General features: G+C 35.7%; 1 protein-coding gene across 3 annotated transcripts; it reads right to left on the bottom strand.

Annotated features, from left to right (window-relative positions):
• Positions 1-8715: 8715 nt before the first annotated feature.
• On the bottom strand, positions 8716-47774 carry AMD1 (adenosylmethionine decarboxylase 1). 3 transcript variants are annotated; one of them, XR_007953608.1, is made up of 11 exons: positions 47273-47774; positions 33226-33312; positions 32105-32231; positions 30997-31099; positions 30097-30139; positions 29861-30005; positions 29668-29760; positions 29429-29584; positions 28068-28989; positions 16744-16792; positions 8716-9199 (listed from the first exon to the last, which is right to left on the bottom strand). XR_007953608.1 is itself a non-coding variant. In XM_051997543.1 (9 exons), the coding sequence occupies exons 1-9, from the start codon at positions 47380-47382 to the stop codon at positions 28849-28851; spliced, it is 1005 nt and encodes a 334-aa protein (XP_051853503.1). In that variant the 5' UTR covers positions 47383-47774; the 3' UTR covers positions 26742-28848. The 3 variants fall into 3 exon arrangements, 1 of the variants encoding a protein (XP_051853503.1); XR_007953607.1 differs by lacking the exon at positions 8716-9199 and having other exon boundaries at positions 14461-16792; XM_051997543.1 differs by lacking the exons at positions 8716-9199; positions 16744-16792 and having other exon boundaries at positions 26742-28989.
• Positions 47775-68059: the final 20285 nt, after the last annotated feature.

The raw sequence follows: 68059 nt of genomic DNA, 5'->3' as shown, positions 1-68059 counted from the left end.
ATGTATAATGTCTGCTCTTTGTGTAGGATTTATGGGAAGAAGTGGATAAGGGTTCTATTGAAGGAAAAGATGAGGATAGATTGCAATCTGTGCCTGGAAGAGAGTTATCTACATCAGTGAAAGATCATAGGTACCTTGATATAATTATGTGGGAGAAGATTAACTGCTAAATTTATGTAATTTAAATCTAATTCAAGACATAATTAGACCCCACTATAGTCTTCTAAAAAGAGATAAGAGGTGATCAAAATAATACTTAAGGATTAAGACTCTTGATGCCATATGTAATACATATAAAAGACAGGAATAAAAATAGGATTCCTAGAAAGCTAAAGCAGTAATCTATCTGAATGGATGAAAAAAGTATTTATTAGTTGTGTACAATGTGCATAGAACAGGAAGACAGTCTCTGTTCTCAAGAAACTCACATTCTAATGGGGGAGACAATACATATGGAAGATTTCAGTTGCAAGTCAGATGGAAAGGTCCCATAGTTCTTATGATTCAGAAGCAAATTATGATATTTAATGTCATTTTCATTAATAAAATTATATCATTTTCTGATATTGAGCTACTTGATAGTGCCAAGATTTTTTTTTCTGGGATCTTCAATAGATGTGACTGTAACATTTTCAGGAGAAAGTTACTATGTTGCCTCTCTGCAGGGATCCATGTGTTGGGATCCTGGGCTGTCTCCATCAGGGTCACAGAGGAAGTGGCGACTTGCTTGGGTCAAGAAGCCCTGATATAGATGTGGTTGTAGAAATAGAGAAAGGATACGTTGATACTTTGATGGATCTGTGATCTTATCATTATGGCTACTCTCTCCACGGATGCAGTTTAAATCCAAACCACTTTATCTAGGTATTTCTTGTCCTCTTATTTTCCCTCTTTATATTTACCCACAGAATAAGATTTCCTTAAAGTTTATTTTAGTATTCTATGTACAATATACCAATACCAACCCTGGTTTTGTTCTTGCTTCTCAATTGGTCGATATATTTTTTTAATCTTATCCCTGAATATTTCTCTCCTCTCTTCCCATTCCTTCTTCCTTCCTGTCCCCCTCAAGACTCAGACTCCCTATTTCAACCAAGTGTAGCAGCCACTTACAGGTCTTATTCCAATGTCGATTATTATAGAAGTTTTACTTGCTTTGTTTTTCTGGCTGGAACCAAGTACCCCCTCTTTATAGGGAACTTGGTGGTCCTTAGTTCCCAGACATTTGCCACATGTGTGCTGGACACAGCACAAAATCCAATTGACTTTAGCTCTATTTCAGTTCAGAATTCTGCAGCTGAATCTGTCAGCCTCAGTCTATCCTAATAATTGTAGGTATAGATCCTCATTCACCAGATCTGGATGGTATTTTGTTGTTGTTGTTGTTATTTTCCTGAGGCAATTGGAGTTAAGTGACTTCTCCAGGGTCACACAGCTAGGAAGTGTTGTGTCGGAGGCCTGATTTGAACTCAGGTCCTCCTAACTTCAGGGCTGGTCCTCTGTCCACTGTGCCAGTGAGCTTTCCCTGAATGGTATTTTTTACACTGTCTTACATGTGTAACAGCAGGGGTCACTGTATATAAAGTTTTAGGGTGAAAAGAAAAACTGAAAGTCAGAACCACTCCTTCCCAAAGTCAGGCATGAGTCAACAGTGAAAATGAGATTTTGCAGTGTTTGGGGAGATGAAAGGTCCTCTTTTATAAATTTTTTCTTTGGGGAGCTTATAAGATTATAACAAAATTACAATATTAATGTCTCCTGTTAGGAGAATAAAATATTCTCCTGTTAGAGGTCCCCTTAATGATGGGCCAGGGGTTGGGTCCTCAGGTCTAAATCTGGGGGAAAAATAATGTTCCTAATGTATGACTGGAATTATCAGAGCTTCCCCATTACACACTTAAGACAGAAAATAAAGAGCTTAAGGAAATATATATTTGGGGTGGGCAGCAAATATTTATGAGAAGTAAAACTAAATCAGTAAAGGAAAAAAAAAACTCATCATTTTATAGCAGAGTAATGAAACAAACTCAGACACAGTCAGCTGAGATAAGATAATGGGCAGGGATAAAGGAAGGTTTAATTTCTTCCTATTCATCACAGCTGCTTTTATCAGAACTTTAGTCACACCAGCAAGTCTCCAGTCAGCCCCATTGTTTTTTATTTCTTTGCTTTTGGCGTGGAAAAGGAAACTAACTGTCACTGTCCTTGACTCTGCTGCTGTTAAATTACTCCCAAGTCTTTTTTCATTCTCCTTCCCTGATGCCAGGGAAAAAGCAGAATGAGACACCTTTCTTTATACTCTTTTTCTTTCCAGACTCCTTTTGCACAATTCTCTTTAAGTCTTATCCCTTTCCCAAAACTGTGTGATTTTTTTTTGGCTGGGGAAATGAATGAAAACTCAAGATTTCAGAAGTCTGTGAGGGTTCAGGCCATTCCTCCCACCTGCAGGAGATCAGAATCTGATCCCCTCTTTCAAGGAGTCTGCTTTATGCGTCTTCACTATTGGTAATAATATTGCAATTTATTTAGACCCATGATAGCATGCAATTTATTTGTATTTTGGGTCATCCATGGTTTTGAGTCCTTGGAAATTATGGTGCCCCATCATTTACAATCATATAGTATCAACTAAAGAATAGTGGTGTTAATTTTGTTTCAGAGGAAAATGTTTCTAAGATAGAACACTCGGCAGAATGGTTTTGCAATTGAATCAATACATCTCCATAATATATTGGATTTAAGAATAAAGTTAATCAAAGAATCAAAGTAAGACTGGAGGACAGAGAAGATAATGTACATTCCTACTGCATGTTAAGATTCTCATAGCAATTTCCACAGAAGACCCTGTGAGTTACACTGTATATCTATATTATCCCCATTTTGTAGTTGAGAAAACTAAGGTTTGAAGCACTTAAATGGCTTGCCCAGTGTCATACAGCTAATTAAGGTTAGAACAGGAATTTTAAATCTAATTTTCAGCTTTAAAGGCATCATGGCATCAGTACATAACATGCTATGGAGTCAGGAACATGGGTTCAAATCTTTCATTTACTGGCAATATGATTACTTAATCTCTCTAAACTTCAAAATTCCTAAGATCAGGGAACTTAACCTTTTCTATGTGTCATGGACTTCCTGTATCAATGTACTCCTCCTAAGAATAGTATTTTTTTATTTATAAAATTAAATACATAAGATTACAATGGAAATCAATAATATAGAAATGTATTTTAAGAAAATTTAAACTAGGTTCATGGATAGGTTGCCAGCTCTGAATCTATTATCCTGGAATTCCAAGTCCACTATTTTTCCCCCCCAAATACTATCTGACTCTCTAAAATGTTACATAGCACAGTGTCTGGCATTTAGTAGGCACTTAATGTTTCATGACTTATTTTCTGTTTTTGATAAATGCACAAGCCTGGAAAAGTTAATTAGGTCAGTTTTTAACTGATTATGATACTTCGATATTAGTTTAGCTTGCAGGACCTTTGATCAGAATTAGCATGAAAAGAAAAAAATTAACATTGTTTCATGTGAAAATAGTGGAAATATTTTAGACATTTGTCAAATGTGAAAAAATTAGACAGGTCCTGAGCTTTCACAGAGAAGTTATCAGGAAGAGCCTAAAGCAGTTTCAGGTGTACAGCAGGATCTATGCTGAAACATGTTTTTTTGCTGGTGGCTCAGTTTCACTCATTAGCTATAGGAGCTTCATGATCTCTTGTGTAATTCAAGTTTAGTTCTGACCTGACAGCTTACTCTATTCTTTGAATCTCATTTCTTCTAATTTGGCTCCAATACTTGGATCACTTTGTAAAGATAGTCTCTTTAAAAGCAAGAAACCTCAGAGGTTATTTAGTCCATCTTTTTCATTTTGCACACAAGGAAACTGAAACCTGGAAGTTAAGGTCTTTTACTCTTAATCTAACACATTTTCCTATTCTGCTCCATGACTTTCTGGCACTAGGGTGATCTCAATTTGATAGAATTTAGCTCTCACTAACCAAAGTATCACTGCCAGAGATTCATGGACTTAAATGCTTAAGGGATAAACATTATGCTTTGACAAATATCATTCAATCAACAAGTATTTATTTAGCATTTGCAATGTGCCAGGAACTGTGCTAAACTAAGCCCTAGGGATATAAAGAAAAAACAAAAACAACTTCTGCCTTCAAAAAGCTTAAATTCAAATGAGAATATATATATGGACATACAAGATAAATAGGGAATAGATAAATTGTCTACTTATTCTTCCTCCTGGAAGATTACCATGACCCACAAGTGAACTGAATTTAAGTGAGGGAGGGTGCAAAATCAACAGCCTCACTTTCCCCTCCGGAGCCATCTGGGTCCAGTTATAGATCAAAACAACTTGAAATAGTTCTGGATGAAGTGGGAGATCTTGGCCTTTTTAAATTAAGGCCTTTATCAAGTCTCAGTTTGACTGAGGGAATATCCAATCAATGATTAAGGGAGGTTAGAAATGTGGCAGAAAATGGTCTCTTTTACCCAGTCAAAAAACCCTAACAAACACACACACACACACACACACACACACACACACACACACACATTGTGTATATGTATAAATCATATATTAACATATTATCATGTTAATTATATATAATGTTATGTCAACAATATATTAGTTATAATATATATGTGTAGGATAATTATATTTAGATGTTATATATGTATGTACATATATATTATATGTAAATATAAATAAGTAAATAACAACTGTTATTTACATTCACTCTCAAAGCCCAAACAATGACCAAGTGGATCAAGCTAATCTTAGAATAGAAAATACCAGTAGCTGGTGGGACTTGGGAAAATTATAGAGCTTGAATTAAGTCTTAAAAGACTTAGAGACTCCAAATAGAAGTGAAGAGGAAGAGTGTTCCTGGTGGGAGGGGGGTGGTGGGAGTAGTAGTGTAATCAATGAAAAGGAACGGACATAGAAGATAGAATTATTGTGAATCAGAAATAGCAAATAAACCATGAAGGGGAGTAAGGTATGAAAAGGTTGCAAAGAAAGAGAGGGAGCTAGGTTGTGAAGAACTTTAAATACCAAAGGAATTAATATTTTTTCTTCTAGATAAAAGGAAATCTGTGGAATTTGAATGGGTAAGGTCGGTAACATGGTGAGAACATTCTCTGAAAAATCACTTTTTGCATGTGGAAGGTGAATTGGAATGAGAAGAGATGAGGCAGGGACACCAAGAAGAAAGCTATTACATGATGATTATCTTGTAAAGACATAATTACTTTGATCAATGGAAATGACCAATCATGAATCTAGAGGGCTGCTGCTGAAACATTATCTCCCCACAGAAGAGTAATAGATGCAAGGTACAGAATGAGACAGATTCTTTGGATACAGTCAATTCATGAATATGTTTAGTTTAACTTCCCCCACCTCTCAGATGGGGGTCAGTAGGGAAATATAATTGTTAAGTGAAAAAAAATTTCAGAAAGTAGACTTATTAGTCCAAATGAGAGATGATGCTCAGGAGAGAAACAAATACATCTGGGAATCATTTGCATAGAAATGATTATTTTTAAAAAATCTTTCTTTTTTTTAATTAAAGCTTTTTATTTTCAAAACATATGCATGGATAATTTTTCAACATTAACCCTTGCAAAACCTTGTGTTCCAATTTTTTTTCTCCTTCTCCCAACCCTCCCCTAGATGTCAAGTCGTCTATGTTAAACATGGTAAAAATGTATTTTAAATCCAATATATTGCATAGAAATTATAATGGGAGTTGATAGGAAAGGGAGTTGACAAAATGCCCAGGGGAGAAAAAAAGGTGGTCAGGGAGCACCCACAATTAGTGGACATGACATGAATGAAGATCCAATCAAAGAGAATGAGGGGAGGTCAGTCAGGTAGAAGGAGAATTCAGAGAATTAGGCAAACTCTCCTTCCAGGGGTTTTCAAAATTTTCTAAAATGCACAGAGGTTTAAAAAAAAAAGTCGAGATTGAGAAAAAGTTATTAGATATGGTAAATAAAGGATCACTGGTAACTTTAGCAATAGAAATTTCAGTTGAATGATGAGGTCGGGAGTCAGATCAGAAGGTTTAGAAGAGAGTGAGAAAAGATTTATCCAAGACACCAAGTATAGACAGTTTGTTCGGGATCTCATTTCTCACTTGGGCAATTGCAGTACCTTACTAATTAGCAGAGAAGAGGAGGAGAGATATAGGACAATAGTTGGCAGGCATGGTAGGATCATAATCCTATTATAATAAAAATAATTACATAATATAACATGATAATTATGTATAAAATAAAACCATAATAACCTACATTTATATAGTACTTTAGGGCTTGTTTACAAATCACTGTGAAGTAAGTATGGTAAATATTATTAGCCTCAGTTTACAACAGGAAAGGGAATTTCAGAATTTAAATGATCTGCTCAAGATCTTACAACTAAGTTTTTAAAGTCGTGGTTCAAACTTCATTCTCCCAACTCAAAGTCTGTATTCTTTCTAAATTATGTAATGAAAAGAGCAGGGTTTCTTTCCCATTTCTTAATGCTCTGCCTCCCAAAACTCAGGGCCCATATGGTGTTCAGGAGTACCTCCACCTAAATATTCCCTTATGGAAGCAATACTTCTAAATTCCAAATTTTTTTTTAAATGATTTTTCCATCCAATGTTTCACTCCCCTAGGACCCTTTGCTAGGTGACAACTATTTAATCTCATTTTTAAAAATCATACTAACATTAATTGAAAGTAATGTTACCCTGCTAATGTTACTTTCAGATATATTATACTTTGATTCCTCTTGGGTACATAAAAGAGCACTTAGAATATAGAAGATACTGGATAAATAACTTGATTAATTTTAATAAGACTCGTCTGGTGACAACTCAAGAAAATTATTCTAATGGTGGAAATTTCAGAATGATAGTCTAGTGGGGAAGGCATTATTGGCCAAGATAAGGCATTGTGAATACTTCAGCTCACACCAAATGGAGAAGAAAAAAGCATTATTAAGTAGAATTCACATATTACCTTTTTTAGAATACTGTTAAACAGAGTGTTTATGTAAATTCGAACCCAAATGATTGCTAGACACAGCATCTTTCATATCTTACAATATTTAAAGCCATAAAGCTCTCTTTTGAGAGCTTAAAAAAAAAAAAGGCAAAAACAAAGAACAAAACTTTCTATTTCAAGTAACTTCATGATACTCCTGAGATAATGTAAGAAGACATCTTATAGGGAACAGGGCCAAGATGGTGGAGTAAAGGCAGGTACTCAATTGCAATTTCCCTTCCAAAGCATCCTGGAGTGGCAAGCCAGCAGCAGCTTTGGAGTTAGAAGCAGAATACATAGACAGAAGGCATGGATATAAGTAGACTATAATGGGATGATATCTAAAAAATTAAGAGGAAAGAGGGAGAAGAGGAAGGGAAGGATAAAATATGAGATACCATCATCTCACATAAAAGAGATGCAAAAGAGCTTTAACAGTGGAAAAGATGGAAGAGTAGCAGAGAAAACTTGAACCTCACTCTCATTGGAATAGTCTGAAAGAAGTAATAACATCCACACTTAGTTGGGTATTGAAAACCCTACAGAGAAGTAATAGGGTAAGGGGATTAGAGAAGGGGTAGGGTTGATAGGAATGAGGATAGGTTGGGGAAGATGGTTTGTCATAAACTTTTGAGAAGGGACAAAAAGGAAAATGATAAATGGGAAAAACAGATGGAGGGAAATACATAGCGATCATAATTATGAAAAAATTTTTAACCTTAAATCACTGATAAAAGGCCTCATTTCTCAAATATATAGAGAACTGAGTCAAATTTATAAGAATATAAGTCATTCCTCAATTGATAAATGATCAAAGGACATGAACAGGATGTTTTCAGATGAAGAAATCAAAGCCATATTTAGTCAGATGAAAAATGCTCAAAATTACTATCAGGCTGGCTAATATGATAGGAAAGAAAAATAATAACTGGAGAGGATGTGGGAAAATTGGAACAGTAATGTATTATTGATGATGTTGTGAACTGATCCAACCAATTTGGAGATAAATTTTGAATTATGACCAAAAGATTATCTGAGCACATGCTTTCATTTAGCAGTATCACTATTGGGTCTATACCACAAAGAGATCATAAAAAAGGGAAAAAGACCCACACATGCAAAAATGTTTGAAGTGGATCTCTTTGTGGTGATAAAAAAAAATGGAAATTGAGCAGATGCTTAATTGGGGAATGATTGGACAAGTTGAAGAGTATGTTATAGGATATTTTAGAAAAAACGATGAGCAGGATGCTTTCAGAAGAATCTGGACTTACATAAACGAATGCAAAGTTAATTGAGCAGAACCAAAAAAACATTGTACACACTAACAGCAATATTTATGTTGTTCAACTGTGAATAATTTAGCTATTCTCAGCAATACAATAATCCAAGACAATTCCAAAAGTCTTATGATGAAAAATGCTATCTACCTTCAGAGAAAGAACTAATGGAGGCTTTTTTACTTTATTTTTCTTGGATTTTGGTTTGGGCTTGTTTGTTTATTTTAGTCTGTGTTTTCTTTCACATGACTAAAATGGAAATAAGTGTTATATGATTACATATGTAAAATCTTTATCAAACATGACTTCTATGGAAATGTTTTGTGTATAACTTCATATATGCCTTTTTTTCCCTTTATACTAATTCACCCCCTTTTTTTTTTTTAAATAATTATAACTCTTTATTGACAGAGCCCATGCCTGGATAATTTTTTACAACATTATTCCTTGCACTCACTTCTGTTCCAACTATTTGCAAGCAGTCCTATACATGTTAAATATGTCACAGTATATCCTAGATACAATATATGTGTGCAGAATTGAACAGTTCTATTGTTGCACAGGAAGAATTGGATTCAGAAGGTAAAAATAATGCGGGAAGAAAAACCAAAATTCAAACAGTTTACATTCATTTCCCAGTGTTCTTTCTTTGGATGTAGCTGCTTCTGTCCATTCTTGATCAATTGAAACTGAGTTAGATCTTCTCTTTGTTGAAGAGATCCACTTCCATCAGAATACATCCTCATACAGTGTGGTTGTTGAAGTATATAATGATCTCCTGGTTCTGCTCATTTCACTTAGCATCAGTTCATGTAAGTCTCTCCAAGCCTCTCTGTATTCATCCTGCTGGTCATTCCCTACAGAACAATAATATTCCATAACGTTCATATATCACAATTTACCCAGCCATTCTCCAATTGATGGACATCCATTCATTTTCCAGTTTCTAGCCACTACAAAGAGAGTTGCCACAAACATTTTGGCACATACAGGTCCCTTTCCCTTCTTTAGTATCTCTTTGGGGTATAAGCCCAGTAGTAGCACTGCTAGATCAAAGGGCATGCACAGTTTGATAACTTTTTGTGCATAGTTCCAAATCACTCTCCAGAATGGTTGGATTCATTCACAACTCCACCAACAATGTATCAGTGTCCCTGTTTTCCCACATCCCCTCCAACATTCCACATTATCTTTCCCTGTCATTCTAGCCAATCTGACAGGTGTGTAGTGATATCTCAGAGTTGTCTTAATTTGCATTTCTCTGATTTTAATAATGACTTGGAGCATCTTTTCATATGGCTAGAAATTGTTTCAATTTCATCATCTGAAAATTGTCTATTCATATCCTTTGGCCATTTATTAATTGGAGAATGGTTTGATTTCTTATAGAGTCAATTCTCTATATACTTTAGAAATGAGGCCTTTATCAGAACCTTTAACTATGAAAATGTTTTCCCAGTTTGTTGTTTCCCTTCTAATCTTGTTTGCATTAGTTTTGTTTGTACAAAGGCTTTTTAATTTGATATAATCAAAATTTTTTGTGATCAATAATGATCTCTAGTTCGTTCATCTTTGGCCACAAATTTCTTCCTCCTCCACAAGTCTGAGAGATAAACTATCCTATATTCCTCTAATTTATTTATAATCTCGTTCTTTATGTCTAAATCATGGACCCATTTTGATCTTTTCTTTAAGTGTGGGTCCTTGCCTAATTTCTGCCATCCTAATTTCCAGTTATCCCAGCAGTTTTTTTCAAATAATGAATTATCCCAAAAGTTAGGATCTTTGGGTTTGTCAAACACTAGATTTGTTATAGTTTACTATTTTGTCTTGTGAATCTAACCTCTTCCACTGATCAACTAATCTATTTCTTAGCCAATACCAAATGGTTTTGGTGACTGCTGCTTTATAATATAGTTTTAGATCAGGTACAGCTAGGCCACCTTCATTTGTTTGTTTTTTTTTTTTTTTTTCATTAATTCCCTTGAGATTCTCAACCTTTTGTTCTTCCATATGAATTTTGTTGTTATTTTTTCTAGATCATTAAAATATTTTCTTGGGATTCTGATTGGTACATACATGCCTTCTTAATGAGGAAGGAGGAAGGGAGAAAATCTGGAACTGGAAGTTTTAAAAACAAATGTAAAAAATTGTTTTATATATAACTGGGGAAAATTAAGAAATAGTAAAGCAAAAAATATAAAGTAAAACCTGTATCATATTGTTTGCCTTTTTAAGGAGGGGGAAAGGAAGAAAGGGAGAAAGAAATTTTGGAAATCAACATTTTAAAAAAAGGAATGTTAAGAATTGTTTTTACATGTAATTGGAAAACTAAAATAGTAAAAGGGAAAAAAGAAGTCATCATACATTTATGACAAAGTAGCATCTTTGAAAGGCTAATATTCAGTGTTTAGTTTTAGCACTTTGACATGGGAACAGAAAAGTATCATAATTCAGTTTTCTTCAGGGAATGATATAATTTACTAAAAATGGATAGGACTCCTTGTCCCCTCAGTGATTGTTACCAATGAGGTCAGATAACAGAAGTTAATTGCTTCATTATATATTAAGATATCCTTGAGACCAAATAAATGATAAGGTACCTCCCCCCTTTTCTGGAAACTAGACAATTAACTTTTCTGGAATAGGAAGTGAGAACAGTTTGTTCTGAGAGTATATGATTTCATTCTTATAAAACTATATTTCCCAAACACATATTTATATAATTTTCATAAGTTTTTCTAAGTCATTAAGTGCTATATGGATTAGGAATAGTTGAGTATGGGCAAGATACTCTTACAGATTCTAGGATATTGCATCCCAAGAGCTGTCCTCCCTAAAAATCAAAAATATACCACTAGTCTAAAAACCAAAACTGTACTGAGTAGTAAGGGAATGCACAGAATAAGGTGAAAGAGGACCATATTGAAATCTGTAATGTTCAGGGAAAGAGTAAATAAAGAAAGGGCATGGATGAAACAATTTAGCTAGAAACTTGAAGTGATTGCAGAAATTGAGAACTCAACAGTTCAAATATCTTACTATGGATCTACAAATAACTACTGAAATGTCATATTATTAAAATATAAGTATTCCTAAAAATCACATAAATTGCACCACCTAAAACTGTTTCCTTTCTCTGCTCTTTGCTTTGCTTTTCCTAGAGATTAAGAGTGGGTTTTAACTTCCAGTCTACTTAGTTCTTATGTAAATTTTGATCACCAAAACCTAACCTAGCAAGATATCTTGGGGTTTTGGGGCTAGATTTTTTTTTTTTTTTTTGGACCATGTCTTTAACCCAAATCACTCTGGCTCCCATTTGGCTAGTAATAAATCCTAGCCAAGCCTCATTTAGTCACTGATTGGGTTCTGATAGTTCAAAATGGTGTAAATAGCAATTATTTTTGTTTTGGACAGAAACTTCTTATCCTCGATTTTTTTTTTTTTTTTTTGATTAGGTAAAAAGAGGTCACTCTTTGTTTCATTTTTTTACCTTAACTTTAATCACTGAACGGATGTTGCTTCAGTCAAACTGAATTTGGGGGAACATCTTAGCTAAAAAAGGCCAAGGTCTCTCACTGCATCCAGAGCCATCGCTAGTAATCCTGATCTATCTCTGGCCACTGGATCCAGATGGGCTCTACAGGAGAAGGTGAGGCAATAAGTAGACTTTGCACAACCCTCCCTCACTTAAATCCAATTCACTTGCCTGTCATGGCACACCCTACCTGCAGTCATGGTCCTCTTTCAGAACACAAGACAAACAGCAAAGTAGAATTCATATGCTAATTTTGACTTTTCTTTACCACTTTCGTTTTTTTTTTTTGTTAAATTTTTTATTTTGTAAAAAATTTCTTTACAACCTTATCCCTTGCACTCACTTCTGTTCTGACTTTATCCCTCCCTCCCTCCACCCCCTTCCCCAGATGGCAAGCAGTCCTATACATGTTGAATATGTCACAGTATATCCTAGATACAATATATGTGTGCAGAACCAAACAGTTCTCTTGTTGCATAGGAAGAATTGGATTCACCACTCTTACTTTCTATTACAAAAAAAAAATCTTTTCTCTTCTGGCTACCACTTGGTCCTAAAGTGTATCCAATTCGAACAACTTGTCAGTCAAATACTAATAACTGCATCCTTCTTTTATATAACCTATTGTGTACTTTATTACTGCACATTTATTACTGCAAATGGAATGACTTTCTCATTCAGTATACATTTGAAAACTGTTTTTTGAATTTTTTTTCACAGTAATTTTTACATTTACATTAGAAAATTTAATGATGCTTTGATTATTTTACCAATTATGTACAGATGAAACAGGGAGACTAATTTTCAAATTTTAAAGTTTCATTTTTATTGTTTTATTATTCATATTTATCACTTGCTTTTTTCCAATTCCCAAATGATTTTTCAATTTAGAATGAACTAGTTCATAGTAAGAAATCATTTTCTTATAAAAGAAACATTTTCTTTTTTGGGGGGGAAGGAGAAGGAAAGAGGTTAGGACCTGTGATTTAACAATTTGGGAAGCTCCACTCTACTGATACACAAATGCTCTGCAATATATCCCTAAAGAGTTGACAGAGGTCTTGACAGATGAAAGGATTTGTGCAGTCACATATTCTGAATGTGTCTGAGGGTGATCCCAGTTCCAACTCTCTCCAACATAAGCTTCCTCTTGAAATGAAATTTTCTACTCTTCAAACTGCATAGTTACATCAGTAATTTCAAAGGAATCTCATCAATGAACATAAATTTCTTGAATTATCTGAAATTTAATGTAATTATCATATCATGGAAGATTATAGTTAGAAAGGACTTTAAAGATTATTTAATTCAACCTTCACTATAGAAATGAGGAAACTTATGAGACATTGAGTGATTTGCTTATGGTCACACAAATGTCAGCATCTAGTGCTTCTTCCTCTCCACCATGATGGATATCCATTTTGAGGGCCAGCTATAGAATACTGATTTTTTTTTTTTTTAAATAAAAGGGAGTTTGAAGATATTGAATGGTCTGCAGTAACCTCAAATTTTCTGGTAAAGTATATCTTCTATTGCTTAATATTTATTGTTAATGAGGCAGCAGAACCCTTCTTGGAACAAGAGAATGTGTTTGTGGTCTTGCTTTAGCTTTAGTCCACTTTGTTTTTGATAAATGAAAACTGTACTTATCTAACGAGGCTATATTAATTATATTGCTATCATCTAATAGAATTGATTACTCACTTGTGATTCTTCCTGGCCTACCTTCTCTTCTATCCATTTTAAAAAAATGACTTTTCATTCATTCCTTTTCTTCTTCCTTCCTCCCCTATTTTGTTTTTTCCTTCCTTCTGCCCTTTTTTTCCTTCCTTTTTTCTTTCCTACTTCTTCCCTCCCTCCCTTCCTCTCTCCTTCTTTCCTTCCTTTTCAACTTATTCCCATCCCATTCTTCATCCTATCTCCTCCCTCATTACTGGGGGGCAGAGGGGGGGGGAATAGCCCTTGTTACAAAGCTACAGATGAAAAAAATTAATGTTCACATTTCTGTGAGTCTGAAAATGTTTAACTTGTTAGGCATCTTGTGTTCACTATCTCTTTTGTCAAGTGGTGAGCAGCATTATTTCATCACAAGTTTTTCAGAATAGAAATGGGTTATTGCATTGATCAGTGTTCTTGAGTCTTATGAAATTGTTTTACTATATAAACTTGTTCTAAGTTCATTTTTTATCAGTTCATGTAATATAAACTTGTTCTAAGTTCATTTTTTATCAGTTCATATAAATTCTCAAAATTTCTCAGGTCTCATTTCTTTGTGGTTTCAGTCATGTCCAATTCTTCATGATCCCATTTGGAGTTTTCTTGGCAGACTGGAGTAGTTTGCTATTTTTTTCTCCAGCTCATTTTACAAATAAGGAAACTGAGGCAAAAGGGGTTAAATGACTTGCCTAGGGTCACACAGCTAAGTATTTGAGGCTGGATTTAAACTCTAGAAGACTACAATTCCTGACTCTTAAGTCCCGCGCTGTATTCACTGTGTCACCTAGCTTTGTAGTAATATGCTGTTACATATACATATCTCAATTTGTTTACTCACTAAATTGATGGCTCCCTTTGTTAACAAGTTTCAAATGCTTAGTCACTTAAAAAACAAGCTACTACAAATATTTTTATTTATTATAGGTACTTTTCTTTGATTTTTTTTTCAGTATTGGATTAGTAGTAATATATCATTGGATAAAAAAGGCATGCACAATTTAGAAACATAGAAGGCAGAGTTCCAGATTGCTTTTGCAAAATTATCAAACTTATTAACAGATAGCTACACTGATACCCTTTCTTTTCCTACAAGCCCTCTAACTTTTGTCATTTTCTTTCTTCTTAAAAAATTTTCTTACTACTAATCTAATGGTATGAGGTCAAACGTCAAGGTACTGTATTTCTCTATTAATGATTTGGAGTATCCTTACATTAATTGTTCATAACCTCTACTTTTTCCTCTTGCTCTGGTTCTCCTACTTACATGGAGGAGGACTCATATATATTCTTATGTTTGCCTTGGTAATTATACTCCTAAACATTTTGCAAACTCTTAAATATTTGCATATTTTCTTTTCCTGCTAGGTTTTGCTGTTTAAGATACAGAAATGTGAATGATTTGTGAGTTAATTTTATATACCAAAACTTTGCTGAAGTTGTTTCAATTAATTTTAGATGAATCTTTAGGAAGTTTCTAAAAACTCTTTCTAAATACCTAATATTTATGGCACTATATTAAATAGTCATCATTAAAGCAGACATTATTTCATTTCCTTCTTATTGGAAAGGTCTCAAACTTTTCTCCATTATATGTATTTGCTTGATTTTGATACTACTCATCTTAGGGAAAATTTATTCCTATGCTTTCCATTTAAATCCATTGGATTTATTTATGTATCTATTAATGTAATCATATGGCTATTTTATTCTTAGTACACCATACTTTTTTCCCTCATATTGAACCAACTGTTTTCCTGGAATAAATCTAACCTGTACCTGTTCATACTGTATCTTTTTTTTTTTTTTTTTTAAATAGCTTTTTATTTACAAGTTATATGCACGGGTAATTTTACAGCTAAACCTTTTGTTCCAATTTTTCCCCTTCTTCCCCCCACCCGCTCCCCCAGATGGGAGGTTGACCAATACATGTTAAATATGTTAAAGTATAAATTAAATACAAAATAAGTATACATGTCCAGACAGTTATTTTGCTGTAAAAAGAATCGGACTTTGAAATAGTGTACAATTAGCCTGTGAAGGACGTCAAAAATGCAGGGGGACAAAAATAGAGGGATTGGGAATTCTATGTAATGGTCATCTCCCAGAGTTTTCACTGGGTGCAGCTTACTGTATCTTTGATGTTTTTGTAACCTTTAAACTTAAAGAGTTTGAATAATTTTGCACCAGTATTAAGAATTAACTTTTTTTTGCCTTGTCTTTCCCTGCTTTTTTTTTTTAAATTAAGATCATATTTATATTAGTTTGGAAAAGAGCTTAGTTTAACCAACATTTTATGTAGTATTACAATTAATTTTCCTTTGAATGACAGAATTCACTCACTTATAAATCCATCCAATCCTGTTTGGTTTCCTTTTGATCATTCAGGTAATCTGATGATTTTTAAAATCATCTCAAATTGTTTTCTAGATATATTTTTGATGGTACATATATTTTTCAGTATGGGGGGGGGGGGAGGGAAGGGAAGAGTTAAGTGACTTGCCCACATTTTACTCTAGGGTCAGTGTTTTATCTACTATACAAACTAGCCGCACTTTGCATCTGTTTGAACGTTTCTTCCTGCCTCACTGTTGTTTCTCTTTGATTGGCCTCTTCCAGTTTGGGGGAGGTGGAGGAGTTCCTCAGTAAGGTTTGCCTAATATTATTGTTCTAAGCCGCTAACTTTCCTTACTAATGCTTTCCTCTTAACTTCTATTTTATCATTACAATTTTACATTTTGTACTTTCTTTACTATTTGGATTTCTCTCAATCCATGGGAAATTTTTTTGTTGGATAGGTTTATTCCCATCTCCAGTCAGTTTCTGTATTGGGGGGGACAGGTGGTTGTTTGTATGTAGGGGTATACTCCCTCCCACACTCTAGCCTTTTGATTATTTGTGTGGTAATTAGAACTTGGGACACCCCCTCCTGCAGTAATCCTCAGGTTTTAGCTTCTGATATGGTTTAGGCCACAGCTGCCTAGGTTCTGGATCCAGGCAGTCTGCTTAGGTTGGGATCTGTCCCTTTTCCCAGAGGCTGCAGGTAAGATGAAGGAGGCCCTTTGCTGCACTCGGGTAGTTCGGTTCTGGGTGCTAGTCTGGTCCTTTCATCTGCTATGGACTTTGCTTCTTGTTTTACCTTCTACCTACCTCCTTATTCACTGCTTCCCCAGGATCTTGCAAGTCTTTTTGTGCAGTCCTGTATTGGATGGAAAAAATTATAGCAGATTTTCTCTTTTGCTTTGTCACTGTACCTTCTAGCACATTTGTACAACTTGACTGTGAGGGATAGTTCATTCAAATGATGGATTTTAAGACCAAGTACCACAGCTGGCTGAGGTAAAAGACTGAGACCTTCTTGACAGGGGAAAGGATACTGGTGATTGAAGTAAGAGTGCATGACAACTGACATATAAAACCATTAATGTAGACATAAGGTAAACAGTATTGCATATTTACTATGAATGGAATGAGCAATCTACAGGAAGTCTCATCTTTCAGGACCTTTGGGATACCATTGTCTGCTGACCACCCCTCTTTCATTCTGGATTTTCTTTCTTTCTTTGGCTCTCTTCCTGGTTCACTTCCTACATATCTGACTGTTCCTTCTTAATTGTTCTTTGCTAATATGCCATTTTCTCCCCAGCCTCAAACATGTCCTTCCCACCACCATCCAAAACGATGCTCTCAGTCCTTTTTTTTTGTAGTCTTTACAAAATTGCTTCCCTGGGAAATGTCACTTACTTTCACAGGTTCACTTATCTCCTCTATCCAAATAGCTTCTACTACATTTCATTATCTTGTGCCCCCCATGTCCTAGTTTTCCTATTTCCCCCAAAATCTATTTCTTCCTAACATCTCCCTTTGTTACCCAGACTAATTCCTTCCTCCAGTTCTACATTGATAGTATCTCTTATCTATTCCCTCTTTTCTGATACCAAATCTATGACACCCCTAACTCAACAATCTTGATTGCTTTCTCATAGCCTTTAGGACAAAATACCAACTCCTTAGCTATGGCAGTTAAGGCTCTTCACAATGTGGATCCAATCTATTATTCCAGACTTACTCCTCCTCTTCCACATACTCAAGGATTACCAGTGAAATTTCCTTTTTGGGGAGCAGGGGGTGGGGGAGAGATAGGGGGAAAAGGGTTTCACTTCACATTTTTTTGCCTGTCTCAACTGGAAAATGGGGATAACAAACCATGCCTTGTAAGATTTGATCAAATGAAATTTGTAATAAGCACTTATCAGTATGTCTCATAAAACATGCTATGTAAATGCTCAATTTCTTCCCCCCTTCCCTTTCCTTTTTTTTTTTGCCTTAGATTTCACTTAATTTTTCAGGAGTTTAAATAGTTAATCCAGAACTAACAAGAGAATTACACATGTGAGGGTCTATGATTGTGGATTCTGGAATATCACCATTTTTTTTTTTCATTTAAAAAAATTTTATTGATATTTACTTTACATTACATTTACAGAGGACTCCCATTTCATGAGATTGCTTTTTAACAAAGTAAAATAGTTAAGAAAAAACTAAATAATACAGTGACCTCATCTGAAAGTGCATGCAACATTTCTCATTTGTAGCACTCCTTTATTTTTTAAAAAAATTGAGAAATCTTTTTCCCCTCCCTCCCACCTACCACTGGAAAAGAAAAACAAATTTCTTGGGACAAATATGCATAGTCAAGCAAAAAAATTCCCTCAATTGCTGTATACAAAAATAGTTCACCTCATTCTGCACCCTCAAGCTATTATTTCTGTATAATAGATAGCATGTTTCAACACTGATCCTCTGGAATACTGAATGGTCATTGTACTGATCAGTTCTTATAGCTTTCAAAGTTGTTTTTGTGTAACTTGTTCTGATGCTAGTCACTTTTTTTTTATCAACTTATAAAAAAATTCTCAAAATTGTTCTTTTTTGTATTATTACATCATAATATAAATTATTCTTCTGGTTGTGCTTACTTCAATATACAAAGAAATAACAGCATCTTAGAAACATTACAAACAACTCAAAAGGGTCATAGAAAGATGGATGGCTGATAAAAAAATCTGCAGTAAATAATGATAAATTATGGAAGAGATGTGGTATTGATAGTATCAAGGACATAAAAGGACTAGAAAAGGAGATAGTGAATTAGGCCTTTCAGTAGAGATACCCAAAGAGAGGAGATTTGTTTCTTTTGTTTCAACTCCTTCATTTTGGTAGCAAATGCCTCTCCAAATAAAATCTTTTTAAAATGTTTTCACTGGGGGGAGGAGGAAACACACAATGCTCATGTATACAAAACTTTTATTTGTAGCCTGAAGCAGACTGAATCTAGATTTGGGTGATGGCTCCTCCATGAATTGTTGGGGTATATGGCAGCTCCAAAGACCGCTTCCAGCATTCCCACTTTGTTCCAGCTCTGACATGTTGCAGATGGGAAATTACTCATTAATGACCAATGGTGAGAAGTCTAGTTGGGCTGGATTTCAGCATGTAGGCGAATGATATATAAAGAGATTAGAAATGGATGGGCTGACTTTCAAAGAGCTTTATGGGATAATTTATACTTTATTTTAGAAACAAGAGGGAGCCACTGGAATTAAGAGGCCACCAAGAAAGATAAGGACTTAGGACAGAGCTACGGGGGCATGTTGTAGATGAAGCAAAGAGAACATTAAGCAGTAGTCAGCTAGGTAGGAGAGCCAAGAGAGAATATTCAAAGGAATGGGAATGGAGTATCAAATGCACTAAAAAGAGGAAGACAAATGAAAAATGCATCAGATTTAGGGATTAAAAAGAGAACTGCAAGGAGCCAGATTTGCAACAGCTGTACAAGAGGGAAACTTTTTTTTTATAAGTCTGGCTGAGAAAGGGAGAAATAAGGTGTTGTTAGCACCCTTGGGCGACAGATCTGCAGACAGAGCAAGTCTCAAAAGACTTAGCTACATAGATCTACTGTCCTTTCCTTATCTCAGAACAATATGCCCAGCCAACAAAGTGACAGGAACAGTTGTGCAGTGGATGTCACAGCAACCTGAGAAGTTTTGTTTTAATCTGCAAGATTTATGGACAGAGACCATAGTCACATCAGGCAGTTCAGTACTACTGGAAAAACAAAACCCAAAAAACACCTGATGCTAACAGTGACTAGAGCACCCTCTCCCCCATTCCCTTAATTCACTATTGTTTTTTACAGAATCTAGGCAGTGATTGAAATAACTTACCCAGAGGCATCGATGGTGAAATCTACTCTCTGCATCAACTTTATTGCTAATGCACAGGTTGCATTACTTACTATCAAGTGTATTTTTAACTTTAGCAAGTTTGGTCTGTACAGTTTGTTACCCTGCACTTTCTCCTAACCCTATCTACTCCCCATAAGTTTACAATGGAAGGACACATCCTGACCCAGTAGAAAGACTCATGTGTGGTCAGTCAGTTGTAAAGTGTTCCTCAACCTATTTATACCCGTATATTTATACACTACCTCTAGGTAGTGATAATCTGAGGATAGTGGTGGCTTTTTTAAGAATTGAAAAAACAAATATGTGAAAGCAGTAGTGGAGAAACCAGCAGGGGGATGAACATTTCAGAGAAAGCACAAATCAAGGGCAGTAAGTGCAAAATATGGTAAATGGGGGGGTGGGGGAGGGAAGGATTCTGAGAAGATGGTGTAGTAGGCCAATTTCAAGATCTCCAGATTCTCCCCACAAACAGAACAAATTTGTACCTCAAACTAATTAGTGAAAAGATTAAGAAGATTTGGGGCAGAACAGGGTCTCCTGATACTGCCCAAGAAGACTGGAGGACCCCAGATGGGGATTAGCCCATAGGAAGCATCTCCAGGCTAACTCTGGGGCTAGCTGGGTAAGGTTGGAGCCTCAGCAGGAACAGAAACTTGCACTCTGACAGCCTGGAGTCTGAGGTTAGGATGGCTGTGTTATCAGATAAAAGGAGAAAAAAAGAACAAAGTGAAAAATAGAGAACAAAAAAACCACCAGGATGAAAAGGCGCCCCCCCCCCCCCCGAATATAATTTGACTTATATATACTTTCCTGAACTGGAAAAATCAGTTATATTTTGAATCCGCTCTGACATTCTGCTGGGCATATGACGTTATGCTTTCTTTTGGTTATTCTTTTCTGTGTTATTTTGTGTTTTTGGTTTTCTTGGCAAAGATACTGGAGGGCTTTGCCCTTTCCTTCTCCAGGTCATTTTATAAATTGAAGCCAATAGGACTTATTTAACATGTGAATTCAGAAAGATATTTTTTCTGATCCTGGAGCCCCATGCTCTGCATTGTCACTACCCATGAGACCAATTCAAATTTGACCTCAGACATTTAACTAGCTGTGTGACTGACCAAGTTCCATCGTTTTCTTCAGCTACAAAATGGGGATAATAGCACCTATCTCACAGGGTTGCTGTGAGGATCAAGTAGTGTTTAAGTACAGTTCCTTACACATACATAGTATGTGCTTAATGCTTATTCAATCCCCATTTCCCTTACCCTAAATAGAAGTTGGTTTTGTCAAAGTAAAAGATACCTTATTTGCCCATGTCTAGGGATAAGAATAGGGGATATTAGGTGTTTGGAGATGAAAAAGAGGAGGCTCATAACCACTAGCCCAATTTTCTCAGTAAATTAAAGGTCTCAAGCTGAATTGGGTTGGGGAATGGGATTGAGATAAATGAAAATTTGTAAATTTTTAGTATGAAATTAAGAATTGCTTTTCTAACTAGATAAAGTTAGCTTAGTTGAGACTTTTCCCAGCTCTATTTAGGAGTTTAAGAAGAGAGGAACCAGATAATGGGGATTAAGTCAAGGTGGTTTAAGAAGAACTGGAAGATTAGGGAATTGGGGAAAGCATCAATATGGATGTGTCAATCTCTTCATAGGAAGAAAGGGGGAAAAAATTATAGCCCTTACTTATCTTGTGAAAGAATAATCTGTGGGTAGGTTCATAGTTGACACCATGATTTTAAAAAGATATAAAATTTTTATTACCCACAAAAAAGTTGGTGAATGATGGTATCAGCCAAGTGTGAAGGTACCGTATATACTCAAGTATAAGCCGAGGCTCCTAATTTTAACCCAAAAATCTGGGAAAATTTATTCTATCAGTAGGTTTAGGTAGTACACCAGTGCCCGCAGAGGAGCAGAGCAGTTGCCAGCATTAGTATACAGCCCGGTTACCGACTGTGATACTACAGGAACAGCTGCATCACCGTAGCAACGGCCAGCCCTGTAGTATCACAGTTGGCACTTGCGCTGTATACTACACAGCAGGGGGGCATTCAAAGGGATATTTACACGTTTTATCTAGTGATTCGAGTATAAGCCAAGGAGGGGATTTTCTGCCCAAAAATTGGGCAGAAAAACTCGGCTTATACTCAAGTATATATGGTATATTGTATATGTGTATCTTGTGTGTATGTGTAGATTTGGATTCAGATTCCTATATGAAGGAAGCATTGTCTTCTGAGGGTAGTTTAGTCTACATAATAAACAGCACAGAAAGGTAGGCAAGATTGGAATGAAATATAGGTAGATGGATAAAATAAACAGTGGAGGGAATTTGCTACATATAGCAGTAGCAGCAGCTACCAGCAGCAAAGTGGTACAACGGTATAGAGTACCAGCCCTGGAGTCAGGAGAACCTGAGTTTAAACCTAATCCCAAATAGCTGTGTGACACTGGCTTAAGTCACTTAGAATGAAAATGAAGTATGTTCAGTCTCAGTAGGTGATTGTTTTAGGGGTGAAGGGCAAGGTGAGGCTGGCATTAGTACCCACATTAATCTGTTGGTGGTGGATATAAAATGATTATGTTCATGCAACCTCTAAGTCGGCTAATTTACAAAGACAAAAACCCCCTTTTTTGGAGGGGTGTGTGCATATGAATCAACTGATGATATGCAAAGAATGACTGGGCCATATAAAACAGATGTTGCTGCCACTAAAAGTGACTGCTTTAATTTCCAGAAACTAGTAAGAGACTAGTACAAAAAGTATGCTCTCATGGTACATTTTGGATCACATTATAGACATTGTGCATATTTCTGAGGGCCTACAAGTATAACAAAATATTAGTTTTATTTGCCATTTATTCGACTATTCTCCATCTGATGGGCACTCATGGGCACTCCAAGTGCCACTGGAAATATTTTGGTATGTCTTTTTGTCTGACTTTCAGGGTAGATGAGATTTGTTGGGTCAATGGGTATCTCGAAAGTTCCAAGGAATTCCAGACTATTTCCATCTTTTTATCACCTTTAATTTGAGAGCTGAACATAACTGATTTTGAGGAACAGGTCACCAAACTCACTGGATATAAGCAGATTATGTCTGAGGAGGGGGACAAGCTTGATCTCCCCAAAATAGAAATGTTGACATTAATGATGAGGACTCATAATTTGGTCTTGGGGATAAAGGCTCCCTGAGTTTAGTTTGCAGAATACAACATATCAACAATAAAATATTGATTGAGCACCTAATATGTGTAAGGCACTGGAAATACAAAGATAAATTTAATACTGTTCCTGTCCTGCAAGAGGGGAGAGAACAAAAGCAGAAAGGTACTTTGCAATGTAAGATAACAAAAGGAACATCACCTCCAGCAGCACATTACTGCCAAGTGAATGGTAGTAGTTTAGCATGACTGAAGTGGGAAAGATAACTTCAAAATTAAGAGATCTCTCATTCCCTAGAGAAGTTCCCCTAGGGAAATTCTGTTGCCAAGACCATGAAAAATTAACTGTTTTTACCTCCAGCTCCACTCCTAGCACTGGGATAATCTTTTTATTCCTCACCTACTATTTTCCATTAATTCCATAATAATTCTATAAAGATCTCTGAAGCCAAACACTCAACTTTAGAATAAAGCAGCTAAGACAGGATGTTCTTTGGTATCAACAGGACTTTGCTTTGATCTCAGGCAATCTGACCTGAGGTCAAAACCAAATATTTGCAGAGAAGAAATAAACATTCTTCTTCCATGTGAAGCAGTTTTTGCAATGAACAAACAAATCAGGGCTTGCCCTTTGTGATCAACCATTCTGTGTAAGAAAAGACTGTTTGGACCAAACCTTTCCAGTCAAGAGATAAATAAATTCATCAAGGCTACTTTCATTTACCAAAACTATAGTTTTATTTTTAAATGTAGCTAGTACAAGAACTGAGTGACCTTGTTTGCCTTACAAATATTAAAGGACTGAACTCAATTGTAAGTTCTTTCAAGTCAGAGTATATCATTTGACCTAATTTAGTGGAAAGTATAAATTCCTGTTAATATTTCTGTTTCTTACTCAGAAGATAAAATTATTCCAGTAAAATTCCTCCCAATGCAGATTAAATTCCTCTTCTACATAAACATTCCCTGACTATCACCAATTCCCCCCCCCCTTCCTGAATTCCTAAAACAATTTTAGGTTTTATAGGGATTGCAAAGTTCTTTCTGAATCTTCCTAAAGTGAGAGATGGAATCTAGAAATAGTTTCCAAAGACAAATTTGTTTTAACACTTTTAAGATAGTATATTATACAAAAATCCATAACTATCATCCATCATGATTTGATACAGGAGTAACAAAAAATAAGTAACATCAAGACAAGCTTGGACCACACCCTGATGAAAAATGCTTGGACCATCAGAAAAAGAATACACAATGCATGGAAAGATCATTTAAAAACAAAGGCACACCTAGGTTATCAGTAAAAGCTGTTTCAGGAGATCAGATCCTTAAATGGAATGTTATTATTACCTAAGCTCAGCTTATGCCATTTCTTCTACAACCCATTAATAACCAAGTTTGCAAAAAGTACAAGGGAAAAAAAAGGAAAATGGAAGAATATTTTTACTTTACTTTACTTTATATATATATATACATATATATATATATATACACACACACACTTTACTTATATAATCCAAAACAGAGAGGTGGTTCCCTTAAGAAAAATGGGAAAAACACTTCAAGAGGGAAACTAGGTGAAAAAACAAAGGTATAGAGGGATACAAATACAAATTGGTTATAGTTGACATTTATATAGTGTCTTATAAAGGTCTTTTTATGATTTATAAATCATAATTATTTGAATTAATCTTTGCAAGTAATGTGCTTAACAGGAGGAAAGGAATGACAAGATTTATTTGAGCAACAGGGTAGTGTGACCAACAATAATTAATACTCTCCCACAAATAGGATTTGAAGGAGTTTTTTTTCCCCAGATAAGAGTTGGAAGTATGATATAGAAAAAAAAAAAAAACCCACAATCATTAAAAATACAAATAAATTCCCAGGAAGCTTTTATGGTCTAATGGTATTATATATAAAGGAAATTACTGATCTTGTATAATGACTTGAGTATAATAATAGAAAGATAAACCTTGTGACATCAAAATATATTAAACTACACTTGTAAAAAACTGAAGCCCAGAAGTGCCACAAGAAGCAGTCCAAATATTATCAAGTAGCAGATTGAGGATTTGAGCCAGGATTTTTTCCCCTAGAATAAAGCCAAATAAAGATGGGACAAAAAAGGCAGAATTGTCCAGAGAATTGTCTTTGTCATGTATCCATTGGGACTTGATGTTAACACCTTTGACAGGGAGTACTCAGGATGGATGGATGGATTTAATCGCATATTCTTACTTCTGCCTGTCTATGGTTTTCCACTCAGTTTCTTAGTATAAAGAATTATGAGAAACCTGAATCCAAAGCTTGTCTCCAATGAGTAAAACATTTCATAGAGAAGTGATAATTGCAATATTTCAGCCCTCTAGATGAAGAGGAATTAAAAAAAAAAATCTGGCAATTCTGATATATTTATGATAGCCTCTGTGCTAAAAGTAAAGCAGTTGATAAATTCTTCAAGTAGAAGGATCAAGAACTGTAGAAGTGATCATCTGAGTTTCTCATAGATTTGGAGTACAAGGTATCAGAATGTGTTTTAGAGTATTTTACCTTACCTAGGAAATGTGTTAAGTTTTAACTTTAGAGTCAAGATCCTTCTCCATTAATTTTCCATCCCCACTCACTATTGAATAGAGATAAGTAGGAAAAGAGGCTTATTTATAGCTGGCTTACAAGTAAACCTGATCTACTTCTAGGTTAACAGGGATATTTTCAACAGGGGAATATTATTTTGTAACTTTACAGGCTATGGCAGAAGTTCCTTAGGATAAGAGGAAAAAGCTCTAGTTCTGGAATTAATGGATCTAGGTTCAAATCCTAACTTTGAACCCTTATTATCTTTGTGATCTTGGGTAAATCAATTTAATTTCCCTGAGATTTAAGAACACAGAGTACAAGATCTTCTCCAAGATCTCTGATCTTAATTTAATGGAAGCTGGAAAGGCTCTATTTGTACAGGTTAGCCAACCAGGTAATGATTTTTTAAAAGCCAAACGCAAATTTAATACACCCAATCTAGTAAATATTTAGACTAAAGAAACCTTGCTTGTTCCATAATTATCTGAAAATGTACCCAAGAAGTTGATGAACAATGGCCATAGGTCAAACAAGATGTCTTAGAAGAACTGTTAGCAGACTAATATTTTAAACAAATGTTAAATACCTACAAAGACAAAGGTCCTTTGAGCTTAAACTGAAAACTGGACAGAGTTAGACTATATAGAAATAACTAGGGAATGTATGAAAGAAAACTATAAAGAAAATGTTCAAAGCAAGCTGGCCTTCTTCTTGAGGGGAAGGATTGCAAGAGTTAGAGATGAGGAGAGAGTTGGGATCAAAAAAAGAGAAATCCCTTTCAGGAAAAGAATAAAGGCACAGTACTGATATGCGAAGAGGTGGGAGAAGACCATGGCTGGATTCTGTCTGGATGAAAAAGAGTTATGTGAAGTGGTATATTAAGTGAAACAGGGAAGTTTGAATACTAGGACTGTATTTGTGGGGCAATGGGATCTAGGAGTAAATCTATCAGATTAAAGGTTGCAGAAAAGTTAAAGTAGTAGAATGAAAAGGAGAGAATAGATGTCCAAGACGTTTAAGGGGCAGAATAGCTCCATTTCTGTACCAACTCTGAAAATTAAGATGCCAAAGAATTTGGTGAACAGAACCCTGATTGTTTTGAGGTTTGACAGGATTTAACGTTTAAAAAAAATCTCTGAATGTCTCTAAACAATTAATTAAGCAAACTTTTATTGAAGCATTAAGTTTTGTGGTACAGATTTTAAAAATACATTTTAACTGATTAAAGTCCAACACCATGAAGAGAGAAATTATGACACCAAAACTTCCCCTCTTCTGATCATACTAGATTAATTTAGATTAATATCCATTCAACAGCTTTCACTTTTCTATCAGAGGCTTATGTTTTGATACTTATATAAATTTGTGCATTTTTCAACTAGTTAGAAAGGGATGTTCAGTATATTAAAAAAAAAAAAATCAGACCTCAAGCCAACAAATGTCATCATCAAATCTTTTGGGACACTGTTCAAGAACAAAATCCACTTGAATTATTGGTCCTCAAAAATATCAAGCACCAAAAAGTATCAGGTGCCACATTACAGATCACAGAATCAAATTGACCAAGTTGGTAGAATGCTTCTTCAATGAAGCCTTTAGTCAACAACATGCTTAAAATAAAAGTCAAAAACAATGTTCCAACCACTTGATTACTAACCAAGCAGATTTTTTAACATTTAGAAACACTAAAAAAAAGTGTTTCATTTATAAATACGGAAGGAACAAAACACCACTGCATCAATCCAGAAAGTCAAAACAAAATTAGAGGACAAGAGGAAAATTTAAAGTTAATTTTGTTGGTCTCACAACTGCTAAAATCCCACAGTTATTTGTTGAAAATGCCAACTCTTGAAAGCCTGCATCTACTAGTCATTCATTAAATGACCATTTTTGAACATGCCTTATTTTAAATCAATAGCATTTTACTTCACTGTCTGTCCAAATAACCTAGACAGTTCTCACTTTGTCCAGTCATTCACTTGATGCCATCAAATCATGGTTAAAGGAATCACCACATTAATTAAGAGGAACAGATGAAGTCACAACACTATCAAATACAGCATAATAGTCTCATGCACCACAATATCACAGGACTTTCAGTCACAAGATAAAAAGGCATATCAATTCTGCTTGGAACAACAAAATTAGGTTAACAGTATATTGTTTACTCACAATTAGGTTGAAATGGCTGCTAAGGAAAAAGTTATGGTGAATGATCCAAGCTGACCGGAATATCTAGTCTGGTGAATTCCATCTCTTTTACACTAATCTCCCTATTAAATTTGTTGATTTAAAAAAATTAAATATTTGAAGGTTTGTGGCTATACATTTGGTGCTCTATTAGCTGTGGAGTATGGAAATAGCATAGTTAGAGCCTTCATAACTCTGCCAATGCATTCTAATTATAACCCACAAGTCTTGGTGCCCCACTCCCCTCCCCCCCTGCCAATCATACATCAAAAGAGACCACCAAACCCACCTTGACATGAATTAAGATCTGGAGGAAGCTTCTTCCCCTAAAAGGTGAAAGGCTAATGTTAAACTCAGTGCAACAGTATATTGCTCATTTTATGAAGGGGGAGGGGGAAATCACTGAGCTTAAAGAACTAAAGATACAGGGAGCAAAAGTAATGTTCCAATACTCAAAATTTTTATATAATAAAATGATCAGTTCTAATAATCATTAATTTTCATTAAGAAGGTAAAGTTACTAATTTCTCAAGTGCAAAGAAACTTTTGTGTTTAAAATTAGTCATTAATTTCGTTAGAATTAATAGAGAAAAATGTGGTCTAGAAATTGGAAGAAACTGCCCACAAAAAATTTCTGGCAGTAATTTAACAGAACAGTCCCAGATGATTTAGGCTGAGGCCAACACCTAATGAGGACGAAAGCCTTGTCTGTGGGGGATTTTTGGTGATACCTGGAGAAAAATTACACCGTGCATAATCCTAATTGAATTGTTTTTACAAGTGTTGTAAAGTCTCATACAGTAAAAGTTTTTCTCTACATGCACTTCAAGTTCACAGCAAGAGTGGCATAGAATACCTAAACACAGAAGAGAGCAGTCATGCAAGATATCTAACTCCTTGATATAATAATGCATACAATTCAAAATGATTATACTATGATTACATCTAGGGCTTTCCGAAACTACAAGGTGGTGGGTATGGAAAGCATGGCCCCCTGTATCATTAACTAGAAAGCTGCCACCACCTTCTATTTGTGTTCTCTTTTTGCGTTTTTTCTTCATTTTTCTTAATCAACTCTGCTGTTGCTGACGATTCTTAGCAAAACTGGTAAAAACGAAATTGTAATCATTGAACTGAGCAATCTGGCGATCAAGACGTTTAAACCCTTCAATCTTTTGGGCCGAAGAAAACACTGTGCGACATTTAGAACTCTGGAGGGGGAAAAAATTAAGAAACTGTTTAGAACATACCAAAGTCAAAGTAGCTTTTTCAAGCAAAGTTATGAAATAAGACCAGTTTTTGGTGGGGGCCTTATGTTGTCATGTACTTAGGCTAACTTCTTAAAAGATACATTTTAAACATGCTCATGAAACACTCAGGAACCCCATCAGGCTCTAGTAGGATGGTGATAAGAGAGCATTATTAATACTTATTCACTCTTACAAAGACGTCATGATAAGTTTTAGCCCATTAAATACAGCACCATTTTATGTGGAAGAAAAGTCACAGTTGTTGCTTCTACTCCCTACCTATCTAAAATATTTGTTAATCCAAATATTTTTACTAGGAAACAGTAATTTCAGATAAATGTATTCTTGAAATAATTGCTCTATATTCCAGGTTATTGTTAGCAACAATAAAACAGGTTACCTGATTTACAAAGAGGGTGGTCACAAATTTTCCAGGCTTGAAAATTTCCACTACTTTCCTGATCAGGTCATCGTAAGAGGTCTGACCTATGTTAGTTTCAAAGCTAACATAAGAAAATTCTGGTTCTGGAGTGATGTGAATAGTCCAATAAGTTCCCTTAGAGGAAAAAAAAAAGTTTGCTTCAATTAAGAGAACAGTTTTTTAAAAATGCCAACCACTTTAGTCATAGAATTACTTACATCCGATTTCATTCCATTCATTGAATACCCACAAGGATTGAACATTGTAGCATCAATGACAGAACCTGGTATCAGGTCACGAATTCCACTCACCTGGAAATTTTAACACAGAAATTAAGAAAATGTTAGAATACTAGAAATAAGCCAGTACTTGGCTCAGCAACAAAAATTAAGACTTAAAACCAAAGCTTACACGAGTGACATCATTTGCAGTAACACCATCTTTCATGTAGAACTGGTCCATAACTGCTGGGTCAAGCTCACTCATCAGAATTTCCAGTGTCTGATCTGGCTGATTAATGACTCGACTCTCTGGAAAATCCAGAGTGTACAAGTACCTATAAAGATAAAAAATTTAACCTGCCAATGATGGAACTAACATAATTCTTATAAACAAGCAAAAATTATACAATTGTATTTTAGACATACCAGCAATCAGAATTCATACGCCCCATACAATATGCTGCTCCATCTGTTGAAAAGGGAACAAAGTTTTAATCCAATCTATAGTAATAAGTCTCATAACCATCTTACTATAATTAATCTTGAAACAATTAGGCTCATACCCTTATAATAACAGATTCATAATTATCAGACTTAAGCAGTCATGACAGAAATTAAGGGTACCTTCTGGTCTCTATCATATCTTTAATTTGATCTGTTAGAACTACAGAAAGATATGAACAAAATGAAGAATAGAATTAGGTTAGATATGGCTGAATTTATATTAGATCTGTTATAAAACAAATCTAATTCATCTATATGGCACTGGTGGTTTATGCAAAGGACTATCCCTTCTCATTCTTAACTTACACACAAAAAAATGCCCCAACTAAGTAAGTAAGCACGACTTAAGTGAAATGTAAGGCAAAGATTCACATGCTCTTTCACCCACAAAACAATTTCATCCTCAAAAGAACGTACATTCAAATGGAAAAGGAAAGTAAACAAAATATATAAGTATTAAACCCAACTTTAAACAAGTTGTGATTTGCCTACAGTCAAACAATTTTGAGCTTTGGCTTCCTCATCCATAAAATGTTAATTCAGTAATAATATTTATCTAACTCCATAAAAGACTCAAATATATGTAAAGTAATTCTCCAACAAAAGCAATTCACAAAAAAAAAATCTTGCTAATAGTAATAAAATAAGCCCAAAGGAGAAATTTGTGAAAGAAAAAATTAAATGTTATAGCTACTAAACATTTCAACCAGGATCCCTTTGTGTTTATGTACTGATCAATAAAAATTTTCTTTATTAAACTTTTCTATTATTCAATGCCTATTTACAAAATCTAATTAACACATCCATTTTAATTGAACTTACTTGGGAAAATTTCATTAAGGAATTCTACTTCTTCCTGGAAATTCCTGTGTGGGTACTCCTGGTGGGAAGGCTTCATGAAATTCTTACGAGAATAAAAGAAGCTCTGAAAAGCATTAAAAACACAATGTAATTAAAACCCCACATTAATTATCATGAAAATCTCAAATCATAATTATACTACTTCACCTGAAATGATATTGTACAGTTTTAAAAACAAAGGCTTGTAACTTTCATTTCTCTCCTCCCAATAAACTCTTATTTATCTTAAAACTCCTCAAGACCAGGGGAAGATTTATTCTGATTATGGCCTTCTGTGCTTGAAGAATGGAGATAATGGATATAATTATAGAAAATAGTTTGTGATCTTAAGTAAGCAACCTTTTCTTTTGGGATAGAAATTTAAACTGGGAAGGAGAATGAGGAGAAAGAAAATAAATTGAAATCAATTTTAATGCAAAAGGGTGGTCTGGGGTAGAGCATATTTCTTATTCCAAAGGGGATTGTTGAACCACACTTGACATAGAACCACCATGTCAGAAAAATACACAAATGTAAATAATAGAAATTCACACAGAGCAAATATTTGAGTTTTTTCAAAACCCAACTCCAATGCTAGTTCACATAATCTTAAAACTGTGTTCTTGATTTCCAAAATTAAATATGATCAAATGGCTTAGTCACCCTTTTAAGAAATCATAGCACCCCTTCTATAGAGAACATTGTATATGTATTAAAGAACTTAGGATAGCTATATCTAGATATCCAGATATAGATAAAACTATATCATAATGACACACACACAAATATAAAGAAGCCAAGAATTACCATAGAATCAATAACCTAATTTGGTGGAAATATAATCAGTGGAAAGAATTCCTTCTTTCACCAATGATATTCATAAAAACACAAGATCATTCAATCCCTTAACAAAATGTTAATTACATGGAAAAGCTATTCTTTCCTGCAACCTACTAAGAACTTATTTTAATATACATTATCTGTTATTTGTCTACACAGCACAATTATTGGCATTTAAAAATTTTAAAACTGGAATTTTATTTTGTTTTAGCATGTCATCAATACAAACAAGTGTTCTTTGTATACTTACTTGAATTGAGTCAAACCCACTGTACTCCCTAGCAAGCTCCAACAGGGGGACCAGTGCTTGCAGTAAGAGGGTGGTACCACATGTCTTCAAAATGAAACGTCTCTTGGAGACAAACATGCTACTCTCACTGCAGGTGTTAAGAAAGAAACCCAAGATAATCACTGTAATAGTTCATGACTATAAGTCATCATGTAGGAATATTTAAAGTACAAACTTCTAAGTCTGTTTCTACAAAGTGAAATTAGTATCATACAATTGCTTTTTAAAAAGATTTCTTAAAAATTTTCCACAGATTATCTACATGTAAGACCATCTTGATGTGATGTTTTCATTAAAGTCTACAAGTAATTCAGTATCTAACAAGACATCCAATCAGCATAATTTCTACAAAGAAAAAAAAAACAATCCTAAAACCAGCACATGATTATCAGTTTCTACTGCAGTTATCAGCTATAATTGGGTTTTGAAACAAGATTTATTTGATTCTGAGATCAGATCAACCCAATCAAAAAGCTTTTTTGCTTTTTTCCAGAGACTGAAAAATTAGCAATATAAACATCAGCAACCAAGGTTTTATAATGACATTTTGGTAATCAAATTATAAAATATTTATATAAAGATTCTTTCAAGTCTGCCAGTTCTTTCATTTAAGTTGAGATAAAGAAACTTGAGGTTCAAAAGGAAAATTAACTATTATGCATATCCTACTTTTACTTGGTTTAGAACCAGGACTAGAAAGGAATCTCTTCTTCCATGAGGATTTTCCCACTAAAGCTGCAGTTCCAAACGGCCATTATTTACACATAGGGTACTTAAATATAACATTATAGTCCTAACGTGTTATATATATATGTGTGTGTGTGTGTGTGTGTGTGTGTGTGTGTGTGTGTGTATATATATATGACTATTATATAATCCTATTATAATATAAAATATTATAATTAGGACTTTTGGGATATCCCGAATATATTTCTGTGTAGTTTAATAGTACTTTTAGCAGCTTGGTGGCCTTTAATATAGAAGGATCATGCTCTAGCAGCTCCTGTTTATATCAAACTTGTGCTTCAGAATTAAAACGAGAAAGGATAATTGTATTCTCTCAAAATAAAGTTTAATTTTACCTGAGTACATAAGCTTCCTGCTTGTCAGTTTTTGTCACACTTATGATTAAACAATGCACATTCTCCAAAAGTTTGTCCCACTCAAACCTATAAAGAAAAATTTACACAATTAATTTTTACAGCCTTTGGCCCCTTGACTTTCCCCAAGAAATTCAGGAGACTATACACCATAGATTTTTCCTTCTGGTATCCCCAAAATCTAAATCTGAGCTATTGCACGCTCAAAGTCATACCAAGTGATCACAACAAATAAATTTGTTGGACACTTATCTACTACTCACCAGTCAACTACTAGGCAAATAATCTTATGGAGAGATACAAAAATGCCCAAAGTTTCATAAAACAAAGAATTTTACGTAAACAACTAAATTTTAGTATGTGAATATGAAGAACTCAGAAAAAGCATGGGAAGAGATGCACTAGAGATTCAGTAATGCAAATGCAAAGGACTTCAGAGATCTAAGGCTAGGGGAGTTCTTAATTTAAAGTCTGAGCTTTGAAAAAAATATCAATAACTTTCCATTTTTTTCCTCTTTGCAGTCCTATAGTTTGGAGACCCCAGAGATGGGAGATCCATGGACAGCCAATTTCACTACCTCTATTATTAGGGAAAGCCAAAAATCTGTTTGTACAGTTTCCAACTTAATCTTCCTGGTTTTTTCCCCCGAGGATAACCTGAACAAGTTTATTCCCCAAGCACAATATTGCTAACTTTCTTTATTGCTCCCTAGCTTTAGAAGCCAAAAGATTATTATATTCCAACTTCTCTTTGTGTAAGCAGAAGGGAGAATAATAAACCTGCTTGACAGCTGCCAAGTCAGACACACCAGGCCTGTCTCTCCTTCCAATTATTAGTTTGTCTTTTCTTGTCTTCCCTTCCCTTTGGCAAACTACTACTTTTTTTTTCACACCTCAGCACTGCACACAGCCAGAATAGCAAACACCAACCAGTCTGGACTTCAACGCTGCTTTACCCATTTGTTCCACTCTCCAAGTCTTACACCAAACCAAAAAGTAAAAGGAGGAAAATAAAACATCCTATCCCTTCAATTAACCAGGGGTTAGGGGTTGGAGGGTAAGAACTCTAGATAAAGGAAAACAAGAATGATTTTAGGATACTATCCTCAGGAGGCATTTGCCATCATTCTACTATGCAGTGTGTATCTGCATCTGTCAGGATGACTTAAATGAAAACATTAGAGAAGACTTTCCAGGTATTTAAGTTGCATCATAGTCTTAATTTGGGATTTTCATATCAAAATTAACTAGAGTAATTTGAAACTTTCTTCTCTTTAAATTGTTCATATAATTTGACCATTTATCAATTGGAGAATGGCTTGATTTCTTATAAGTTAGAGTCAATTCTCTATATATTTTGAAAATGAGGCCTTTTCCAGAACTTCTAACTGTAAAAGTGTTTTCTCAGTTTATTGCTTCCCTTCTATCTTGTTTGCATTAGTCTTGTTCGTAGAAAAGCTTTTTAACTTGATATAATCAAAATGTTCTATTTTGTAATCAATGTAATTTGTAATCAATCTTTGGTTCATCTTTGGTCACAATTCCTTCCTCCTCCACAAGTCTGAGAGGTGAACTATCCTGTGTTTCTCTAATTTATTTATAATTTACTTATGCTTAAATCATGGATCCATTTTGATCTTATCTTGGTGTATGTATGGTGTTAAGTGTGGGTCCATGCCTAGTTTCTGCCATACCAATTTCCAGTTTTCCCAGCAGTTTTTGTCAAATACTGAATTCTTATCCCAAAAGTTGGGATCTTTGGGTTTGTCAAACACTAGATTGCTATAGTTATTGATTATTTTGTCATTTGAACCTAACCTATTTCACTGATCAAACTAGTCTTCTTAGCCAATACCAAATGTTTTGGAGATGGCTGCGTTATAGTAATTTTAAATCAGGTATAGCTAGGCCACAAATTAAGACACCACTACACATCTGTCAGATTGTCTAAGATGACAGGAAAAGATAATGATGAATGCTGGAGGAGATGCAGGAAAACTGGGACACTGATGCGTTGTTGGTAGAGTTTTGCCATTCTGGAGAGCAATTTGGAACTATGCTCAAAAAGTTATCAAACTGTGCATATTCTTACATCCAGCAATGTTACTACTGGGCTTATATTCCAGAGATCTTAAACGAGGGAAAGGAACCCACATGTGCAAAAATATTTGTGACAGCTCTTTTTGTAGTGGCTAGAAACTGAAAATGCCCATCAATTGGAGAACGGTTGGGTAAATTATGGTATATGAATGTTACAGAATATTTTTGTTCTATAAGAAATGACCAGCAGGATGATTACAGAGAGGCTTGGAGAGACATACATGAACTGATGCTAAGTGAAATGAGCAGAACCAGGAGATTATACACTTCACCAACAATACTGTATGAGGATGTATTCTTCTGACAAAGAGATGATCCAATTCAGTTCCAACTGATCAATGGACAGAATCAGCTACACCCAGAGAAGGAACACTGGGAAATGAATGGACTACTTGTATTTTTGTTTTGTTTTTCTTTCCAGGCTATTTTTATCTTTCTAAATCTTTGTCTTTTGCAACAAGATAGCAGTACAGATCTGCACATATATTGTATATCCAAGATATACTTTACCTATGCATATGGGTTTTGTCAATAAAAAGCTGTAATAAAATTAAAATGTATTTTTGTATAATTGTTATATATTTAAAATAAAACAATAAATTTAAATTACTTTTTAAAAATTAAAAAGATTTATTAGCAGCATTAGTATGTATAATTTATCATAAGTCAGCAATGAAATGATGTCCTGGAGTGTTTAGCAACTCAGATACTCAATGAGACTCAATTATTCCAGAGGAGGATTGGTAGGGATGAGGAGTAAGGGGCTAGAGAGAAAGTGACTAGAAGAAACAATTGTAGTGATATATGAAGTCTCTCTCTCTCTCTTTCTCTCTCGACACACACACACACACACAGCTGCAATACCATTTTACAGTATCAACATTCAGCTCCCATGGCTTATGACCTAAACATTCAAATTCTATTTTTAATGCTATTTAAACTTATTTTCTCCCAGAAACTTAGTGCTTCAAATCAAATTACAACTCTTGCACAGAGTTCAAAATAACTTTTCCCCATACTAGTACTATTTTACCCCATTATCTGATCTCCAGCTTACTGTTCAACCATCCAAAATAGACCCAATTATCCCCACTCCCACTGAAACTACTCCCCTAATTTGATAGGTCATCAACATTCTTATCTAATAAGTTATCTATAATACATAGAGATCTATGTTGTTTACTTTGTAAACCTAAGAACACTATATAAATGTAAGTTATGAATCAGTTATCTGCTATTTTAGTACCTCTGTACTAAATCAGTCCTTCATATAATATATAGAGATAACAAAAGACTTCATACGAAAGCAGCTATATCATATCAAAATGATAGAAGTTGTCTATTTCTCTGTGTAGAACCGTCTTGCATCAAAACTGGCATTAAATTTGATATGACTATACTTCAAATTACAAGAAATTGTGTAAAGGAGAATTATTTCTCATACCAGTTTTATGACTATAGACAAGTCCATTAACCTCTACCAGACTCAGCTTTCTTATCTGTAAAGGGTTGTTTGTAAACCTAATAAGTGGATATAAATATACAATATTCATAAATATAAAGGTTACACTTATAAATTATGTATAAATATATAAACTATGTAAATATAAGTTATAAAGCAACTTATCTGTTGTTGTAATACCTCTACATATCAATTATATAAAATAAATAGATTCAAACTTTTAATATCCTTCATATAGCATTAAGTAGAGATAACAAAACAGAACAAGTAGAATAAATGAGGCAATTCCAATATGATGAAGCAGTTTTCATTTTTCTTTGTCATGCTTCGCCTTTGCTTTTTTCTTTTTATACTATGACAAATATGGAAAAATATTTAAAAGAATTGTATATACCTAACCAACATCAAGTCTTACAAAAATGAAGGTGTAAAACTATCTTTACATGTATTTGGGAAAATAGTAACACCTTAAGTATAAAATATTAAACATAAATGAAGGGGGTTATAGATAAACTGATCTGTGGGCCCTTTCCAAAGTCATATCAAAATGCCATTTTAAAGGGCATGTGGCTTTTCAACTATGCTCTGATATTTCAAGATCAATTTTAATAACATGAAAATACTATGACAAACTGTTTGGAATACATATTAGTCAGTCAGAGGAATATGAAAGATGCTGGGCTTTTGAAGGAAAATATTTTCCTTTATAAACATTGGGTTGATCAATAGTCTCTTACTGGCTGGTCCCTTCTGGGTAATAGTTTAGAAAACAGAAAAACTGTTGTGGGGATTTTTTAAAAAAAAGTTCAGCTCTTTATAGGAAAAGCTTTTTTTATTTAAAAACATTTTTGCTAAAAGGTTTTTTGGCCTAGACTGTGGATTCCTTTAATGTAAATCATTGATGCTGTAAAGCTTGAGCAATGACGTAGTCAAGTATGGAATGAGTTCCGGGAAAAGTTAATGCTGAGGTTTCAATTACTATATTTGCAACTACTGGTCCTTAGCCTTTACTGCAAATTTCTTCTAATCATAAAAACCTTGGTTTTGTCTTAAGCGCAGCTTAAAAACTGCAGAATGACTGCCAGATACATTTAATTCCCAACTATTAAATTAACTTGTTAAATTAACTTCAGCAACAAATAAAATGCTACTATTAAGTGCCTAAATTTTCATGTTACTCTAGTTAAAAAAAACCAAAAACCAATTCATGTTCCTTACCTTGTATAACTCTGCTTTGATAAGAATTTGCTTAGTGCTTTAACATATGAAGAGATATTATTGATCTGTCTTCAGATCACTTTAACATATGTCACAAATAATTGAGTATTGGCACATAAATAGTATTTGGAAATCCTTGATTAACTGGCAGAGTACTGCCCAGTAAGAAGTGTTCTTAATCAGCAAACTACCAAGTAAATATTTCACTCTCATTTGACAAATGTGCAAACTGAAGCTCAGAGAACCTCTTTTTTAAAGGTTACAAAGACTAGATTGAGGTCTAAAGTCAGATTTCCTGAAATCCAGCCTTCAAATGAAGGTAGCAGTAGTCCTGAAACTTAAGCTTCTTAACTCTTAAACTCATATCCTTAAATAGAATAAAACTGAATAAAAAGAATAAAAACTCCTCCCATTTCCCCATTTTAACAGGTAAGAAATTGACCCTGGATTATTCTCTTGTATACAAAGTGATATATGAAATTGATTACCCCTTTTATGAGAATAGCAACAAGTTTCCTTTTTGTTCAAGCTTACACATAATCAAATTGAAAGAAATGTAAATTTAATAATACTATCTTACATTTTTTAAAGGTACACAAGTTTCACTAAAAGTTCACTTCAATATGTACAAATCCAGTTCAGGAATGAAAAGACCTCTGAATAATCTATTTCCTATAGTTTATTTTCAGTTACTTGCCATCCTGCTTCCCAAATTGAATTCATTCCCTTACTCAGAATATATTCAATGACTATGTAGAGAAAACAGTGCTATAGTCATTTGGGTTACAACGGTATACTCTAATATGTACAATGAAGTAGGGATGGAAGGGAAAGTGAGATAGTTCTGAGCATAACCCCAATAATATCAATAGGAAAAGTGAGGTTCATTCAGTCTTGGAAGTTTCAGATGAATAAGCACTTTAAAAAAAACAAATCAAGGAACAAAAAACTACCTACCCACCCACCCAAAAGCCACACAAGGGCAAGCTCACATGCATACCCTCCCCAATTAATTCATTAGCAAGTAAGCCTTAACTTTAAGCAAATAACACATTTTATATTTTCCTCTATTTCAATCACTTCAGTATAAATCTAGGCTACTTGTCCCATGTTAAATAGATCCCCTTTTCCTCCCCCAAAAGTGGGGTGGGCAAGGGAGTATCAGCAATTACTTTCAATTAAAGACCTGAAAATTCTGAAATATATTTCTATTATACTAGTCTTCCATAAGTTGCCCCATGTTTTTTCTGATCCAAAATCATCTGAGCAATAGAGTTAAAAAACAAACAAACCCAAACCCCAATTCAGCACGATTGTTCTGAAGTTGGAACTAATAATCTCAATAATAGAAAATATTTTAAAATTTTTTAATCATTTTGTTTTAATAGTATTCCCCCTCCCAAAGACATGCAAAAATAGTTCGCTTTTCACCCATTCACCTTTGCATAACTTTCTATTCCATGTTTTTCTCCTAATGCTTGAGAAGGCAAACAGATTTAACATGTGCAATTCTTCCATTTCCATATTTGCAATGGTGTGGGGGAAAAAACCCAGCATACAAACAACAATAACAAAGATGAAAATACCATGCATAATCCATTCTCTCTGGATGTGGATAGCATTGTTTATTATTAAATTATTGCCTATTAAAACTGCCTTAAGTCACCTCATTGCTGAAAAAAAGCCAAGTTATTATTGCCAATGTTTTTTTAAAGAAAAAAGCAGCCCCAATTGAAATTGGCTTACATGTTCAAATGACATAGTATTAAAAGAAAAAAATTGCTTTCTTCTCTTCTCAAAACTATCAGACTGGTTCTTAAATCTTTTCTCCAATTTACTTTAAATAGGTAGAGAAATTCCTTGGATATCTATTACATAGCTCTTTTTGCTGATACATGTCTAAATGTCTCTACTTAAAAAATGTTCGAAACATTTGATCTTTTATAACCCTCTCAAGAGCAATAACCCATTCTCAAAACATTATTTGTTGCTGCACTTTGTGTTAGTAAAGAATTGGAAACAAAGTAGATATCCATTGATTGAAGAAACATCCAAAATCTACAATAAAAATATAAACATGAGAGCTTCAAGCATACATAGCTTAAAAAGGGTATTTCCCCTCCTTTTTGCAAATGCTTAATTTTTCAATGTACTGATCCTGCACTGGTCTTTATTTTAGCAGAGTATTTTTTTTAATTAAAGCTTTTTATTTACAAAACATATGCACTCTTGACCCTTACAAAACCTTTTGTTCCAAATTTTCCCCTCCTTCCCTCCACCTCCCTCCCCTAGCTTATACAGTCCAATACATGTTAAATGTTAAAATGCATCTTTATCCAGTTCACCTTGCACAAGAAAAATCAGCTCAAGAAAAACCAAGAAAAAAACAAAATGCAAGCAAATCACAATAAAGAATGCTATGTTATGTTTCACACTCTATTCCCATGGTTCTCTTCATCACTGAACAAGTGCAACTGGTTTGAATCATCTCATTGTTGAAGAGAGCACCATCTGAATAATATTCCTTAACATTCATATATCACAATTTATTCAGCCATTCTTCTATTGAGGGGCATTCCATTCGGTTTTCAGTTTCTTATCCCTACACAAAAAGGGCTGCCACAAAACATTTTTCCCTCCTGTAAGATCTCTTTGGGATACAAAAGCCCAGTAGTGACACTGCTGGTCAAAGGGTATGCACAGTTTGACAACTTTGAGTGTAGTTCCAAACTGCTCTCCAGAATGACTGGGTCCGGTTCACAGGTCCACCAAAAAAGTATCAGTGTCCCAGTTTTCTCCCGTGCCCTCCAACAAGGGTCATTTTTTCCTTTCATTTTAGTCAATCTGACAAGTATATTGTGTTATCTCAGAGTTGTCTTAATTTGCATTTCTGGGCAAGGGAGCACCTTTACATGACTACAAGTAGTTTCAATTTCTTCATTTGAGATTTGTCTGCACATATCCTTTGACCCTTTATCAATTGGCCTGATTTCTTATAAATTAGAAGACAATTCTCTCTACCATTTTAGAAATGAGGCCTTTTATCAGATCCTTTGGATGTAAAAATGGTTTCCCAATTTCTTCCCATCTAATTCTCATTGCCTTAGTTTTGTACAAAGACTTTTTAAATCAATATAATCAAAATTATTATGTGATCAATAATGATCTCTAATTCTTTGGTCACAAATTTCTTCTTCCTCCACAGATCTGGGAGGTAAACTATCCTATGTTCTTCTAATTTATTTGTAACCTCATCCAAACATATATAAATCTTGTCTATTGCTATTTTCACAAAATAAGTCTTCTATTTTAAGTATGAAAATTCTTATTTTTTTTTTAAATTCAGAAAAATATTCAGTAGTGTCAGACGTCATTATCCCAATTTGGGGTTTCTTGTGCTGTTTCTAACTTTTTTCCCCAAGCACCTGACCTATAAATATAAGCTTACTTTTTACTGTATTCCTCACTTTCACAGGTTTGGAGTGCCACTGACTGCACTCTCTCTCTCACCTTTAAAATCATCATTTCTCAACCACTTTCATTTTCAACTAAATATTCACCAAGGTCAGCAAATATCTTTATTGCTAAATTTCAGAGGCCTTTTCTCAGTTCTCATCTTTCTTTATCTCTCTGCAATAGTAGATACTATTATATTCTCCCTTCTGAGTGTTTTCCTTCCTCTGGGACATAACTAGATTCTCCTTGTCATATCACTTTTGTTCATTCTTCCATTCCATTTTATTAGATCTGGTAGACTAAAAACTATTCTCTAAATCTTGTGACCTTCCCCCTTTCTACTTGGACATAATCCTTTGTAGGTTTTACAGGTTTCTCAAAACTCAGTTCAAAATTCATTATGTTCTCCCTTTTTCCTTCTAACTTCTTTCTATCAAGGACATCACCATTCTACCAGAACCTCTTTAAAGGCTCTTTACATTATCTAGACTAATTTTTTTTTTAAATAACTTTTTATTGATTTTAGCCAGGATAATTTTTTACAGCATTATCCATTGCATTCACTTCTGTTCCGATTTTTCCCCTCCCTCCACCCCCTCCCCCAGATGGCAAGCAGTCCTTTACATGTTGAATAGGTTACAGTATATCCTAGATACAATATATGTGTGCAGAACCGAACAGTTTTCTTGTTGCACAGGGGAATTGAATTCAGAAAGTATAAATAACCCAGGAAGAAAAACAAAAATGCAAGCAGTTTATATTCATTTCCCAGTGTTCTTTCTTTGGGTGTAGCTGCTTCTGTCCATCCTTGATCAATTGAAACTGAATTAGCTCTCTTTATCGAAGAGATCCACTTCCATCAGAATACATCCTCAAACAGCATCATTGTTGAGGTATATAATGATCTCCTGGTTCTGCTCATTTCTTTTTTTTTTTTTTTTTAATTTTTTATTTAATAATTACATTATATTGACACTCGTTTCTGTTCCGATTTTTTTTTTTCCCCTCCCTCCCTCCACCCCCTCCCCTAGATGGCAAGCAGTCCTTTATATGTTGGATATGTTGCAGTATATCCTAGATACAATAGAATACAAAATGTTCTGGTTTTGCAGAACCGAACAGTTCTCTTGTTGCGTAGGGAGAATTGGATTCAGAAGGTATAAATAATCCGGGAAGAAAAACAAAAATGCAGATAGTTTACATTCGTTTCCCAGTGTTCTTTCTTTGGGTGTAGCTGCTTTTGTCCGTCATTTATCAATTGAAACTCAGGTCTCTTTGTCAAAGAAATCCACTTCCATCAAATTATGTCCTCATACAATATCGTTGTCGAAGTGTATAATGATCTCCTGGTTCTGCTCATTTCACTTAGCATCAGTTCATGTAAGTCTCGCCAGTCCTCTCTGTATTCATCCTGCTGGTCATTTCTTACAGAACAATAATATTCCATAACATTCATATACCACAATTTACCCAGCCATTCTCCAATTGATGGGCATCCATTCATCTTCCAGCTTCTAGCCACTGCAAAACAGGGCTGCCACAAAGATTTTGGCACATACAGGTCCCTTTCCCTTCTTTAGTATCTCTTTGGGGTATAAGCCCAGTAGTAACACTGCTGGATCAAAGGGTATGCACAGTTTGAAACTTTTTGACCATAGTTCCAAATTGCTCTCCAGAATGGCTGGATGATCTACACTAATTTTTTAAAGACTCATTTACATACTACCCATGATATAGGATGTACTCCATTCCTTCCAGTGCGTAGGCAGTGCACAATAATGAAATGTTACCACTAGATGGCGGATAAGGCACACAAGAGTCAGGGAGACATCTTTCCTCGTTCAAATCTGGTCTCAGACATTAACTGTGTGACCCTAGGCAAGTCACTTAACCTTGTTTGTCTCAAAGCTATGTATTGAAGAAGGAAATTGTGAAGAAACAAACCAAAAGGGGTTATTTCCCCTCAATTCCCCCTATTTCTTTTGATGTCATTCTCTTCCTGTTAAAAAATTTATCTGGAAACTTGGATTGTAATATTTTGGATTTTAATTTGGAAGGGAATTTGGGAATTTTCTAGTCATCTAGTTTAATCCCTATATTTTTACAGCTATGAATTCAAATTAAAGCTTAATGATCAAAATGTCCTAATTTAATGATGAATTAAATAAAATACATATATTTCATTACAACATTAACCTACAAAGCATTTTGCAACTTTTTTAATGCACACTGCACTAGACAAGATATTCTAACTTTTGTTAAATTTACCACAAACTAATCGAGGTGGATGGTAAATATACCAATAAAATGACACTATTTTGTAATCATTTTTTTTTTTTAAACACCCTGGAAAATTTTACTAAGACAATTTACTGAAGTTCCTTAGCCTTTTTTTGGCTCATGGTCAGGGTCAGAATTTCATTATAGCATTTAGATACACATTCCACCCTATGCACTCCCAATAAATTGAGGAAGCCAAGGTTATAATAAGCTGAATATCAAGTTTAGTGCCTGAACCTGAGAAAGTTGAAACTAGGTTAATGGGCATATAAATTAACACAGACACACAAAACACTTAAATGCTTGTTTATCCATACTACTTGTTTTGGAAATTGATTGGGAATACCTCAAAATATTCCTTCTACAATTTCTAAGCACCATTATATAAAAGGATTCCACAATTGTCGGAACTTCACACGGAGTCATGTATTTTTCCCAAACTACTAATGTAACTTTAAGAGTGGAGCTACAGCTGAAATCTGGAGGCTTCTAGGAAGATTCAGGAGATTTGCCCACTGCCTATAACTAGTAAGTATAGAGAAACAGATTTGAATCCATTCTCGTGTACGTGCTCAGAGAAACCCAAGAGTCAACATAAGGCAATTGGGTATCACTGTGTTGACCGTAGGATTGAACAAAAATGTCTTAAATTTGGGTTATAAGGCAGCTCTTCCACTGTGACCTTAAGTATAAGTCACGTTTGTGGGTTGCTTAAATTAGATGATTTTTAAGGTCTCTTTTTTCATGTTCAAGTTCTGTAACTTGAATAGGTAGAGAACTAAGAGCTTCTGGTCTCAAGTCAGGGCACCTTTCTTAATTCCTTGAGTCCTAGGGGCAGGCTGATGAAATGATGAATCTCTTAATCATGATGTTTTTAAATGAATAAAACAAAACAGGAATATAAAAGAAAACCAGTAATTTTAAGATATCAATTTCCAAAAAGTTCAGAGGTATTTTAAGAATCTTTGTACTATAAATTAGTCTTTTCTCCATAGTTTCCCTCAAAACAAAAAAAATCCTACAAAATAATCAGGTGACCCTTTCATAGAGTAAAACCTACATTAATTTCACAAATTTCACTAAAAGATAATGTTATCCTATTCTTATCAACATTCTTCAAATTCTGTGGTTAGAAATCATCTTATGAAGGGGGGATTGAAAAATTTTTTATTTTCAAGTACTTCAATATTTGCTTTATAAGAGTGTGCTCCCCAATATTTCCCTTCCTCCTTTACTTCCTTAAAAATAAAAAAGGGTCGAGAGAATCATTTGAAAATCAAAAAGTGAAAATACTATCCCCACTCTGGATTCTGCATTCTCCATCCCAAATCTATTGGAATTAATTGCCTTGAATCGTGTTGTTGAGCCAACATAATGTTGTTGCTACTGTGTACAATGGTCGCTTAATTCTCTGCCGACTTCACTTTCCAGGCTTTTCTTAAAAGTATGCAATAGTCCATTATATTCATACGCTATAACTTATTCAGTCATTCCCTAAATGATAGGCAAGAACATTATCTTGCAGTTCTTTGACACTAATAAAAAGGGCTGCCACAAACATTTCTTTTCCCTCTTATAATCTCTTTGCGATATAGCTCCAAGGGACTATTTGAATCACGGGGAAAATCTGTTGACCAAGGCAATCTTTCTGTAATAATGTGGATACATACTAGGGACATTTTAGCATTTTTTAAAAAATGGAAATACAAAGAAAAGTAGCATCCCTGCAATTAGTCTTAAGTGCCACACAAAACTTAGTAAGAGCCAATGTACTTCGTAGTCAACATCATAAGAAATCCTTTCAGATTTTACAGCACAAAAAAGTGACTCTGTAGCACCTCCTAGTTTTTTCCCCCTTAACCCTGGTTCCTCTTTATCAGACAATTAGGACAGAGTGGCAGCCAACATTCTTCAAAATCCCATTGGTGGACAGCCTTAGGGCCTAAACATTCTGCCTATCCAGAAAGCTCTCATTGGTTCAACTTTTCAATGAAAAGGAGACAGGCTAGACCTTAAGGCAGAGCGAAGAACCTCACGTGTAATCGTAGTGGTGGCCACAGGGAAGGGGGAGGAGAAGATGAAAAGATAAGTGGGGGGCGGGGGTGCTGCAGAGAAATGCAGGAAGTTAAAAACGGTTTAAAAAAGCACATTGGACCTCCTGACACACTACAGGTCAATCTCTTTCAGCTATATTTTATTACTACCTTGCATAAAATACAGGCCAGGATTCCAAAAAATGTCATTTTTTTAAAGGGAAAAAAAGGACTAGTTTCGGAATTTGCCTCCAAAGGCGACCAGTGGCCATCTAGGAAATTAGTTTTTGAAAAAGCATCTGGCATTTGTTCTGTGCCCTCAAGTGCCGGGAGCACGGGCCTCAGATCTCCTTGACCAAGCTTAAGTCATTAAGTAGTATTAATACGTTACACGCAGAGCATTACGTCCCCAAACAGAATTGCAGGATGGGCTTCAATCCTATTAACGTTGCGGACCAATTCCCCAGGTCCCCGATCTCACCGGCTCAAGTAACAGGTTATACTGCACAAGGTCAGAAAAGCCTCCAACCAATACTTCCTCTCCTAGCCTACAGTCACGGGATTCGTCAAGCCCCTAAGGCAGCCGCAGACCAACCTCGAGGGCCAAGACGAATCTCAGGTAGCCCGAGGCCGCGCGGGCCACGCGTTAGGCCAGAGGTTTTGGTGCAAAGCCCATCCAGGCGACAGAGGCGCCCCCCAACCCCCATCCCAGGCCGCCCGGGGCACTGCGACACGGCCGCCTCCCGCTCACTCCCCACCACATGGAGGCAGCCTGCAGGGACTCGACTAATACACAAGGGGGAAGCCTCGGGAGGCGGGTTTTTATGGCGGCTCCGCAGGAGGCCTGCTTAAACGAGACTCTACTACTAAGAGGAACCGGGAGGAATCCCCTTCCTCCCGGCGGCGGCGGGAAGAGAGTAGTCTGCACTCTTCCTCAAATCCCATCAGAGGCTGGGGAAGTGGTGGTAGGAATAGCTGATTCGAAGTCACCTAATGGTGATGGAAGAACGTCCCGGGATAGAGCCCCAAGATAATTAGGTTGGAACCGGTAGCGCCCACCTCACCTGACAGGGAATGGAAGAGAGACAAGCCACTGACCAGTGATCCTCTTTTTCCCTCCCTTCCCAGCGGGGGCGGCGCCCAGTATCCCGGATGGCTGAACATTCCATTTCTCAATCACCTGAAGCCCGCGCTCCCAACCCCACCCCCGGCCCGAGAAAGGACGTTACCTGAGCACGGCCGGCACGAGGCAGAGGCCCCCACAGCAAACGGCGCTACAGTCCCCCCGCCCCATCATCACCACCACGACAAATTAGAGCGCCGACTACCGAACATAGGATTTTACCACCTGACGGTGGGTAGCATGCCCCTGGGCCTCTCGATACCTCCGCCGCACCCCTCCACCCCCCACCCTTTAGCTCGGCCCGATGACCGCTTATCCGTGCTTCCAACCCTTCGGTGCCCCACGCGCAGCCCCGACCTTGGGATGGTGCGGAGATCCCCAGATCCTTTGCCGTCGTCTGGCTGCTGCCGGTAGAACCAAACCTCCAGCAGCTTCTCGGTCCCTTCGAAGAAGTGTGCAGCTTCCATCACTGTGAGACAAGCGAACAACCAACAACCACAGAAAATCAACTAAATTAAATCTCTTCTCCCGCCGCCGCCGCCTCCGCCGCTGCGGGTTGTTCCTGCTGCTTCTTTAAAGTTCAGGAGGTTTTTTTGTTTTTTTGTTTTTTGTTATTTTTTGCGTGCGTGTGGTTCTTTTTTTGCTTGTTATAATTTTATATTAACTTTTTAAAAAAAATTAATAAAATTTTTCCCGGCTTTTTTTTTCTCTCGTGCGAAAGTTGAACGTGAGTCTGTGTTGGAAATAGAGGCAGATGCTGTTCAGTCTCTTTTACTCCGCTGGTTCCCGTTACAGAGAAGAGCATAGAGCGAGCGCTAGCTAATGTCGCCGGCCATACTGTGTAAGCGAGGACGCTGCGTGAGCAAGTCCCTTATATAGGCCCTCGATCCTCGGGGTCCGGAAGTGACGTATGCCACCCCGCCCATCCCGCTCATAGCCCCAGTTGGCTGTCAATCATTTTCCGTCTCAGTTTGGGGCGGGCCTCCAGCGAGCGCCGGGAAGCAGCTAGCCTGGTCAATCTTTTGCCATAGCTCCTTAGAGCGGGCGATACCAGAGAAGGAGACCGCGTTTGCACTTTACTTATGTGGGAGATCAAATCGGGATGAAGGAGTCTAAATAGAATTGGGAAAGAGAACTCGTCTCTGAGCGCTAATCTTTTTAAAAATTCAGCTAGCGTGGGCGGGTCCTTGTCCCCTAGCTGGGCTGGGCGGTGTGCAGGGCGGGGCGGGGCGGGGCTGGGCTGCGCTGCGCTGCGGGGGCGCGGCTCTTTCCCTTTTCGGTGGGGTGGGTTTGGTCGCTTCTGCTTCAGATAGACCTTGCTATGCTCCGCACACTTATTTCCCCGAGGCCAAAAAAAAAAAAAAGCATTCACTGTTTTAAAACTCTTCGTATTGCCCTTTTCGCATGCACTTGCAAAGATCGGGGAAAAGACATTCGTTACATCTTTTGCTCCAGTGCGTGTGAATGGGAATGATTTCGTACCGCTTTTACACAATAGGCTTAGAAGCTGTTGGGTTTATGCCTTCTATTTTAAAAAGGGAAAAGCAAAGCACTCGCGCCCAGCCCTAGAGGGCTCTGAGTCTCCTGCCCGCAGCGTCCATTAACCTGTTTTTCCATAGAAGCTTATTTAAGCTTGGAGAGTTTGTAGAGCTGGGAGCTCCTGCCGCTGACAACTTAATGCCTCAGTGGGTCAGATTGTGAGAAGGAGGATTTCTGCAAAGGTATTCCTCTAAATCAAGTATTGCAGAATACAGATGGGACATTAACTGATGTCTGATTTGTCACAAATCTCAAGCAACTGAAAAATGATCTATGGGAAGAGGGGCGTTAGCACTACGTCTCGTAATTCTTCAGATATCTTAATAGGAAATTTAGTGTTGTGGAATAGAACAATTAGGACTATTAAGAAACACATCATTGTTGAGATGACTAATTCACATAAAATTAATAAATGCCTGACAGAGTTAGGAGGGAGTCAAAATGTCACAGTGAGCCTTCCCATTATTTTGTTATTTTTTACTTGGAGAACTTAGAAGACTAAAAAATGCATGTCATTTGAAGATAAATGTATCACGAAACGAAATATATTCCTCTTAAGATCAGAAAAGACCTCCAAACTGGACTTAAAGAGGTTGTCAGCATGAAAAAAAAGCTACTGGAAAAGAGGTTTGAGCTTGCATTCCAGATACCCTGCAGGGTTATATACTTGTCCAACAAGTATAGGGGTTTGTTCACATTTCTGCATGAAACTTGTTGAAAGCAGCTAGGTATTGAGGTTATGATATTTACTAATAATCTTGCCATCTTGTACAAAAACATTTGACTGCTTAAATTGGGGTTATGAACTCCCAGATCATATAGTCCATCTTTCCATTAGTAGAGGCAAAGACAAGCAAATGGATAGGCAAGTCAAGGCTGTTTATTATTATTTTTTTAAATGGAAAGATGTCTTGTAATACTAATTGGGATGAAGATGAAAGTAGTAGTGCCATGTTTTTACAAGTCATTCCACTCTTTGGCTTTAAGCAGTTGCTTATAGAAATGGAAAAACAGTCTGTTTAACTGCCTCAAACACTACTTGTACTATAAACATTATTTGTCTTATAATTGCTTGTAATTAGTTGCTTTTCAATTGCTACCATATTATTTTTTCCAATGTAATTTGAGTCTTAATGTAGTGATGAGAACAATGATACTGTATAACCTTGTTAATTTGATGGAGGTTAATTTAAAATTATGTGTAAATTAAAGCAATTACTATTTACAAGTCAAATGGTTTATAGAATCAGTTTTAGAGCTGGAAGGATCATAGGATCGTAGATTATATTTATAAGGTAAATCTGTAATGATCCAAGGAGTTTTAACCTGAAGTCCATGAATAAGTTATGGTTTCCTTTGAAATCTCATGTAATTTTAGGCATTTAAAAACATTATTCTGAGATGAGATCCAAAGGGTTAACCAGACTGCCCAAGAGATCTAGGGCAGAAAAAAATGCTTAAGAATTCTTGATAATCCAGTTACCTCACTTTAGAGAAAGAAAACAGAAGCCCAAAGATGTGTACAAGATTATGAAACTAGTTATGTCCATAGTAGTAGAGCTGGGATTAGAAACCATGTGTTACTATATAGAAGCTATTTTAAATCTTTAAGTTGAGAATCTTCTTGTACTTAGTTCTTAAAGTGTTAATAATCCATGGAGAGACAGACTATACTTTTCTCCAGAATCAACAAGTCCCAAAGTGAACTTGTTTTTCCAATCACCATTTGACTCCTTTCCCAAACAACTCCAGTTCTGGTGAGTAAAATTATGGTACTACCAATCATTTTCATCATAATTTCAAGGTCTAGCAATCCCCTCTGCCTGGAATATTCTCCCTTTTCAGCTCTGCCAATTGCCTACAGAAAGTCCTAACCCCTTTTAATTCTATCTTCCTGCTGTTAATTATCTCCTATTGAACTTGTATAGTTTGCTTTGTATGTGTTTGCATATTGTCTCCCCCATTGGATTGTAACCTCCTTCGGGGCAGGGACTGTTTTTTGGTTTTGTTTCGTTGATATCCCCAGCATTTAACATAATGCCTGTAGCTAGCTTTCTCCGGCGTCTGGAATCTGACCTCCAGCTCGAGCACACTCTTAATGGAGTCTGGAATCTGACCTCCAGCTCGAGCACACTCTTAATGGAGTCTGGAGTCTGCTTATTTCAAGTCCTCTCAGCCCTACATATACCTTTAGTACATATACTCTATACTAAGTATAGGTAAACTAGAGAACCATTATGTCATCAATCACATTGAGTAAACATCCTGTTGTAAGTATCCTTGTTTCAAATATACTTTTCCAGAGTTCCAGCTCTCTACAGCCTGGCACATAGTAGGTACTTATTAAATGTTTATTGATTGATTGATAACTGGACCCTAAAAGTAGTATTACTAGATATCTAGAAGATATTGAGTGCCCAAGGAATTAGTCTTTGACTTCATTATATTGTTAGATAATTTTTCTGTTCTTTAATTATTATTCATAAATTAGATAGATATAAAAATATATTTATCAAATTTTCAGATAACATGAATCTGGGAGAGGCTAGATAACACATTGGAGAATGAACTCAAGAGCCCAAAAGATACGTCAGGCTAGACTGAATCTAATAAAATGAAATTTATTAGGCATAAATATAAAATCTACTATCCAGATTTAACAAATTTACAAGCTAAGGAAGGCTGGGGGGAAGATTAAGGGGGAGGGAGCAACCTTGGAGTTTTTAGCAGACAAAAAGTTCAATGTGAGTCAACCGAATACCTTCCATACCACAGTGTTAAATTGGATCTGTGGTTTCATCAAAATAGATATTCTTATTCTCTTTAACACTACACTTCAACTATTCCATGCATGTTCATCTGCTTGTCTATGTACATTTAGCAAAGTGTCGCCCTAATATGTTGGGGGTCTTTTTTAATTTCTCTTGCACGAATTCCAATGGATGACATGGCCTGTTATTCAGTTGCAGTTCTCCCTTCCACATCACAAATTTCCCCATTGTTGTTTCAGTATATCAAGGGTGGGCATAAGGAATTAAATGGGAATTTAGGAATTTGTCAAGCCACAGACGACACAGAAGGCCAGGAGACAACAGAGAAAAAGTTTAGAAACCCAGAAATGCATAAAACGTATGTATAGTATTGTATCCTATCAACATCTTTTATCTTCTAAAACCATAATAATTCAAACTTTTCTGGTTTGGAAGGAGAAACAAAAAATTTTGTGTTGGCACTGGGCCCCTAGCCCCAGCAATGTGGAAAGGATAACTATTTCTTTGTCCTTGTTATATGACCAGCATTCATGTATTTGTTTTGTGGCATCCTTTATACTGTGACTCCTATGTAATTCTTTATTTGTAAATCACAACCAACTCATGCCCACTATGAGCCAAATCACCATTCATCTCTATCATATTGACTAGCATTTTTGGTAAGTTTATATTTTATGCCTAAGAAAATAGCTCCTTTAGTCATGTTGGATGATCAGGTCCAAATATGCAGTCTTGATAGGTCAAAATAAAGTCCAAAGTAAAGGAGTTCTTATGACTGTTAAATTGCCTCTTCTTTTCAGTATTACTGGAAAGCCTTGGTGTATTTCAGCAGATCAGTGAGAAAACTCTGTCAGGGTGAGAAACTCAGGGATGAAGTGTTAATAGTTGTGCCATAAAATTTAATAGCCACAGCAAGTATTTTGTCAGTGTAGAGATCTCGCTATATAGAACAGCTTTCTTTATGCAGACCACAGAATTCTATAGGTGGAAAATACATTGGAAGTTGGTGGTCTAATTTAGATCTGATCAAGATTTTTTTTTGCAGTTTTCACCTATTCTGCTGGTTCTACTCTCTGGGATCAAGTACAATAAATGTAAAGTATTGCATCTTCCACTTGACAATCCTTCAAATACTTGAAGACAGCTAATTAAACAGATTTTTCCTCTGGCCAATTATATGCTACAGATACTCCATTGTCTTTTTCTTTAATGAGCACTTTTCTAATTTGGCAAATACTTTTTGTTGCCCTAACTGCTAAAAGAAATTCAGTATATTGTGTGAAACCATGAGTATATGATATAATCATTGAAATAGACTGGTTTTCCATAGAACTTTAAATATTTAGTTTATATGAATTTTTTTTTATCTTATCAATATAGGTACTCTTCCTCTGTCATACAGAACTCAACCCATCAGATTAGGGAAGATTTGACCAAAAAAAGAAAGAAAATGACAAATGTTGGAGGGGCTGTAAAGAAGCAGGCACACTGTGTTTGGTACATTCTAGAAAAATGTGATCCTGGACAAATCCCTTTACCTCTGTTTGCCTCAGTTTCCTTATTTGTAAAATAAAGATAATAATAGTACCTACCTCCCAATGTGGTGAATGAAATTAAACACTTAGCACAATACCAGATCCACAGTAAGCACTATATAAATGCTAGTTGCCATTGTTGTGGATGTTGTAAAGTAATTTGGAATTACACACAAAAAGTTATTTAACAGAGCAAGTATGTTGTCCCAGATATACCACTACTAAGCCTTTACTCAATAGAGATTAAGGAAGAAGGAAAAGGAATAGTTGAATAAATTGTGGTGTATGAATATGATGAAATAGTATTGTGGTATAAAAAATGAGGAAATGATGATTTTTAAAAAGACATGGAAAGCCATATGAACTAATAGAATAAAGTAAACAGAATTAGAAGAACAATTTATACTATAACATCAATATTATCAGAACAATTTTAAAGACTTTTACAAATTGAGGAAGGATGAAATTAGCAAAGCTAGAACAATTTATACAATAATTGCACTGTAAAACCATATTTTGAAAGTTATAAGAACTGTTAATGGAACCATTCATGATTCCAGAAAACCAATGAGAAAACATTCAATCTAAGACAAAAAGATGGTGAATTTAGGGTACAGATGTGTGTGTGTGTGTGTGTGTGTGTGTGTGTGTTGTGTGGTGTACAACTGCTGAAGAAATTTTTCTTGACTATACATACATATTTCAAGAAATCTTTTTTTTTTCTCAATGGGTTAGGGGGTGTAGGAGGGGAAATAGATTTCTATTTTTTTATATTGAGAAGTGAGGGCATGCTACAGATGTGTATTATTGCAGATATTTTCAGTATTATTAGTTTTATTTCACTTCTTGTGAAAGGGAGCATGTTGGAATCTTTACAAACTGCTAACTCATTAGAGTTGATAAATTATCGATCTGATCTTACAAGATGTTTTGGGCCAGAACCTGAAACAAGGTACTAAGTAGAACTTTACTCTTTGGAGTCCACAAGTATGGGAGTTTCACAAAGTAAACTTTGTAACTTTGTGAATTCACACCTCCCTTGAAGCTCTTAGGGCCCATAATCCTTCTCTCTCGTATCCCACAATTCCTCCCTCTTGTATAAAAGAAACAGACAGAGGCTCTCGGTCAGATTTCAGCAGAATTACTCCAGAAGCCCTCTCTCCACGGCAAGAGAGAAAATATTCCACTTGGCTGGCTGGTGGCGGAAGAATAGTTTTCAGAGGAAGAAGCTACAAGTCGAGAGTTCAGTGGACAACCAGATTCATCTTCATCTCACACCACTGTGGTTGGTGGCTGGGCTCCTGCACTCCCCCCATTGAGACCAAGCTGGTCTGAAAGACTCACCAGAAAGCTAGCCGAGCCCCAAGTGAAGGAGACAAGAGATTCATTCCATCTTTGTGCTGGCTGGCGGCTGAAGAAAGCAGAGGCAGAGGCTGAAGGACAGAACCTTTGGATTTGGAGACGTTCGGAGGGCTCTAAGCTAACCGGGCTATATTAGAGACAATAAAAGATCTGAACTTTTATCACCTGGCTGCGTTTTGAGGTGATTATTACTTTCAACTGATACTAAAGCTGCCTCCAAGAAAACCTCCCCGAGAAACCTGCACCTCTCCCCCAGAGAGAACTATTCTACTTATTTTTAAAGAAGAAAAAGATCACCACAGGAGCGTGATCTGTAAATCTGTAAAAGGAAAACAAAACAGAGGAAAAAAATGAAGAAAATATCTGTTTAAAAAAAGAAAAAAATCCAACTCTTCCATACTCTCTCATCATGTATGACTCTTTCCATGTCCTACAAATTTTCCATAAGTAATCAATAGAGGGGCACATAGGCGGTCTATCATTTATCCAGAGAGAGAAAGAGAATATCAATAACTATGAACCAATGGTTTGTTGACTATAAAAAGGTATTTGATTTAGGAAAGCAAAATTTTTATAAATCTCTCTCCCCCTCCAAACAAACAATTTTAGGTCCATTCTGCAAACAAAAACTTTAACCAAATATTTATACAAGACCATATTTTATCTAGAAGATCCACCTCTATGATCACCTTTCTATATTTAGTCCAAATTTTGTACCTCTTGGAGGCATAATTTGGTGAATATCACCATACTTGACCTACTAGCTGATAAAGCTGATCAAGTTATAAGGATAAAAGGCACTGGTCCCAAATGAATATGAAATTTAAAGTACCACTCAGTATTGGTGGTTTCTGGATCTCTCTGCCCAGAGACACCAAAGACAACTTAGAAGTTCAGCAGGAAAGATTTGTCTCAATTAGGATGAGGGGATCTTGGGAAACCAGCAAACCAGTAGTGGATGGTGGTTTGCAACAGCTTCCAGAGGACTCATTTCACAGAAGATCTCTTTATTAGCACTGAAGAAAGACTTTGTGGCTTTAGCAGACTAGAACTTATAGCCACAGTGGTGCAGGAACCTCCTCACAGTTCCTGGACAGAAAAGAGTGCTTGGATCAGACCCCTAGAAGCATCATTAAAAACAGCTGCACAAAATCCCTGAAGTTTGAAACATTATAGCCTCTACCCTGGAAACAGAGCCCTACTTTAACAAAGAATTAAAAACCAAGTAATAGGCTGGGAAGATGAGTAAACAAGAAAGATTCTGACCATAGAAAGCTATTATGGTGACAAAATCAAAACACACACTCAGAAAATAACAAAGTCAAAGTTCCTATATCCAAAGTCTCTAAGAAAAATAAAGATTGGAAGAGCTAAAAAGGGATTTTGAAAATCAGGTGTTATGCCACAGTTCTCTTTTATTGTCCTGACTCAGTTTCCCTAATTATTCTGACTCAGTTACCCTTAATTGTCCTGTCTTGGTTTCCCTAATTGTTCTGCCTCAGTTTATAATTATTCTCCTCAATCCTGCAAAACCACCCATCCCTCTTAATCAGAATATTTGATAAGGATAAAAGATGTTATATTTTAGAATATCAGAATGCCTCTCCCCATCCCAAGCTATTAGAATATTAGATACTGTTTTTTCAAGATACCTCTCCCAAAATCCAGGGTGCCTTCCTCTCATCTCTGGGGGCTCACCCCACCCTGTCAGCGTCCTATTCCTGCCCTTAGCACCCTGACTCCGCTCCTGCCTCGGTTTACCTCCTGTATCTGAGTCATGTGTATATATGTCATTGAGAACCCAGATTGTTTGCTGGATTCTTGGAGACCATAGTCTCATTCAGCCCTGGGACCAAACCATGGATCCATTTGGTCTCAGTAAATCTCTCCCTTTTAAATAAAATATTAAATACTTTCTAATCTCTATCTTGCCTCAGTTTCTCCAGGATTACACAGGTAAGAGAGAGAGAGAAGAAATTGGGAAGAGAAATAAGAATAATGCAAAAAGAAATATAAAAACAAGTGAGAAGAATGCCTTAAAAAGAAAAATTGGCCAAATGGGAAGGGAAGTACAAAAGCTCATTGGAGAAAATTCCTTAAAAATTAGAATTGAGCGAATGGAAGTTAATAACTTTATAAGGAATCAAGAAACAATAAAACAAAACCAAAAGAATGAAAACATAGAAAACAATGTGAAAATAACTCATTGGAAAAACAGCAACTAAATTGGAAAATAGATTGAGAAGAAATAATTTTAAAAATTATGTCCACTTGCAAATTATGATCAAAGAAAGAACTAGGACATCATCTTTCAGTAGGTGATGGATAGATTTTTTTTTCAATTTCTATTTTACTTTCTGATTCTAGAATATCAGGGCTATTTTCCTTGATAATTTCTTGATTTTTCTTGAGTTTTTTTTTTTTTAATTTGAGGGAGAGATTTATGTTTTCTTTTGCAACATGACTTTTATGGAAAATGTTTTACATAACTTCATATATTCTGTCTTAATAGGGAGGTGGGGTTGGGGAGAAAGGGAAAGACTCTGGAACTCAAAGTTTTAAAAACAAATGTAAAAAAATGTTTTACATTTAATTGGGAAAATTAAAAAAATTATTAAATAAATTTGTCCATGATCTCCAGGTCAAGTAATTATCTTCTAAGGTCTAATTCATGTAATGCTTTCTTCGTGCAATATTCCTTGCTTCCCACACCTAGACTTTTTACCTCCATTCCTTAAATCTTTCATGAGATTCTGTTTTTCCTGGACTATTATGTACATAACATAATCTTAGAAAAAAAATCAAAATCATTTTTCTTCTCTCAAAATTCTCTCATCACATCTTTTTAAAGAAAAACACTTAAATTTATATCCTGAACTTAGCTAAATTAAATAGTAAAACAGGAAAATAAGATTGCATTTGAAATTTTAGCTTTCTATTATACATGATTTGCTTTTATTTTTAAGAATAAAATAACTTCAATCTGTTCAACTGACCTATTTGTGTTTTTCTTTGTATTTTCCCCTGTTCTCTACATTTTAAGAAAATGCCTTAATGACCTTTTTTTCTTTTCTTTTTTGATGATTAATTTCTGTTTCTAGCAGAAGTAGGAACAAAATTACCTTTATACTAATTCAGTGCACATTTATAAAGTTCACACTTTGTACAAAACAGTGCTAGATGCTGTGTCTAGAACAATGAAAAATGACACTACATTTAACTCTCCAAGAAGTCTAGTGGGTGTGGAAAAGACACCATTTATATACAAATGGTCATAATACAGTGTAGAATATTATAGGGAAGAGAACTACATAAAGTATCATTAGAAAACTTTGAGATAAGAGAGATCTCATTTGCTTGTGGGGAAGGTCATCAGGAAAACCTTTCTGGAGAAAAGTGACATCTGATTTAGACTTTAAAGGAAGGGAGAGACTTCTACAAGTGAAAATGACATAAGTAGAACTTTTCCAAGCATGGAGATTGGAGTAAGAAAAGATACAGATTCACAGATATATAAACTCTGGATTTTAAGTTCTCTTCAGAAGAGAGGTAGTTTCTTCACTGACATAGTTATATATTCTTGAGACTTTTCCTTGGGCCTCTGCATCTATAGGATGTCTCTCATAAACCCTATGTCTATAATATATTCCTTCCTCATTTCTGCCTTTTGGAAAGCTTGGCTTCTTTCAAGTCTCAGTTTAGGTGCTATCCCTAATAGGAAGTCTAACCTGCTCTTTCCTAGTTTATGCTAATAGCCTTCTCGCAGAAATTACTTTGTTTCTATTTTATATGTATTTTATATCTAACTCTCTACTTGAGGTTTTAAGTTTTTTTGGTTTTGTATCTCTAATGCTGAGGCATTTTTTGTCAGTCACTTGACTCAGAGTAGTAAGAATGATAATTGGTACCCTGATATCAAGGAAGGTGACAGAAAAACTGAAAAGCAAACAGAATAAAAACATAAGGGCCACTTAGTGTAGGACACAAACTCCCCACATATTGGTTGTTGCCTTATTGTAATCAAAAAGGACCAATATGACATCACTGTGACATTAAGGTACAGTGATCATGGCTAAGAAGACCAATATGAGCTCAGAAGGCACAGGTTTGATAGTTATGTTCAATTAGTCTGTATGAAAATTTGGAATTCAGATGTCTCGAAATGTGCAAATTTCACTTTTTTTTTTTTTTTTTTTTGAGCTACTGCAATTCTGCTTTGCTTATAGAATGCAATGCCTTCTTTGATATGAACACACTAAGCTGGGCAGGTCTGTGACAGAGTATCCCGTGTCTCACAATCTATTCCAGAGTTCTTTAGAGAAATCTTGAGAGTGTTGTTGTATTGTTTCTTCTGACCTTTGTGTGAGCACTTTCATTACAGGTCTTATTCATAAAATAGTCTTTTAGGCAAATGTACGCACATATAACAAACCTAAGAATATCACTATATGACAGAACAACTCTACTATCAATAACCATAATAAAAGCCAAAGGTGAAATTAAATTATACTCAACATCCTGAACAAAAAGAAAGTGGATCATTAATAGTGAAATAAATTCGCATTAAAATAATTCTGAGGTTTCCCCTCACACCATGGAAATTGACAAAAACAATGAAAAGTAAAGTTTCTGTTGGAGAGGCTATGGAAAAACAGCAGGGGTATGCCAAACCTAGATCAAATGGTGTCATAAGAGTCAATTGTTTAATTTTCCATACCTCAGAAATCAGCAAATGATACAAATCAGATTTTTGAGCTATTGTTTTACTGATTGTCTAGAGCAGGGGTCCTCAAATTACGGTCCAAGGGCCAGATGCGGCCCGCTGAGGACGTTTATGAAGCCTGCCGGTTTATGGCAAAATCAGACCAGAAGTGAAGTTTGATCTAAACTCGCATTAGCAACACACACTTCCGGCCCTGGACTGAGGCTGTGGAGACAGAGTGTGAGGTGATACCGAGGTGAGGTGAGTTCCCAGGCCCGAGTGTGGGTATGGGGAAGGGAGAGAGATGCAGAAGATGGAGAACTGACGGCCCGCGGCCTTGTACAGTTACAGCAGCCGCCATAACAGACAGGCGCAGGGGGATGTAAGTGCATGCTGTGCATGTCACGGCCACTGCAGGGGGAATTCACTGCAGCAGTGAAGGTGGGAAGCAGGAGCACGAAAAGTGGGAGAGAGTGTGGGAAACGAGGCATCACAGTGCAGAGGCAGTTTGGAGGAAGTTGGGCATCGCAGTCTGTGTGTCTCTGTGTGGGCCAAGTTATTGCTGGTATATTGTTTTTGTAGCACTGTATCTATATATTGGTATTTTACTAACAGCAATTTGGAATCCCTAGGAAATAATGATGTCAAGAAAAAGAAAAATTGACTTGGAGTGTAGGATATTCAAAGAATAATGGACTTATGATTACTTTTTCATGCAGTCCAAGGAAAGAGCTATATGTCTGATATGCCAGAATATAGTGTCTGTGTTCAAAGTATATAATTTACATGGACACTATGAAACTCAATATAAAGATAAATATGATTGGTTGGAGAAGTGAGAAAAGGTAAAATATTAAAACTGAAAAATGCATTGACAACTCAGCAAAATACTTTTGTGAAGCAGAAGCAGCTAAATATTTCATCACTGCAAGCAAGTTTTCAAGTTGCCAAGCTAATAGCACGCACTGGCAGACCATTCGTGGAGGGAGAATTTGTTAAAGAATGCCTTCTTTCTATTGCCAAGGAGATATGTCCAGAGAAGGCGGATTTATTTAGTACAGTGAGTTTTTCAGAACCTACAATTATATGGAGGATTGAAGAAATGGGAGACAATCTGCATCAGCATTTGTAAAACTCCATAAAAAATTTTTATATTTTTCCTTGGCACTTGACAAAAGCAATCTTCGTGATTCCAAACAACTTCTCATTTTTATTCATGGGACGAATGATTATTTTGAAGTTATAGAAGAGTTTGTTGCATTGCAAAGCATCAAAGGAACAATTACAGGAGAGGATATCTGAGTAACTGAAAAGACAATGCTAGCCTCCACAAAAATAAGAAATTTTAAGAAGGGATAGGTATAGGGAAGGAAATCATGAGTTCCCTTTTTTCAGTGTGAGATGCCTACGGAGCATTTATTTGGAGATGGGATCATAGGTTCATAGATGTAGAAGTGAAAGGAACTTCAGAGGCCATTGTAAGAATCTTTGACAGTCATCTAGGCCAGGTGAGAAAACTTGAAGCCCTAGGTCATATGGTAATCATTAGGGAAAGGATTTGAACCCATATCCTCTGACTTTATAATTAGTGTCTTTGTCAGTGTCTCATAATGAATCATAAACCTGGAAAGACCCTTAGAAGCTCTCTAGTCTAAATCCTTCCTTGTACAGATGAGGAAACTGAATCCCAGAGAAGTAAAGTGACTTGTCCAAGATTACACAAGTAAGTTAAAAGCAGATCCAGGATTTAAAGAGTTTGGAACTATGCTCAAAAAGTTATCAAACTGTGCATACCCTTTGACCCACCAGTGTTACTACTGGGCTTATATCCCAAAGAGATATTAAAGAAGGGAAAGGGACCTGTATGTGCAAGAATGTTTGTGGCAGCCCTCTTTGTAATGTGCAGAAACTGGAAACTGAGTGGATGCCCATCAATTGGAGAATGGCTGAATAAATTGTGGTATATGAATATTATGGGATATTATTGTTCAGTAAGAAATGACTAACACATCCTGCCACCTAGGGGAGAGGATGGGAGGAAGGAGGGGAAAAATTGAAACAAGTTTGGCAATTGTCAATGCTGTAAAATTACCCATGCATATAACTTGTAAATAAAAAGCTATTAAAAATTTTTAAAAAAATGACCAACAGAATGATTTCAGAAAGGTCTGGAGAGATGCACATGAACTGATGCTGCGTGAAATGAGCAGAACCAGAAGATCATTATATACTTCAACAACAATACTATATGATGATCAATTCTGATGGACCTGGCCATCTCCAGCAATGAGATAAACCAAATCAGTTCCAATGGAGCAGTAATGAATTGAACCAGCTACATCCAGGGAAAGAACTCTGGGAGATGACTATGAACCACTACATAGAATTCCCAGTCCTCTATTTTTGTCCACCTGCATTTTTGATTTCCTTCATAGGCTAATAGTACACTATTTCAAAGTCCAATTATTTTTGTACAGCAAAATAACTGTTTGGACATATATACTTATGCTGTATTTAATTTATACTTTAACATATTTAACATGTATTGGTCAACCTGCTATATGGAGGAGGGGATAGAGGGAAGGAGGGGAAAAATTAGAACAAAAGGTTTGGCAATTGTCAATGCTGTAAAATTACCCATGCATGTAACTTGTAAATAATTACCCATGCATATAACTTGTAAATAAAAAGCTATAATAATTTTTTAAAAATAAAAAAAAAATTGTACCATCTCTAAAATGTACAACAACCACAGTTTTCTAATCCAGTGTTTTTTGTTTTTTTGTTTTTCTCCTCAGTCCTCATCCCTTTTGAACTCTCTGCAACTTTTAACATTGCTCTTTCTTCCTGGATAATCTCTCCTCCCTGGATTTGCATGATGTTTTTCTTTCCTGGTTTTCTTGTTTAACTGGCTGCTTTGTATATATGTGTATATGTTGCCCTTACTATCATGTAAGGGGGGAGGCTGGTTTTGTTTCTGAGCTTGTATTTTCTTTGTAGATTTAAAAAATTTATATCTGTATACTTATTGCCCTTGTTATCTTATAATAATGTAAACTCCTCGGGGAGAGGCTGATTTTGTTTTTACTTTTGTATCCTAATTAACTTATACAATGCTTAATAAAAGGTTGATTTAAAAAAAAAAAAGAGTATACCTTATATTGATTTTCTTTGCGTAGAAGTTTTTTTAATTTTATGTAATCAAAATTGTCCTTTTATCTTTTGTAATACTGTCTGCTTCTTGTTTGCTCAAGAATTCTTCTGGGGCAGCTAGGTGGTGCAGTGGATAGAATACCAGCCCTGAAATCAGAAGGACCTGAGTTCAAATATGACCTAAAACACTTAATATTTCCTAGGTACATGACCTTAGGCAAGTCACATAACCCCAATTGCCCCAGGTTTTAACCAAAACCAACCAAACAAAAAGAATTCTTCTTCTATCCATAGTTTTGAAAAATATCTCCTTTTTCTCTAATTTCTTTATATTATTTTTTATATCTATTTTCTATATCCAGTTGTACTTTGTTTTAGTATATTGTATACATATTAGTCTGAACCTAAATTCTGCAATCTGCTTTCCAAGTTCTCAGTAATTTTTGCTATAAAGTGAATCTTTAACCCCAGTAGTTAGGATCTGTAAATTATTAAAAACTATTACTATATTCATTTGCTTCTGTATCTTGTATACTTAATCTACTCCATGGATGAATTTATGAATTTTTTTTAAACCCGTAGCAAATCACTTTGATAATATCTTGTAAAATGGTTAAAAACCTGGCATTCATAGGTCTTATTCCTTCACACCTTTCACCCCTATTATTTATACTCAGATTCTTGTCTTTTTGAGAACTTCATTATTATTTTTTCTAGCTCTATAATATTATTTATTTATTGATTTGATTGAAATGTCAGTGCATAAGTAAATGAATATTCGTAGCATTGTCATTTTTGTTACATTGTCATAATTTAACCATGAGCAATTAATATTTTTCCAATCATTTAGGTCTGTATTTCCATAAAGATTATTTTGCAATTTATTCAAATAGTTATCTCAATAACTAATCAGACCAAATATTTTATACATACTATAGTTATTTTGAATGGAATTTCACTTTCTATTTTTAATTTTTTGCTGGGTTTTCATAATATAAGGGAAATTGATTATGTAGATTTATATTATATAATACAACTGTTTTAAAATTATTTGTAGAAGCCTCAGGCTTCTCTCTAGATAAATCACCATGTCATCCACAAAATGCAATACTTTTATTTCCCCTTAACCTATACTTATTCTCTTGATTTCCTTTTCTTTTTTATTTCTGTAATTAGTGTTTATAGAATCATATCAAATAATTGTGGTGAGAAAGTACATATTTATTTTACCCTATTTTGTTAGTATGGCCTTTAGCATTTCTCCATTACATATAATCCTATCCTTGCTTGTAAATAGATTCTATATACTATATCAAGTTCCCTTTCAATCAATCTGTTTTTGTATTTCTCAGCATTTCTAATTGAAGTGGATATTATGTGTTGCCAAAAGTCATTTGGTACTTATTGGCATAATCATTTGACTTTTATTGTGTTTGTTATCAATATAGTGTTTGCAGTTTTTTATATTGAAGCAACTCTAAATTCCTTTTATGAATAAAACTGATCATAGCATATAATCTTTTAATGTGTTGCTATAATTTCTTTATCACTTTTGCTATTGGTTTCTTTGGGATCCTTTTTAGATATTTATATTTTCTGGAATTTATATGGGGAAACTGGGCTTCTTTACTTCTGTTCATATCATTTTTCTTACAAAAATTCTCTTCTGAAAAATGATAAAAAAAAATATTGCTACTATCCTTAGCGGCAATCAAATGTGGGACTTACTTGGCACAAATTTCCAGATGAATAGGGGCAATTTCTTGGCTGTGTTTGCTAGAATTAATTCTTCATAGACAGACATAGGCAACAGTTTCAAAAATTAATCTACCATGGGAGGGCCATTTCATATCACATCTGACTTAGTATCTGGAAGGAGTTGCCATAGTCTTGCATGGTCATTTATCCTTAGCTGGACCTAATTCTTCTTTTGGTTGGCAGGATTGATTTAAGAGGATGTTGGAAGTATCTTTGAGTTCCCAGTTTTCTGTATAGATTGTCTAATAGAAAACCTGACTTCAAACCCTTCCTCTATTTAGGGACTAAGGGGGACCTCAAAAATGTTAGGATTGCAAACCAGGGTCAGGAGGTATCTGAAAAAAATTTGTAGGCTTGAATCCATATCCAAGTCAAGAAACAAAGTTTATTATAATTGTAATGCCAATTAAAGCATGCTAAATTCCAAAAGAAATTAGCAAAGAGCCAGGGAGCAAGAAAGTAAAATCAGAGGGAAAAATGAGAGAGACCATGTACTCCATGTCACTGATATGGTAAAAGGAGGTCTGATTCTAGTTTTGTGCACAGATGAAGTAAACATAGTTCTCTGGGCAGAGTTCATGGGGAGAACCTGCCAGAGTTGTGTTTTTAGTCCTGAAATACCATTAGGTCAAGTGACAGACACCTAATTTTGTTCTGCTCCTGTGTCAACTTTAATTATCTCATTATTATTGTTCATTAGTCTCAGAAACCCAGTTATCTTGACCAGTAGGCTGTGATCCGCCTGCCAGCAATATTTCTCAGCTCAGCATGTTGAACATGCAGAGTAAACTAGGGTTAGGGTTGCTATATATATGCATACATGTCTATAGGGTTAGGCTTGATAGCCTAAGGAATGAAATATATAATTTCCCAACTACATCACTTCCAAGGCCAGCTGACCTTCGAGTTATTGCTATATTCTTTTTAAGGACTGCACCATGTCATTCTGACTATGTGACTAGGCAAGTCATTTAACTTTTCAAATTCCTAAGGAATTTATTGATTTCTATAAGTAGAAGACTTTTCCTCTTAGGGCATTCCCTATAGACCTACCAATGAAATCACCATTCTGTATAGACAAGTGTGCATAAGCTTACATGGACGTACACTGTGTTTATACTTACATGCACACAACATACATATACATGTTTTTACATCTACACACATATGTATTTATGCATGTGCACAATATTTATACATGTGTTTGTATTCTTTCTTTGAGGTAGAGGGTTTCCAAAAGGTCAGCCTATTCCTTCAGGCAAAAGGAAAGTTGACCAGGTTTACGAGAAGTAAGACTTGGGAGTGGAGATCTATGAACAATTAGAATTGGCCAAGAATCTGGGAGGTTCCTTGTCTGACTGAATAAAGCATCCAGGGGACTGACTCATTGTGAGTGAGTAGTAACTCGCCCTACTTTAATAACTGGCATCTATATTGGTTAAGGTTTGGCAAAGCCCTTGATATGCATCATCTCATTTGAGTCTCACAGCAACCCAATTAGAATCTGTTTAATAGATGAAGAAACTGTGTTTCAGAGACATAGAATAACTTGCTTGTGGTCATAGCAGTGTCAGAGGCTGGATTCAATCAAAATCATTCTGACTACCAGTCCAGAACTCTATTACACCAGACTGATTTTTATTACAGTAATTAGATTAATTGGCTAGTTGTATAGTGGCTCATTTGCTCCCTACAAGTCAGCAAACTGCCAGCTCTGCAGAAGTCAGCTACAACTGTTGCTGATGTGCCATGAACTTCAGGGAGCCCCAGATATGGGGGTAAGTAGCAGGCTGAGAAGTCATTCAATCTTTATCATTGCCACAAGTAGGTAGGGACACAATTTATTCCATGTTGATATCAGATAAAGCTGAAAGTCCCATTGCTCTAGGGGGAATTGAGCTAGTGATTAAAGAGAACTGAAAAGACTCAAAAAAAAAAAAAAAAAAGATCCTTTGAGGAAGAATGGGACCTGATTCAAACCTTGATTAGAAAGAGTGTAAAGGTTCACAGGAAAAGTCAGGGAGGGCAGAGGGAAGTAGAGCACAGAGAAGTAATCAAAAAGGTTGGGAAATTAACTAATGGAGTCAGAGAGAATATAAGGAAACAGTGGTAGATGACCTTAAAGTGATAGTTTCTGTGATAGTTTTTTTGCTTAAGGTTAGGATAATATGCTAATGATGACATTTTCCCCTTGTACCTTGTACCTTGTACATTGGCCTGTACTAATGGTGGTCTATTTCAATGTTAGTTTTATATGATCTTATAATAGTGATTAGAGCATGGAATCTGAAATTAGAACTAAGTAAATTCAAATTTTGCTTTAGACTAATTGTTCTCAAAGTAGGATTTGGAGAACCCTGTGAGGTCAAGACTTTTTTTTTTTTTTTTTGGTATTTTGCAACTTTGCTAATAATACGTTTAAGCAACTGTGTAGTTAGCATCTATAGGTTAGTTAGTTACTTCGGGTTAGAGAGAGTTGAGCTGAATTTAGATTGAGAAGGGAGCATCAAATGAGTTCAGCCAGAAGCCCTCTCTGAGTGAGGAGTGGGGTCAGAGAGGATCACTCTAGGAGATTGAGAGCCAGAAGCCATCTCTTGGAGGCAAGAAATATTCATTACAACTTTTACCTTGGTGCTGGCTGGAGACAGAGGCAGAAGCAAAGGACAAAGCTGCCGAATTGTTGTGAATTGTTTCCTAGTTTTTCAGTTGATTGTCTAGGGTTCTATTGTCTAATAGAAACTATGCAGAGTGATAATTTGGTTTTCTCATTACCACTCTAATTCTTTTTACCTCTTTTTCTTCTCTTATTGCCAAAACTAACATTTCTCATACAATATTGAATAGTAATGGTGATAGTAGGCAACCTTGTTTCACCCCTGATCTTATTGGGAATGATTCTAATTTATAGCCATTACATAGGAAAAATTATTTTCTTAATAATTTATTGTTGTAGTTCAGTTATGTCTGTTGATTCACAAAATCAATTTGGGGTATTCTTGACAAAGATAACAGAAGAAAGGGGGAATCACAGGTAACCCTAGAGAACTTCTAAATCTAACCCTTTATACTATTAACTTATTGATTTTTGACAAAAATGCACCGGCTCCGGCAGATAGGTTTTAAAACCCACGGGAAGAGCAGTGCGAGCAGCTCCATTATCTTTAGATAATCACCAGGTAATGTGGAGACCCAGAAAGTGGTGAATGGAAGGGATCAGATAGGCTAACTGCTTGGGGGAAGAGGATTTGCTTGTAGGTGGAAAGGTGGAAGAGGAATCAAGATGGGTACCAACGAGCTGTATTCACCTTGTCCATCACGGAGACGGAGCAGACCCTTGAAATGAAGAAGACCCAAGAAATATCGGGTGGTTCTGTTGCTGATTGTGCTCACCATTGTAAGAGTGTGGCAGTTATGGTATTTGACTCATGGACATCGAAAATTGTTGGGTTTGAAAATCCTCAGGAATTCAGGATTCTCTGAGACATAAGATTGTTGTAGGACTTGAAAACCCTCAGGAATCATTAGATTCTCTGAGACATAAGATTGTTGTAGGACTTGAAAACCCTCAGGAATCATTGGATTCTCTTGAGACATAAGATTGTTGTAGGACTTGAAAACCCTCAGGAATCATTGGATTCTCTGAGACATAAGACTTGAAAGCCCTCAGGAATCATTGGATTTTCTAAGAAATGACAAGACTGTTACAGGATTTCAAAATCTCCCATTATCATTGGATTCCCTAACACATAAAAAGACTTTTGCAGGACTTCAAAAACTTGGGGGGAAATCATTGGATTCCCTGACATATGAAGCAATGGACAATAGATTGGTTTTGGACTATCTCTTGGCTGCTGAAGAAGGTGTGTGTGACTGTTTACATACCCTCCTAGGACTTCTGGCAATCTTTTACAACACCATGTTGATTTATATTGTTATACTGCTACTTGTACGTACAATTCATGTTTGTTATACCACATTGAGCCTGCACTGACTGAGGGGAGGGTCATCACTAATGGCCTCTGCATTATTGCTATGTGCTTGTATAATACCTCCCATGCTGATGGTATTAGAATTTTATTTAATTTTAATAAGCAAGTATATAAGAGACATCGATACATTGTTGGTGGAATTGTGAACACATCTAGCCATTCTGGAGAGCAATTTGGAACTATGGTCAAAAAGTTATCAAACTGTGCATACCCTTTGATCCAGAAGTGTTTCTACTGCGTTTATACCCCAAAGAGATACTAAAGAAAGGAAAGGGACTGTATGTGTCAAAATGTTTGTGGCAGCGCTGTTTGTAGTGGCTAGAAGCTGGAAAATG

The sequence above is a fragment of the Antechinus flavipes genome, chromosome 4 (assembly GCF_016432865.1).
Source record: "Antechinus flavipes isolate AdamAnt ecotype Samford, QLD, Australia chromosome 4, AdamAnt_v2, whole genome shotgun sequence".
NCBI lineage: Eukaryota > Metazoa > Chordata > Mammalia > Dasyuromorphia > Dasyuridae > Antechinus > Antechinus flavipes.
Note: the sequence above shows the minus strand (reverse complement) of the source record. Positions and strands in the feature narration are given on the sequence as shown.

Excerpts from the sequence above, each read along its gene's own strand:
- AMD1 (XM_051997543.1), bottom strand. The coding sequence starts at position 47,382 with ATGGAAGCTGCACACTTCTTCGAAGGGACCGAGAAGCTGCTGGAGGTT. Across the intron at positions 30,140-30,996 it reads CCTTAATGAAATTTTCCCAA|ATGGAGCAGCATATTGTATG; the intron begins GTAAGTTCAATT and ends CCTTTTCAACAG. Across the intron at positions 30,006-30,096 it reads CGTATGAATTCTGATTGCTG|GTACTTGTACACTCTGGATT; the intron begins GTATGTCTAAAA and ends TTATCTTTATAG.